General features: G+C 35.9%; 1 protein-coding gene across 1 annotated transcript; it reads left to right on the top strand.

Moving 5' to 3' along the window:
• Positions 1-40,258: 40,258 nt before the first annotated feature.
• Positions 40,259-44,324, top strand: LOC122001396 (splicing factor 3B subunit 4-like). The gene is made up of 4 exons (XM_042556110.1): positions 40,259-40,457; positions 42,861-43,072; positions 43,609-43,786; positions 43,874-44,324. Exons 1-4 carry the CDS (start codon positions 40,424-40,426, stop codon positions 44,005-44,007), a joined length of 558 nt encoding a protein of 185 aa, XP_042412044.1. The 5' UTR covers positions 40,259-40,423; the 3' UTR covers positions 44,008-44,324.
• The last annotated feature ends 27,765 nt before the right edge of the window (positions 44,325-72,089 follow it).

The following is a 72,089-nucleotide window of genomic DNA, read 5'->3' as shown; positions in this document are numbered from 1 at the left end:
TCAAGGTTGACTAAATGCTAAGCATGATATAGTGTAGTAGGTCACAGTTGACCAGATGTTGGAATTAGGAACCTAAACCACTTATAGGGTTGGTTAATTGATTAGATGATCGATTGAACTAGAGCTCAATCGATCAAGTGATCAATTGGGAGAATGCTACAAGCAAAGGTTGCCCAATCGATTAGAGGGTTGTGCCAATCGATCAGTTAATCGATTGAGTAGTACTTTTAGTGTAAGGAACTGAGGAAATCGTGAGAGCACGGTGTGCTACCCAATCGATTGGGCTACTCTAATCGATTAGTTGATCGATTGGAGCTAGTTTTCTTGCGATGATGGAAGACAGACAAAATCGGTTGGTCAATCGATTATAAGGCCTTCTGCGAGAGCACAGAAGCCTTCTAGATTAATCATCTGATCGATTCAACTATCCCTAATCGATCAGCCAATCGATTGAGATATGACCGTTGGCATAGGTTGCAGGTAAAAGCGCTTCGATGGCTTCAAACGGGCGAACACTTCTACACACATCTGCTTCACTGATTCTCTCCAACTCACCACCAGAGTACTTGAAGACTTAGACAGAAGTGTTGTTGCATTTCCAAGTTGATCAAGAGGTGGACAAGAAAGGAGCAAGCTAGTGTTTCAATACTATAAATCTTGTAAGATTTGGTTGTATTAGCTTCTCCTTTCTCTTCTTGTTGTATTGTAGTCTTGTACGAGGTTTCTCCGCCTCCAGAGTATTTCAAAGAAGGAGTGTTTTGATAGTGGATGTTGTTAGAATGTATACTAAAAGTCTAGCTTTTGGTATAAAACATTTATCTAGAAATAAGAATCACATTGGTCAAATGTCTACATTTGTGATAAATGTAGTTGTTCAATTAATTTATATTGTAGATAACATGGTGTGTGGTGTCACACACAGAAGATCATGTTATCAGTACCTTATAAATTATAAACAGTAGCTCACGACCAAGATGGAAAGGAACAAACCATTGGAAGGTCGTAGTGTAATTAGGTATTAGTTTATCTTAACTATATAATTACACTAGTACACTTAGAGTGTATTGAGTAGGACCATTTGAGGTCGTTCCTTTTATACTGACTTTATGAAGGAATAAAGACCTCAGTTATTATGGAAGTGTGTGCTCTTAATCCTAATATAATAACAAGCACATATATTTGATATTTATTTCTTTAATTTATCAATCGGTGAGATTTAGTTCGATAAATCAATAAGCCCGATAAGTTAGGAAATAATATCACTTATAGTGTGTATTGTTGATTATAGAAAGAAACTGTGTCCTAGTAATCTAGGTTGAGAATGTCCCCAAGAGGAGCTCATAAGGATTGTCATGTTAAACCCTGCAGGTGGACTTAGTCCGACATGACAATGAAGTTGAGTGGTACAACTCTTGGAGCTAGATATTAATTAAGTGAGTTGTCAGTAACTTACTTAATTAGTGGACATTTGTTATCTTAAACACAGGGAGACTAACACACTCATAATAAGAAGGAGCCAAAAATATAATTTGGGATTGGTGCGGTAGATCAATAATAGTTCTCTAGTGGAATGAATTATTATTGATAAAATTAAGTTGTGTGTTCGGGGCGAGCACGGGATGCTTAATTTTATCGGGAGACCAAAACCAATTCTCCTCTCGGTCCCTATCGTAGCCTCTAGTATATAGAGATTTATACCCACCGCATACCCACCTTCTTACCCATCCAATGGGGCCGGCCAAGCTAGCTTGGAACCCAAGCTAGGGCCGACCAAGACCAAGTGGATGAGCCATGTAGGTGGCCGGCCAAAGCTTGGGTCCCAAGCTTAGGTGGCCGGCCACTAGAATATTAAAAAGGATTTTTATTAAAATTATTTCTTATGTGGATATCATGATTTTAAAAGAGAGTTTAAAAATTAAAAATTTCCTTTTATAGCTTTCTACAAAAGATTAAGAGAAGAGATTAATCTCTTTCCTTATTTGTAGTTTAAAAGGATGGTTTTAATTTTTGGTAAATACTTTCCTTATTTATAAATTATCTACATGTTTAAAAGAGAGTTTAAAATTTGAAATCTTTCCTTATTTGTTGATTAAAGGAGGATTTTAAATTTTAAGAAAACTTTCCTTTTTTACCATGTTCATGATTTAAAAGAAAGTCTAAAAATTAATAATTCTCTTTTATTAGTTTCTACAAAAGATTAAGAAAAGACTTGATATCTTTCCTTATTTGTAGATTAAAAGATATTTTAATTTTTAGAGATAACTTTCTTTTTATTCACATGTTTAAAAGAAAGATTTTAATTTATTAAATTTCCTTTTTATAAACCAATCATGAAGGGATTAAATTATTGGAGAAATTTTTATAAATTTCCGGAAACAAATTAGGATGTTTTAATTCTTGTTTTAATTAAAACTTTCCTTGATTTGGGGCTTGAGGTGGCCGGCCATTGTATTTGAAAAAGAAAAATTATTTTTAATTAAATAATTTTTCTTTTCAATGGAAAAAGAATTAAGGAAATTTTTATTAAATTTTCCTTATTTGCCAAGACCAAGGATTATAAAAGAGGGGGTAGAGGAGGCTTCAAGGTGAACGACTCTATTCTATTTTTCTTCCTCTTTTTCTTGGTGGTGTGGCCGGCCCTTCCTTCTTCTCTTCTTCTTCTCTTTGTGGCCGAACCTCTTCATGCTTATGGAGTTTTAATTGGTGGTCGGATCTAGCTTGAGGAAGAAGGAGAGAAAGCCTACATCCCTTGGAGCTTGGTTGGTGGAAAAGATCTTCATCTTTTGGAAGCTTTGTGCTTGGCCGAAATTTGAAGAAAGGAGAAGGTGCTTTGGTGGTTTCTCATCTCGGAAGATCGTTGACCACACAACATCCAAGGTTAGAAGAGGAATACGGTAGAAGATCAAGAGGTTTTTCTAAAACGTATAAATAGTATTTTTTCTTTCCGCATCATACTAGTTATTTTTGGAAATAATACTAAATACAAGAGGCATACGATTCTAGAGTTTCGAATTTGTTTTCGATATAGTGTTCTTTTGTTTTTCTTTTCCTTGTGATTTGATTATTCTTTTCGGTTAACCTAAAGTTATTTTAGGAAATTAAATATTAACTTTCCATAAAAGGTTTTGTCTAGTCGGTGGTGGTTGCTCCCATATCCAAGAAGGTCATGTGCCTCGCCACGTCAGTACTGGGAACCAATTATGGAAATTAATATTTAATGGAATTAATAACTTAAGGTGACTTGGGTCGAATGTGTTAAGTTCCGCAGGAGATCCAAGTCAAAACCTAAAAGAACAAATAGATTAAGTTTTGAATCAAACGTGTTAAGTTCCGCAGGCGATCCAAAATTTAATTTAAAAAAACACATGGTAGCTAGGAAAAGGTTCAGACCTTTGTACAAAATTTTTGTACAGTGAAACCTCTAGGTTTTCCGAGTAGCAACCAACAGATATGTGAGTGAGGGTCGGATTCTTGGATTAATCACCTCTTCTTGAGGTGGATGCTAAGTAAATCCTTTGAGTTAGCATTAGAGGAGCTTGCATCATATTTTCTACTGCAAATCAACATTGACAAAGCGAGATGAGCTATTCACCCCTAGCTCCAGAGTGACCCAACAAGAAACACAAGAAGTCGAGCGAAAGATGTAGCAGATGAGAAGGATGGCACAGGAAGCAATTAGACTAGCTTGGTAGATCCAAGGGATGAGAAGCTGCAGAAGAGTACATCGGTGGACGAAAAAGACGCGTGCAACATATCTGAGGGACAAGAAGCTGGGGAAGAAGCTTGCTTGAGGGGAATGCCAGAGTTGGATTCGAGTGAGATCAACTACGGATGGTCAGAGTATCACCCATGCGAAAAAAAGTCAAGTTTGAGCTTGACTTTAGAATCTGCCAAAAGCTACTAGTGGCACCTTCAAGGAGATGGAAGGCGCCTTCAACATTTGATCATGAAAGGTGCCTTCAAGGATATAGTATAGAAGGCCCTCAAGCCTTCGTGGAAGGTGCCCTCAAGCCTATGGAGGCACCTTCAATGGTTGTTAGGCTATCGTTGGAAGAAAATAAAGTTTTATCTCTAGAGGATAAAGTTTATCTTCTTGGAGGTGCCTTGAACCTCCTTGAAGGGCCTCCGTGCGACTAAAAGCAATGATTAGTTCATCCCAAGAGGCTATAAAAAACTCTCTGATGCTAGGAATTAAACACAACCTGAATAGCAACTTTTGTTTTAAACTCCTAGCTAATATATAAGCTTTCAAAAAGTGTAAAAAGCTTCTCCGCCTTCAACGAAGGAAAATTTTAATGCGCTTTCATCTGCCTTGGATTAACAATGACATAGGTTATAACCAAGTAATTTTTTCCTTCTTACTTATTATTTTTAAAGTTGTTATTCTTTTAATGTTAACTATTTATGCTTAATTAATTATCTATTCTTGCCAAGTTTCTAGCAAGATATTTTAGCTAACTCTAATCGCAGACTATTCACCCCCCTCTAACTGACCTACGCAGGCCAACAAGAGGCACTTGAATACCTTTCAAGTGCCTACATTAGCTTGAGGTGCATGGATCCTTCCAAGCACCTTGATCAACACTACTAGGCTAAAGAGTATTCTGCATCACAGAGTTAGCACAAAAAAAAATAATATAATATAAAATAATATCATTTGACAGTCTCAGATTATCCAGGCCTGACTTTTGGATTTCCTAACTACTGTTCCCTCAATGAAGAACACATCCTCATCTACTCCTCTCAGGAGAGTTTACCTTTTGTCAAACACTTATTTAGACTTTTTCTCAGCATCTGATCTTGACTCCAAGACTTCCGTTAGATGTCCGATCCTCGACCTACCTAGACTTCTGCTTAGTGTCTGTGCCCCTATGACTTTCACCCGATGTCCTCGATCTACCAAGTCTTATGCCTAGTCCACTCAGCCAGGACTACGTGCCCAATACCTTGACCAGGACTTCTTTGCCTAGTCTCAACTAAGACTTTTCTACACACTCAGGTAACCTCATTAGAAAATAATACATCTTAACTTTGAACCCTTTGCCATTATGAAAACTAGGTTTGATTAACTAGTACTTCCAGCACCAACAATAATTTCTGTTGAAGAGGGGTGGGCGAGCAGTACTGAATCCTTTTTGTTGAGACATTATATTCTTGCAAAGATAGACTCAAAAAAATCTAAGACTTTTTATAGTCTTGGGTAAGTAGTGCAATATATATAATAGAAGAAAATTTGCAAGTTCTTTTAAAGAAAAGAAAGAAGAATTTTCCAAAACTCGAAAAAGTGATTAAACATACTCAGAGCATCTAGGTTATGATACCAATTGCATGACCAAAAAGTGTGATAGAGGAGAGGGGTGAATATTTCTCATTTAAATTTGTTATTTTTTCAAAAGCATATATATAGACGCAACGAAAAACTAAAAATAAAAGACTTGAGTGATTACTTGGTTCATAGTCTAGCGACTGCTACTCCAAGGTTTATGATCCTTGGGACCGTTTTCAAATAGACAATCCGATAATGTTCTCATTTCCAAAAATCTTTCAGAAAAGGAAAGCTCGTTATAAAATTAAAGGGTAGTAGCAATTTACTATACCTCTATTAAATGAAGTGCAATAAAAATAATAATACCAACAACACAAAGATGTAGAATTTATGACATTTGTTGTTGAAGAGTTTTAACGTGTCAACAATGTTGGTGCAAGTTGCACCAGAATCAAACCTAAGTTTTGATGTTGTCAAAGGTTCAAGTTAAGTCTTGTTGTGATCTAACAAGTTGACTGAGTGTGCAGGCTATTTACTCAATCAGAAAGACCTAGTTGGAGGCTAGGCAGGAGAAATATTAGCAAATCGTGGAACCCAGGTGCAAGTCCAAGTGGGTCTAGGGGACCCGACGCTTGGCGGTGCGATCGAGAGGTCTGGAGGACCGAAGATCAAGGAAAAAGTCCTAGCGAACCGAAAAGCTAAGTGAAAAGTCCAAACTAGATCTGGAGGATCTAAGTTTGGCAGGTAGGTTGAGGTAAATAACTAGAGAAGCGACAGTGAGATCAGGTTCCCGAAGGGAACAACCTTAGGTCGCTGATCCAACTGAAGAAACTGGGAATGTTTCAAAGTTGAGATCAAGACAGTTCTACTGTCTTATATATAACTCATGCATTATAATATTATTACTGTGCTAACATCTATTTTATAGGATTCTTTTCTGTCTAACACTGTGTTGTAGGTTCGGCTAGATCGGTTGACCGAATCAGAGGATCGGTCGACCGAATCGGAGGATGGGTCGACCGAATCGGAGGATCAGTCGACCGAACAAGAAGAAATCAAGGCAGTGTTCAGATTAGACCAGAACAGATCAGAGCCCGATCAAAGTTTGATCGGTCGACTGAATAGTAAAATCGGTCGACCGAACCATGATGACTCAGCACATGCCAATTCAACAGCATCGATCAGAAGCAAAAGGAAAGAGGGTTGATCAGTCTACCGAACCCATGGATCGGTCGACCGAACCAATCAACAATTAATGCAGCATTAAGTATGGATCTCGGAAAATCTTAACGAACAGGGAAGGAGACTTTTTGGTCGACCGAAAAATGGGATCAGTCGACTGAACCCTTAATGAGCAATCAATGCAGAGATCAAGCCAGCGTCAGACTCCAGCCAGGAAGGAAGGGAGCTGGTTCGGTCGACCGAACAGAGGGATCGGTTAACTGAATGTCCATTACACCTATAAAAAGAGGCTCGAGGTTTGAGACTGTGAACACTTTCTGATCGACAAAAGTTCTCTTCTGCAAGATGCTCATGCTACAAGTCTTCATCAGCTCTACAAGTCACTCCGTCCGATAGTACCGACCAAAGCTTCAACTCCATTACTTGTCGGTATATTTTATTAGCTTGCATTGTAATTAACTTAAGCAAGATAGTAGGTTATTACTATCTTGCTCATTTTGTACGTTCTGCTTCTTTCTAAGGATTTCAGAAAGAAGGATTATATTGAATTGTCCATCGATACGATCAAGGATCACGGGCCTTCGAGTAGGAGTCGACCTAGACTCCAAACGAAATAAACAAGCTTGTCTTTCTTTTACTTTCCGTTGTGCATGACTCTGCTTTCAAAGAAAAAGAGAAGTTTTAAAAAGGCGCGATATTCACCCCCCCCCCCCCCCCCCCTCTATGGCACCCATTTGATCTAACAAACAACACTTGCACAAATAGAGCAAAGGATAAAAAACATTGGATTGTAGGAAGATTGTTATTCTGAGTCTCAAATCCCAATGCTCTTTTATAGTTTCTATTCAGTCGACTGAATCCAGTCAAATCCCGTCATCTCCGCACTTGAATTCAGGGTTTTCTAGTCAACTAAAAGTCCTACTAGTTGACTGAACCTCCTATTCTTTCCTTGCATATGATGATTCTATCAGATCAATCCTGCATGATCTGCATGTTTGATCGACTGATCCTCTTGATCATTCGATTGAACCCTAAGGATTCCTTTGTTGACTTGATCTGACCATATTCGATCATAGTTTCCAAATATGTTCAACCGACTGATCCTCCTAATCAGTCAACTAAACCTCATGATCAGTCAACCGAACCCTTGTTTCCTTCTGAGCTTAGATTGACTTTAATTCGTGCTTATCCATTCTAATTGGTCGGCTAAACCATCCTATTTGGTCGATTGAACCCTTCGGTTATGAGATACTTTATTTTTCTACAAAAAAAAATTAGTACAAGTATAACAATAATAATCTTGCAAAATAGAATTAAAAATATATAAGAATGCATGAATTATTTTTGATTAGTTAAGACTATCTAATCTCGACTTAGAAATTTTTGTTGGCTTCTTCAGTCAAATCAATGTTTAAGGTTTGTCCAAAAAATAGGATGTGCCCTCAGTACCTTCTAGAACTGAAAGGCTTCTCCAAGACTTACATTACTTATCTATCAAATATCTGGTCCAACTGACCTATTTGAATTTCTTCTTCTACTTAGTGTATGGTCAACCCACCAAGATTTTTCTTACTTGATGTCTGGCCCAACTGACTCATCAAGTGTTCTACTAGATCAACTCATCTAGTCTTCCAACTGGTGTCTAGTCCTTCTGATCCATTTAGACTCTTTTACCTAATGCCCGATCCTCCTAATCCACTATGACTTCTAATATCTAATGTATGATTTTCCTGACCCATTAGGACTTTCCATTTTAAGTGACTTAGACCCTTAACTCTCGTATCAAACACATAATGTGTAACTTTAAACTCTTTACCAAATATCAAAATATAAGTTTGATTATCGGTGTTGTTTGTGCCAACAAGCACAAGGTAGAGTTCCTTGCCTTGATGGAGTAGCCTAGAATTCCGATGATGATGATGTTGGACAACTTCATCACAAGTTGCTCCCTTTCTTCCACATTGAGGTTGTGCTCCCACTGTTGGAACGGAATTCAAAATTCACGGATTATGTTTCTACACCCCTATGAATAGCAGAAGTTTAAAATTTATTTTATGATTTAACAATTAAATTAAAGGAGTGTTCATATGGATTTTCAAAAATAAATATGAGTATGATTTTTAATCTAAGTATGCATTACAATCTAACCATTCAAGTAAGATCCTTAAAGTATAATAAAGATAAACTATCATTTGAATGATTTATCTAATATCATTTTAATCTTTTTATTTAGACATGCAAAACTATCTAATTTAAATATACTAGATCTTTTAGTAAACTTTAAATAAAACTATTAACACATGCATCATTATACAAATGAATCAAAACATAAGTGAAAACATACCTTTCAAACTATCTTTATTTGGGGATGTCTCCAACTATTTCGGGTTTAGCGAAATAGCTCTCCTTTGTTTGTCATGTACTTGTGCTTTCTTCGTCTAATCTGGTCCACGATTGGAGCCCCCTTTCTAATGCTTGATCACACTAGAGATCAAGTGCCATTTTTTTGTCAAGATGGTTGTAACAAAAAATTGACAAAGAGATGGATTTCTATTGATGGAAGAAATGAGAATATCTCTATCTTCTTGAAAGGGGGTGGCAACTTGAAATAAAATACTTCTCTCTTCACCCACCTCACTTCTCTCTCACTTTTGTGTTAGGACCTTGACGTCCGCTAGAGAGGGGGTGAATAGCGTCTCACCCAAATCTTTACTTCCTATAATGTTAGTGCACAGCGGAATACAAAAACAAACTAACAAATACGAAAGTTAACCTAAAAACAAGAAGGAAGAAGACAACAAACCAAACACAAACCCTAACACAAAGTGTTTACGTGGTTCAGAGATAACTTGCTCCTACTCCACGGCGTGTCCGTAAGGTGGACGATCCCTTAATCCGTCGGTGGATTAGTCCCTGGCAAACTCCGGCTAGCTCAACCTCCTTGTGGGTGGAGAAACCTCACCACAACTCCAACCAAGATCTCTTGGCACACAAAGATCTCTTGAGCACAAGTAGACTACTAATTAGACTTTAACCAAGTCCAATTTCGTCACCTTGGCCGGCCATACCAAGCTCCTTCTTATAGAGCTTGGAATAAATCAGAACTTGATTTGCCCGTTACCAGTCGACTGGTCCTTGCACCAGTCGACTGGTGCCAGCCCAACGGCTATCTCAACGGCTCTGCTACAGTGCATCAATCGGCTGATCCATCACCAGTCGACTGCTATAGTGTGCTACAGTAACTGCTACAGTATGCTACAGTACCGCTACAGTAAACCCTAAAACTAAGATTTTACTCCGAGTACAATCTCTCATGCACTCGTACCCTCACGACTCATTTGACTCTTCTTTGCAGCCTTGACCTTTTGCCTTCAAGCTTACTTCCTTTGGCTCTCGTCCCTCGGATGCATCCAAGCCCGCGACTTGTCCCCAATGCCATCCTTCGCGTATGCCTCGAAGTCGCTTCCCTCGGCCATTGACCTTGCTGCCTTGTCCACGGTCCCTCGGATGCTCCATCCTTCACCGGACCCGAAGCCGTCAACCTGAGTCATATGTGTCACCTGCAATCCTGCACAACTCAAGTACAAATATCAAATAACAAGGGTAAACCTAACTTAAACCCTTTGCCCAAACACCAAAACACATGGTCCCGCGGACCATTGGGATTGCTCCAACATTTTGCACTCTTGGCCTCACATTTCCAAGGATGACCACATCTCTTTATATAGTTCATCAACTCTCTATGGAAGATGAAGAGATGAGTGTCTCTTCACCTCCCCAAGAAAGATGAAGAGACATATGTCTCTTCATCTATCCAAGGAAGATGAAGAGATGAAGGTCTCTTCATCTATCTAAGGAAGATGAATAGACATGTGTCTCTTCACCTCTCCAAGGAATATGAAGAGACATGTGTGGCTAGCAAATTAAACCTAAACATTTTTCTTTCTTCTATCTTGGCCGATTGGATATTAGAACATTTCTAAACCCAAATAATATAATTCCATCATAATCATGATAACATTTGATTATATTAAATTTTAGTTTTCAATTCACTATTTGATCACATTTGACATTGAAGCTAGCATATAACATCTTGTTTGAAGATTATGGTATGAACATTTTTCAAGCTTTGCCAACACATAGGGGTGACATCGATAAGAGTCGCTTTTGGAGGTGCCTTATCCAGTGTATATACGATCTTTTCAGAAGCTTGAATAATTTTTAAGTTTCTTAACCAATCAGAATAGTTAGGTCTGGTTAATTTATTTTGATCAAGTATCACATATAGTGCATTCTGAGATACCATATCAATAATATATTGGAATGAAAAATAGATAATTAACATTACTAACTATTTTAAATAATTCATAAGACAAAATATGTGGACTTTTGTATTTTGATTTACTCCTACTATTTTGAACGTTTCCATCACCCACTAATAGAAATGGAAAATTATATTTCCTTAGTGAGTATATAGAGCCCAATTAGTCAATTGTGATTCTTGAATGATATCAGCCGATCACACTTTCCAAAAGGTAGAACTCAATTGCATCATATGCAACCTCTATGTATTTTGCCTCATGTTTGATAAGGACCCAGTAATATGATGCTGATTATCTTTATGTGTCAAGCCAACCCATCAATGTTAAATTAAAATGGATGGTTGCCATGTGTTCCCCTAATGATATAAGCTGAAGGCATGAGAGTTCGATCCAATCTACATCACTTATGTTAGTGGAAGACACAACTTTTAGGGATCCAGGCCTCCCCAATGATATGAACCAGACACTGACCATGGGTAGCGTTCATCATGCAACCACCGTTGATGGAAGAGAGTGAAAAATATACTCTTTTATTTTTTCCATTTATGACTTGATCTAAATTTTGAATCATATTTAAAATGAGAGATTTTAAATTTAAACATTTATCTCATTACTTTGAAGATATGTTTTATGTATGTTTACTGGTGTAACGACCCAATTTTCCCTATTCTGAGTTTCAAATGTCCATAAAGATATTTGAAAATGCTTTTAAAATATTTTAGAGATTTTTAGAAATTTTTAGAGTATTTTTGCGTAATTTTTGGAGGTCGTTTAGCATTTTTACAAAACCAAAGAAGTTTAGGCAAAAAGCGTTGGAAGTGAGGTTTGAACCCGGGACCTCGGGTCAGACTGATCCAAGCCAAAACCGGCCTGACCAACTAAGCCAGCGAGTTTTTGTTAGTTGCATATGGAGCAATATGTATATAAGTAGTAGTTAGGAATAAGAATAAATAAGAAGGAAAATAGTAGCAGCCGAGACTCGAATCCGCGAGCCTTGACTTAGTCAAAGCGCAGCAAACCAACCGGTCTACAAAAGCTTTGTTAATTATATAGGAGGTGGAATATATTTAAGCTATAGTTAGAGCGTTTTGAATAAAAGGGGAATAAAAGTGCGCGGCTGGGATTCGAACCCATGAGCTGGGCTTTAAGCAAAACCGGCCCAAACCAGCTAAGCTACACAGACTTTGTCAACCTAATATGGAGAGAATTGGATATAAAGTATAGTTATAATGGAAACCCTAGATTTAAAAGAAAGCTTAAGTGTTTTACCATAACCCGAAACCTTTTCCCAAAACCTAACTTTCCTCTCTTCCTCTCGCGACGGCGATCCCTCTCGGGTGAAAACGAAGCTAAGGTTTCATCTTCGGCGGCCGGCGAGCACTTCTCACCGTGGGTTCTTCACTGATTCGAAGTCTCCTTGTCGAAGAGAGCTCGTGGACACGAGGAAGGGTTCAAATCTCGAGTTTGGAGTCACTGCCGAAAACACTAGAAGCCTCTTCCTCTCCTTCGGTTGTAAGTGCAAGCAAACCGTGGTAAGTACTACTCTCACCTGTGGTAGGAGTTGCTTCGTTTGGTATGGTTGTTTTCGGATTTTTGCTTGCCGTGTAGAATTGTAAGCTCGGTTTTGTTTCCTTTCCATGCCCTGTTCATAGCCGAACAACATCCTTTAACATTAGGGTTTGTAGATTTCGGTTTTAAGCCTAAGTATAACATGATTTGAGCTTGCGGGGTTGAAGTGGGTGGGTTTTTGGTGCCATCCGAGTGCTGCCGAGACTTGCACAGGAAGCCTTGATACCTGCCGTGACCTGCACATGAAGTTTGGGTTTATGCCGTGACCTGCATAGGGAACTCCAAGTATCATCTAGGCTAATTGAGCAAGTAGAATGGTTTAGTGCTAATTAGAATTGTATGCATTTTATTCTTGAGCGTATGTTGTTCATGAACCTCTTTGCCTTAGGGTCATGTTGTACATACTTAAGTTTGATAAGTAAATATTTTGGACAGCATGCTTATAAAACCTGAGTCGCATTCCTTTGCTTCCATTATAGCATGATGAGAATTTCTAAGTAGCATCCTATACTTGTCTTTACAGCATACTTAGAAGGCCAAGAAATTAGTTTCCTTTACGCTTCGTTTATAGCATGTTTAAGAAGTTTAAAGTAGCATGTTACCTTATTTTGTATAGCATGTTTAAAGGCCTTAAAGTAGTATTCTTTGTCATGTTTTAATAGCAGGTTTAGAAGCCCTTAAAGTAGCATTCCATGCTCTGTTTCTACAGCATGATAGAAAGTGTAGAGTTACATATATTGCTTTTATTACAGCATACTTAGAAAGCCCAAAGTTAGCTTCCTTTTGCTTTATTTATAGCATGATTAGAATCATTCCATACTTGATTTTACAGCATGTTTAGAAGCACTAAAATAGCATCCTTTGCCATGTTTGCACCGTATGATTCAAAGGCTTTAAATTGCTTTCTTTAGTTTAGCTTATAGCATGATCAGTAAGCTTTAAGTTACTTGTTTTATTCTGTTATATAGCATGGTTAGTTGATTATACACCCATACTTGTTAAGTATATTTAAAGGACTCCCACAATCTTTAATAAAAGATAATAAGGAAGATAAAAGAATAAGAAAGATAACAAGTAAGTCAAGCAAGAGGCTAGTACCCGACATCCAAGAGTTTGTCGTTAAACAAATCCAGGTGACCATTTCCGAGGTCTTGGCCCTGGTAGACCGAGGTCTGCTCTTTTAGGATTGGTGGCTCGCAACCCCAACCTATTAGGGAACGCGCATGAGATGGTACTAAGCCTGGGCCCAAAGAAAAGAAAACCCAAAGAAAAGAAAACCAAAGAAGAAGAAAGAAAAAGAAAAGAAGAAGAAAAGTAAAGTAAGAAGGAAGAAAGAAAGAAGAAGAAAGTAAAAGATAGAAATTAAAAGATTAATTTCTAACACAAGGATACAAGAAATGAAATAAGTTCCAAGCTTAGAATAAATAAGAATGGTTAGTTTCTTTGATTCTAAGTTTACATTGTTAGTTTCTTGTTATCCTGCTTGATACTGAGTATGATTTGTATTCTGTTCATTTTCTGTATACCATGAGCACATACAGATAGCTTTATTATTTCAGTTTCAGCACTTATGCATTTCGTTTATGCATTTCGAGTTTTGTGAGATAGATTAGTACTTACTGAGCGTTTTCGCTTATAGATCTTGTCTTCTTTCCTCCTACTGCAGATAAAGGAAAAGCTAAGATATGAAGGGAGGCGACAGGGTGGTGGTGATGATGGATGTGTGTGGTGACTGGACTATGGAGAGGTCCAGAGGGGACTAGCAAGACTTATTTATTTAGAGTTTATGTCTAGTTTATTTTCCATATTTCTGTTATGAAATTATGAGTTTATGATTGAGTTTGATGTGCATTGTAGCTTATTATGCTTCATTCTGGGAGCTTGAGTTTAGTTCATGTTGCTAGATTAGTTTTTGATTATGATATGATTTATTACTGCGTGGTTGTGAATAAATTGTGATCCAGCCGCATGTGGCTGTGTATATATCTTGTGTATTATAGATTTGGTCACCGGTACAGGGGAGACTCTGCCGAAATTTTTCGGTAGGAATTTCTCTGAACCGTGATAAATCTAAGTGTCGCTAATAATAGCATAAGTGACACTAGTAAGTAGAGTAGGAGTTAGGTAACGGTCGCCCTTAGAGAGTAGTAGTAAGAAGGGTGGTTGTTACAGTTGGTATCAGAGCAGTGTTCCATTCTCCAGCATCACACACACATCAGCATCATCCTTGCCGTCTCCAAGTAAGAAAGTATTTAAATCCTTTCTTATTTCTGCTTTTCTTATTATTAACTGCAGTGTAGAGTACTTTTTTTTTTTTTAGTACTAAAGTAAGATAGAAGATTTAGTTTCCTTTTTCCTTATTCGTATTTATGTATGATTAGAAGGGTTAAAGTAAGATATCAAGCCTTTACCTTGCATAATTAGATGTTAAGAAAAAGGATGTTCTCGTACCGTTCGTACTAAGAACCAAGATCAGGAGAACGAAGAGCCCAGAACCCCTGGGCCTATTCCCTCTGAAATTGTTACTCAACTTCAGAGACAAGTAGCGAGCAGCAGCAAGTGATTGCCAATCTAATGGCCAATCAGAAACCAGTTCCTCCCACTCCCTAACCATTAATGTGGAGACCCTAGTAGTGACTGAAGTCCTATCAGTTGCCTGGAAGTCGCCACAACACCTAGAAGACAAGAAGCATACCTCATCCAGTGGCTGAAGCTGAAACCAGAGAGCTTCTCAGGCACGACTGAGCCCTGGGATGCCCAAGCTTGGTTTAAAACACTAGAGAGCACTATGGAGCTTCTTGACTGGCCAGAAGTCGAGAAGGTCAAGTGCGTCTCTTTCTGCCTGTCTGGAGATGCTCGTATGTAGTGGGAGGGGATAAAGACCAAGAGAGCAGCCGATCAGATGAGCTGAGCAGATTTTCAGTTAGAGTTCTATGAAGAGTTCTATCACCAACAAGCACTATGAGGAGTTTATAGAGTTCAAGCCAGCCAAGGTAGAAGACAAGACAGTAGGGAGCTCGGAGCCCCAGTCAAGTAAGTGCAGAAGAACAGAAAGAAGGTAAGAAAGAGGGGGTTCGGGTGGTCTGTGAATATCCCGAAGTATTCCCAGCAGATCTACCTGGACTACCTCCCAATAAATGAATGGATTTGAGATTGAATTGGTTCCTGGAACCGGTCCAATTTCAAAAGCTCCGTATCACATGTCTCCAACAGAGCTGAAGGAGTCACAAGAACAACTACAGGAGTTATTTGACAAAGGCTTCATTCGCCCTAGTCATTCACCCCGGGGAGCTCCAGAGTTGTTTGTTAAGAAGAAAGACGGATCCGTGCTAATGTGCATAGATTTCATAACGCTGAGCAAAGTAGCAGTTGAGGATAAGTATCCCTTTCCCAGGATCGATGACTTATTTGATCAGGTAAGAGGAGCAACAGTGTTCTCAAAGATAGACCTGCGCTCTGGGTACCATCAGCTGAAGGTGAAAGAAAGAGATATACCCAGAACGGCGTTCAGGACCAGATATGGACACTACGAGTTTGTGGTCATGCCTTTTGGAGTGACTAATGCACCTGCGGTCTTCATGGACTTAATGAACAGAGTGTTCAGAGAATATCTTGACAAATTTGTCATCATATTCATCGACGACATTCTGGTCTATTCAAGGACCCCAGAGGAGCATGACACGCACTTGAGAATAGTACTGCAGACTCTTCAGCAGAAGTAACTTTATGCTAAATTCTCAAAGTACGAGTTCTGGTTAAACAGGTGGCGTTTTTAGGTCACATTATTTCTAAAGAAGGTATTCAAGTGGATCCAGCCAAAGTAGAAGCGGTCAACAATTGGAGTAGACCCAAGAACGTCAGAGAGATCAGAAGCTTCCTTGGTTTAGCTGGGTACTACAGGAAGTTTGTGGAGGACTTTTCCAGGATAGCCTCTCCACTAACAACCCTCACCAGAAAGAACAAGAGATTCGAATGGTCAGATAAATGTGAGCAGAGCTTCCAAGAGCTAAAGAAGAGACTGATCAGTGCTCCCATTCTGACTGTTCCACAGAGCGACAAGAGTTTCGACATCTACAGCGATGCTTCCAAGATGGGTTTAGGAGCTGTACTCATGCAAGAAGGAAAGGTCATAGCTTATGCTTCCAGACAACTCAAAGACTATGAGAAGAACTATCCTACTCATGATCTCGAGCTGGCAGCTGTAGTTTTTGCACTTAAACTCTGGCGACATTATTTGTATGGAGTCCAGTGTAGAATTTTCACAGATCATCAGAGTCTTAAGTACTTCTTCACTCAGAAGGACTTAAACATGAGACAGCGTAGGTGGCTGGAATTGGTCAAAGATTACGACTGTGAAATTCTCTACCACCCAGGCAAAGCTAACAAAGTGGCAGATGCACTCAGCAGAAAATCTAGTGCATCACTGATGTCTTTGTCATCACTAGCCCTGCCACTGCAGAAGGAGTTGTCAGATTTTGGGCTTGAAATTATCGAAGGACAGCTCTCTACATTGACCTTAGAGTCTACACTGCTTGTGGAGATACAGAGAAAGCAAAGTGAAGATCTGGACATCCAGAAGATCAAGCAAGGGATACAGAAAGAAGACAACTCAGAGTTTAGAGTGACAGATAGCGGAATTCTTTTTCAGGGGAGTCGCATTTGCGTGCCCAATGATGAGGAACTGAGGAAGAAGATCTTAGAGGAAGCTCACAGTACACCATATTCCATGCATCCTGGTTCTTCCAAGATGTACCAAGATGTGAAACAGAGGTTTTGGTGGTCAGGACTCAAAAGAGATGTAGCTAAGTATGTCAGTACCTGCTTGACATGCCAGAGAGTCAAAGCAGAACACCAGAGACCAGGAGGAGTTCTTCAGCCTCTTCCAATACCAGAATGGAAATGGGAAGATATATCCATGGACTTCATAACAGGTCTTCCAAGAACCACCAATGGATATGATGCGATATGGGTAATAGTAGACCGATTGACCAAGTCTGCTCACTTCCTAGCCATCAAGGTGTCTCACTCCATAGAGCAGTTGGCCCAGCTATATGTTAAAGAGGTAGTCAGACTTCATGGAGTTCCTAAATCTATCGTTTCTGATAGAGATGGGCGCTTCACCTCACACTTTTGGGAGTGCGTTAACTAGGCACCAAACTCAAGTTCAGCACAGCTTTCCATCCACAGACTGATGGACAGACAGAGCGAGTGAATCAGATTTTAGAAGACATGCTCAGAGCTTGTGCGCTAGATTTCAAAGGAAGTTGGTGCAAGTATTTCTGCTTAGCTGAATTCGCTTACAACAATAGCTATCAGGCCACCATCAAGATGGCACCTTATGAAGCACTTTATGGCAGGAAATGCAAATCACCCATATGCTGGCAAGAAGCAGGAGAGAGAAAAGAGATGGAAGCAGAGCTGGGTATTCAGACAGAGCTGATAGACGAGACCACTCAGGCGATCCAGAAAATCAGACAGAGAATCGAGACTGCCCAGAGCAGACAGAAGAGTTATGCTGACACACGCCGTAGGCCACTGGAATTCCAAGTAGGAGATTCAGTTTTCCTCAAGGTCGCTCCTATGAAGGGAGTGATGAGATTTGGCAAAAAGGGCAAATTAAGTCCTCGCTATGTAGGACCTTACCTAATCATAGAGAGGATTGGGAAAGTAGCTTACAGGCTGGACTTACCACAAGACATGTCAGCAATACACAATGTATTTCATGTCTCCATGCTAAGGAAGTGTCTCCATGACTCGAGCCAAGTGATTCAGCCTCAGTCAATGCAGATCCAAGAGGATCTTAGTTATGAGAGCAGACCTACACAGATAGTGGACAGAGCAGTCAAGAGATTGAGAAACAAAGAAGTACCACTAGTGAAGGTCGTCTGGCAGAAACAGAAGCACGAGGAAATCACTTGGGAGCGGGAGGACAGTATGAGACAGAAGTATCCAGAGCTATTCTAAGTTCGAGGACGAACTTTTTATAAGGTATGGGGGATTGTAACGACCCAATTTTCCCTATTTTGAGTTTCAAATGTCCATAAAGATATTTGAAAATGCTTTTAAAATATTCTAGAGATTTTTAGAGTATTTTTGCGTAATTTTTGGAGGTCGTTTAGCATTTTTACAAAACCAAAGAAGTTTAGGCAAAAAGCGTTGGAAGTGAGGTTTGAACCCGGGACCTCGGGTCAGACTGACCCAAGCCAAAACCGGCCTGACCAACTAAGCCAGCGAGTTTTTGTTAGTTGTATATGGAGCAATATGTATATAAGTAGTAGTTAGGAATAAGAATAAATAAGAAGGAAAATAGTGGCAGCCGAGACTCGAATCCGCGAGCCTTGACTTAGTCAAAGCGCAGCAAACCAACCGGTCTACAAAAGCTTTGTTAATTATATAGGAGGTGGAATATATTTAAGCTATAGTTAGAGCGTTTTGAATAAAAGGGGAATAAAAGTGCGCGGCTGGGATTCGAACCCATGAGCTGGGCTTTAAGCAAAATCGGCCCAAACCAGCTGAGCTACACGGACTTTGTCAACCTAATATGGAGAGAATTGGATATAAAGTATAATTATAATGGAAGCCCTAGATTTAAAAGAAAGCTTAAGTGTTTTACCATAACCCGAAACCTTTTCCCAAAACCTAACTTTCCTCTCTTCCTCTCGCGACGGCGATCCCTCTCGGGCGAAAACGAAGCTAAGGCTTCATCTTTGGCGGCTGGCGAGCACTTCTCACCGTGGGTTCTTCACTGATTCGAAGTCTCCTTGTCGAAGAGAGCTCGTGGACACGAGGAAGGGTTCAAATCTCGAGTTTGGAGTCACTGCCGAAAACCCTAGAAGCCTCTTCCTCTCCTTCGGTTGTAAGTGCAAGCAAACCGTGGTAAGTACTACTCTCACCTGTGGTAGGAGTTGCTTCGTTTGGTATGGTTGTTTTCGGATTTTTGCTTGCCGTGTAGAATTGTAAGCTCGGTTTTGTTTCCTTTCCATGCCCTGTTCATAGCCGAACAACATCCTTTAACATTAGGGTTTGTAGATTTCGGTTTTAAGCCTAAGTATAGCATGATTTGAGCTTGCGGGGTTGAAGTGGGTGGGTTTTTGGTGCCATCCGAGTGCTGCCGAGACCTGCACAGGAAGCCTTGATACCTGCCGTGACCTGCACATGAAGTTTGGGTTTATGCCGTGACCTGCATAGGGAACTCCAAGTATCATCTAGGCTAATTGAGCAAGTAGAATGGTTTAGTGCTAATTAGAATTGTATGCATTTTATTCTTGAGCGTATGTTGTTCATGAACCTCTTTGCTTTAGGGTCATGTTGTACATACTTAAGTTTGATAAGTAAATATTTTGGACAGCATGCTTATAAAACCTGAGTCGCATTCCTTTGCTTCCATTATAGCATGATGAGAATTTCTAAGTAGCATCCTATACTTGTCTTTACAGCATACTTAGAAGGCCAAGAAATTAGTTTCCTTTACGCTTCGTTTATAGCATGTTTAAGAAGTTTAAAGTAGCATGTTACCTTATTTTGTATAGCATGTTTAAAGGCCTTAAAGTAGTATTCTTTGTCATGTTTTAATAGCAGGTTTAGAAGCCCTTAAAGTAGCATTCCATGCTCTGTTTCTACAGCATGATAGAAAGTGTAGAGTTACATATATTGCTTTTATTACAGCATACTTAGAAAGCCCAAAGTTAGCTTCCTTTTGCTTTATTTATAGCATGATTAGAATCATTCCATACTTGATTTTACAGCATGTTTAGAAGCACTAAAATAGCATCCTTTGCCATGTTTGCACCGTATGATTCAAAGGCTTTAAATTGCTTTCTTTAGTTTAGCTTATAGCATGATCAGTAAGCTTTAAGTTACTTGTTTTATTCTGTTATATAGCATGGTTAGTTGATTATACACCCATACTTGTTAAGTATATTTAAAGGACTCCCACAACCTTTAATAAAAGATAATAAGGAAGATAAAAGAATAAGAAAGATAACAAGTAAGTCAAGCAAGAGGCTAGTACCCGACATCCAAGAGCTTGTCGTTAAACAAATCCAGGTGACCATTTCCGAGGTCTTGGCCCTGGTAGACCGAGGTCTGCTCTTTTAGGATTGGTGGCTCGCAACCCCAACCTATTAGGGAACGCGCATGAGATGGTACTAAGCCTGGGCCCAAAGAAAAGAAAACCCAAAGAAAAGAAAACCAAAGAAGAAGAAAGAAAAAGAAAAGAAGAAGAAAAGTAAAGTAAGAAGGAAGAAAGAAAGAAGAAGAAAGTAAAAGATAGAAATTAAAAGATTAATTTCTAACACAAGGATACAAGAAATGAAATAAGTTCCAAGCTTAGAATAAATAAGAATGGTTAGTTTCTTTGATTCTAAGTTTACATTGTTAGTTTCTTGTTATCCTGCTTGATACTGAGTATGATTTGTATTCTGTTCATTTTCTGTATACCATGAGCACATGCAGATAGCTTTATTATTTCAGTTTCAGCACTTATGCATTTCGTTTATGCATTTCGAGTTTTGTGAGATAGATTAGTACTTACTGAGCGTTTTCGCTTATAGATCTTGTCTTCTTTCCTCCTACTGCAGATAAAGGAAAAGCTAAGATATGAAGGGAGGCGACAGGGTGGTGGTGATGATGGATGTGTGTGGTGACTGAACTATGGAGAGGTCCAGAGGGGACTAGCAAGACTTATTTATTTAGAGTTTATGTCTAGTTTATTTTCCATATTTCTGTTATGAAATTATGAGTTTATGATTGAGTTTGATGTGCATTGTAGCTTATTATGCTTCATTCTGGGAGCTTGAGTTTAGTTCATGTTGCTAGATTAGTTTTTGATTATGATATGATTTATTACTGCGTGGTTGTGAATAAATTGTGATCCAGCCGCATGTGGCTGTGTATATATCTTGTGTATTATAGATTTGGTCACCGGTACAGGGGAGACTCTGCCGAAATTTTTCGGTAGGAATTTCTCTGAACCGTGATAAATCTAAGTGTCGCTAATAATAGCATAAGTGACACTAGTAAGTAGAGTAGGAGTTAGGTAACGGTCGCCCTTAGAGAGTAGTAGTAAGAAGGGTGGTTGTTACAATTGGAGTCTTGCAACTATGTGATACAATAACATACATATATGTATATATTACTATATATCAAATATATCATAATCACATAATTTTAAGGATGAGCAATCAATGAGAGCCATTGGATCATCCTTTTTTGCATCATATGCATTTATATCAATTAATTAACAATTAAGTAATTGATCAATTTATGCTTCTTGTTGATTCTTTAGATTTGACCTCAAGATTATCTAATAAATTGATAAAATAATTTATCTATGATCAATTTTGGTAAAACAATCATTATAGGTAAAATCATATTTTTACCATAATATGTTACCAAATATTTTACGTGGTCAAACAAATTAAAAGGAGCATATATTCTTTTGTTTTAAAATCCATATGATAAATAATGATAACCTGGCTCTGATGCCATTATTGGAATGAAATTCGAAGTTCACGTATTATGTTTCTACACCTCTATACGCAGCAGAAGTTTAAAATTTATTTTATGATTTAACAATTAAATCAAAGGAGTGTTCATATGGATTATCAAAAATAAACATGAACATGATCTTTAATTTAAGTATACATTACAATTTAACCATTCAAGTAAGATCCTTAAAGCATAACAAAGATAAACTATCATTGGAATGATTCATCTAATATCATTTTTAATATTTGTATTTAGATATGCAAAACTATCTAATTTAAATATACTAGATCTTTTAGAAAAATCAAAATAAAACTATTAACAGATGCATCATTATACAAATGAATCAAAACATAAGTGAAAACATACCTTTCAAATATCTTTATTTGGGGATATCTCCAACTATTTTAGGTTTAGTGAAATATCTCTTCTTTGTTTGTCTTGAACTTGTACTTCCTTTGTCTAATCCGGTCCACGATCGGAGTCCACTTTCTAATTCTTGATCACACTAGAGATCAAGTGTTATTTTTTCATCGAAATGGTCGTAATGAACAATTGATAAAGAGATGAATTTCTCTTGATGGAAAAAATGGGAAGATCTGGAGTGACACCTTGAAAGAAAATACTTCTCTCTCCACCCACCTCACTTCTCTCTCATTTCTACACTCTTGACCTCATATTTCCAAGGATGGCCACATCTCCTTATATAGTTCATCAACTCTCTATGGAGGATGAAGAGATGAGTGTCTCTTTATCTATTCAAGGAAGATGAAGAGACATGTGTCTCTTCACCTCTCTAAGGAAGATGAAGAGACATGTGTCTCTTCACCTCTCCAAGGAAGATGAAGAGATGGATGTCTCTTCATCTATCCAAGAAAGATAAATAGACATGTTCGTCTTCACCTCTCCAATGAATATGAAGAGACATGTGTAGCTAACAAATTAAATCTAGACATTTTTCTTTCTTTCATCTTGGCCCATTAGATATTAGAACATTACTAAAACTCAATAATGTGAGTTCATCATAATCATGATAATATTTAATAATATCAAACTTTAGTTGTCAATTCACTATTTAATCACATCAAATTTTATTCACCAAATTTAACTATTTGAATTTAACTTTCTCAACGGGAAATAGGAAAACCAATACTTGTGAGACCCTTAATGATACAGGGAAATAGCTGGTCGTGGGTTCACGACTCTTTGTGATTCAGGACCATACTTGTCCTTTATATGGGCATATACTTAATAGTCTAATCCTATGATCAATTGCTTGATTATAGGATATCAGAACTACTTCTGATTAGCACCCAATAAACCATGGTAAGAGCGTCAAGTAGTATCATCCCATGATAAAGTGTATAAATTATATATATTTTTATGCATGTTTTGATGCACATCTACTTATACTTCATGAGCATAATCTATGTTTATTGGACACTATTTCATTATAATGTTATATTTCTATTCTTTTTGTTCGGAGATCTACTCTTTGCTTATTTTGATTGATAGGACATGATTTGGAGTAAAAATTGAGTTTAAATAGAATCTAGAGTCTCCAAGTATCTAGCCCGTGTGGAACACACACAACCATGTGAAAACTAGTTTTTCCCATACTATGGCAGTCTGGCTTTCACACGACCGTGTCTAAAAAATGGCATGGTGGTGTGGAATTTTGTACACTATAGATTGAAAATAAAATGACCATAACTTTTTTCTCGGATGGAGTTATGGGTTATTCTTTATATAAAAATATAGATAACTTCAAGATCTACAACTTTACTGAAGACTTCAACTAGAGAAAACCACATCTTGATGGTCTAAAAGATATTTCCATGAGACATTGCCATGTAGAGTCATGCCAGGGTCAAGTCATGGCTATGTGGAATCTACACAATCGTGCCACATTTTTAGAGAAAGAGCCGACCTTGGTCATGTGAATCCACATGGTCATGCCACTAGACCAGAGGCCAATCATATCTTAGCTATGTAGATTCACACGGTTGTGTCACGACCTAAGCAAGGGTCGTGTCTAGAGCTATAAAAGGGATTTTTCTCCGCTTTTTTCATGAATCTTTGGCTTGGGGTTCACCCCCATTCCTTGGGGGAACCCTATATCTTCCATCTTCATCATTCTGTCCACCTTCGGAGCAAGGAAACTCTTCAAAGACCTTGACAACACATAGCTAAGGATCTCTTCTCCTCATTCCTTGTATTTGGGTTGTAAGAATGTTATCATTCATGTCATTGGTTTGTTCTTCCTTTGCTATGGAGTAGATTCTCTAGATCTAGGATGTAAGAAGTAGTTATGATGTGTTGTGATATATGAACTATGTATTTGGATATTTACTTGTGCTATGAAGTGCTTATATCATATTCTATGTGTATTATACCTTGTATGTGTTTGAAAAACTATGTGAGGTCAATTTATGTAGATGTAGGGTTTTGATCACCATGTGGAGGAAGAGTCTTGGATTGTAAGACCATGGGACCTTGTGACATAAGATATCCCTTACTTTCTATGACATTTCCTTGAAACGGGAATCGATTCTTTACTAAGGAGATTAATTAAGAGTTTAGAGAGTTCTCCCAAATTAATATTAGGAAGTAATTATATAATCTAGGAACGTATGACCAAGGGGTCCTAATGACAGAGATTCCCTCTTAACCAGACTTTCTAGGTACCTCTTTACTTAATTACATTAATCTACCGTTATGAAGTGACTGTAATCTAGGAACATATGATTGGGGGGTAGTGGCAGGGATTGCCTTTTAAACTGACTTCCTAGGTACCTCTCTACTTAATAGCGTTAGAGCTTAGGTAGACTCTCTAGTGCAATCTATGCAGAGGTTGTACTTAGGCTTTAGTTAGAATCCCTACATGAGTGTAAGCATGGAGTTAGGTAGATGAACAATACATAGGGGCATTAACTAGCATCGTAAATAAACCAAAATCCTAGCATTTGTCATCTATCCCCTTCTAAGATCACCTCTCTTTCCTTTTCTCTCTCCTTCTCCTTAATCTTTCTCTTGCTCTCTCTTTTCAACTAACCTTTTCATTTCTCTAGGGAATTCATTGTGTAAAATCAACTAGTGCTTAACCAATAGTCCTTGTAAGATCGATATTTTTATTATGTTGGTTAGTCCTAGGAAAACGTACCGGTTCCACTGTACAAAATTTTTTATACAAGTGTCGAACCTTTCCTTAAATAACCTATTGTGTTTTTTAGAAGTTAAATTAGGAATCGCAGACGGAACTTAACATCATTGATTCCAAATTTAACTTAACTGTTCTTAATGGTTTAGATTTGAATCGCAAGCAGAACTTAACACTATTAATTCAAATCCACCTATGTTATTAATTCCATTAAATATTAATTTCCAAAATTGGCTTCCAGGACTGTATGGCGAGGCACATGGCCTCCTTAGATATGGGAGCAACCACCACCGCCTAGACAAAGCCTTTTAAGGAAAGCTAATATTTAATTTCCATAAATAACTCTAGGTTTAATCAAAAAGGACAATCGAATCACAAATTCGAAAAATAAAATAAAATAAACAAAAATTTGAAACAAATCCGAAAACTCTAGAATCATATGCCTCTTGTGTTTGGTATTTCCAAAAATAACTATACAAAGAAAAACTAGTATGATGCGGAAAACAATTACTAGTTATACCTTTCTTTGTAAGCAAAAATAACCTCTTAATCTTCTACCGTATTCCTCTTCTAACCTCGGACATTATGTGGGCAACGATCTTCCGAGACGAGAACCACCAAGCACCTTCTTCTTCCTTCTAGGTTTCGGCCACCACAATTCTCCAAGAGAAGTAGAGGTCCGGCCACCACCACCAAGCTCCAAGGGATGCAAGAAACAAAACCTCCTTTCTCTCCTTCTTCTCTTAGCTAGAACCGGCCACCATCAAGAGCTCCAAGAGAGGTTGTCGCCGACCATAAGAAGAAGAGAAGAGGGAGAGGCTAGGGTCGGCCACCAAGGAGGAAAAGAGAGGAAGAATAGAATAGAATCGTTAATCATGAAGGCACCTCTACCATTTCTTTTATAATCCTTGGTCTTGGCAAATAAGGAAATTTAAATAAAAAACTTTCTTAATTCTTTTGCCATGAAAAGGAAAATTTATTTAATTAAAAATAATTTTCTCTTCTCAATATACATGGCCAGCCACTTATTTCCCCAAAACAAGGAGAGTTTTAATTAAAACAAAAATTAAAACTTCATAATTTGTCTCCGGAAATTTATAAAAAAATTCTCCAATAATTTTTCCCTTCATGGTGGTTTGTAAAAAGGAAATTTTATAAATTAAAATCTTTCTTTTAAACATGTGGATAAGAAAAAGTTATCTCTAAAAATTAAAATCTCTTTTAATCTACAAATAAGGAAAGATATCAAATCTTTTCTTAATCTTTTGTAGAAACTTATAAAAGAGAATATTTAATTTTTAAGCTCTCTTTTAAATCATGAACATGGTTAAAAAGGAAAGTTTTCTCAAAATTAAAATCTACCTTTCAATCTACAAATAAGGAAAGATTTCAAATCTTTTCTTAATCTTTTGTAGAAAGCTATAAAAGGAAAGATTTAAATTTTAAACTCTCTTTTAAAACCATGATATCCACATAAGAAATAATTTTAACAAAAAATCTTTTTAATATGATGTGGCCGGCCACCTAAACTTGGGCTCCAAGCTATTGGTCGGTCACCTTAAGGCTCAACCTTTAGGCTTGGCCGACCCTAAGCTTGAGCTTCAAGCTTGGCTTGGCCGGTCCCTATTGGTTGGGTAAGAAGGTGGGTATGTGGTGGGTATAAATCTCTATATACAAGAGAATACGATAGGGACCGAGAGGAGGAATTAGTTTTGGTCTCCCGATGAAATTAAGCATCCTGTGTTCACCCCGAACACATAACTTAATTTCATCAATAATAATTCATTCCACTAAATAACTATTATTGAACTACCGCATCAATCCCAAATTATATTTTTGGGCTCCTTCTTATTATGAGTGTGTTAGTCTCCCTCTGTTTAAGATGTCGAATGTCCACTAATTAAGTGAGTTACTGACAACTCATTTAATTAATATCTTAGTCCAAGAGTAGTACCACTCAATCTTATTGTCATGTCGGACTAAGTCCACCTACAGGGTTTAACATGACAATCCTTATGAGCTCCTCTTGGGGTCATTCTCAACCTAGATTAGTAGGACACAGATTCCTTCTATAATCAACAACATACACTATAAGTGATATCATTTCCCAACTTATCGCGATTTATCGAACTAAATCTCACCCATTGTTAAATTAAAGAAATAAATATCAAATATATATGCTTGTTATTATATTAGGATTAAGAGCACACACTTCCATAATAACTAAGGTCTAGTTCTTTTATCAAGTCGGTATAAAAAGAACTTACCTAAAATGGTCCTACTCAATACACTTAGAGTGTACTAGTGTAATTTATTAGTCAAGATATACTAATACATAATTACATTATGACTATTCCAATGGTTTATTCCTTTCCATCTTAGTCGTGAGCAACTGTTTATAATTTATAAAGAACTGATAACATGATCTTCTGTGTAGATACGACACACCATGTTATCTACAATATAAATTAATTAAACAACTACATTTATCATAAATGTAGATATTTGACTAATGTGATTCTTATTTCTAGATAAATGTTTATACCAAAAGATAGGCTTTTAGTATATACTCTAACAATCTCTCACTTATACTAAAAGACTAAGCTGCTATATCTGCTACCATACATCTGATTCCCAACCCTTCAACATGCCCATCAAAAGCTCTTGCCTTAAGGGCCTTAGTGAAAAGATCTATAGGTCATCATCTGATGCAATCTAGGCGGCAACAACTTCTCGTTTATACGATTTCTCGTATTGGGTGGTACTTGCGCTCTATTGTGTTTACTTGCCTTATGGACTTATGGTTTCTTCGAGTTTGCTACTGCACCAAATTATTTTGGGCAAACCAGAAATCATATCTAAGTCTATCTTGAAGTATCTGAGTCATACAGCTTCTATGGCTACCTCAGAGGCTACCATATACTCAGCTTCTATGGTGGAGTCCGAAAAAGCACCTTATGCTTATCGCTCTTCCATATTTATGACTTTACCTCCTAAAGTAAACACAAAACCCCGAGGTTAACTTACTATTGTCCCTTTCCGATTGGATGTTAAAATTCATGTAACCCACAGGGATCAAATTATCTACCTTGTAAGCTAGCATATAATCTTTAGTGCCTCTAAGGTACTTCAATATATACTTTACCGCAGACAAATGTCCTTGTCCAGAGTTACTTTGATATCTGCTAACCATGCCCACGGCAAAACAGATATCCAGTCTCGTACACAACATTGCATACATTATACTTCCTACAGCCGAAGCATAAGGAACTGCCTTCATGTCCTTTATTTCCTTTGATTTCTTCTGAGACATCTCTTTAGATAAAGCTACTCCATGCCTAAAAGGTAAGAAACCTTTCTTGGAGTTCTGCATGCTAAAACGAGCTAAGATTGTTTCGATATATGAAGCTTGGGATAAGTAAAATATATTCTTTTATTGCAATCCCTTTAATCCCAAGAATATATGCATTCTCCCAAGTCCTTCATATCAAATTGTTTGGACAACCATACCCTTACTTCTGACAACACTTTGATATTGTTTCCAACTACCAAAAATGTTATCTATGTATAGTACAAGAAATACCACCACTTTTCCATCACACTTTTTGTATACACAAGACTTATCCGGTTACTAAATAAATCCATAGGTCTGGATTACTTTGATAAACCGGATGTTCCAAGACCTTGAAGCTTTGCCTCAGTCTATAGACTGATTGAGCTTGCACACAAGATGCTCTTTGCCCTTTGCAATGAACCCTTCTGGTTATTTTATATGGATGCTTTCTTCAAGACTTCCATTAATGAATGTTGTCTTGACATCCACTTGCCAAATAGATAAAAGAATCCGGATAGACTTAAGCATGGCTACCAGTGAAAAAGTTTCCTTTTTCATCAAGTCTTGCTTTGAAAGTTTCCACCTTCCTGCCTATCCATCTTTTCCTATTGTAGACCTATTTTCACCCAACAGCTTTTACACCATCTGGTGGTTCTACAAGCTTTCAGATTTTATTAGAATACATATATTCTAATTCTGTATTCATTGCATTTTGCAAAGATGTTGCATCTTTATCTTGGAGTGCTTCGTCATATGTCCGGAGATCAGGTTCATGTCCTCCAGGGATTGAGTCCAAAGACTCTCCCAAAACATGAATCTTTTTAAGTTGCCTAACAACCCTCCCACTACGACGAGGTACTTTCTGCAATTGTGTATCATTTGTGATACGTGTTGCAGTTTCTTATGATATTTCATCTTGTACAGTTGGTACTAGGTTAGACGTGTCCTTTAATTTCCTTAAGAACAATTTTTACTCATGGGGCTTGTGGTTTATAGTATAGTCCTTTTCTAAAATCGAGCATTGGTGCCAACAATGACCTTCCGATTTTAAAGACTACAAACCTCTTTTCGTTTTTCTAGGATAACTCACAAATAAGTGAACTCATGTCCAATTTTTCAGTGTCTCTCACGTGCTAGATCACCCAAATCTGAATATGCTTCAGACTAGGCTTATGCCCATTCTGCAATTCTGTGGGAGTAGAAAGTTCTGACTTAGAAAGTATTATGTTCACTTCCGTTTTCAGTGTATATCCTTAAAACGAATTTGGTAATTTTCTAAATAACTCATCATCAATCTAATTATTCCATAAGAGCCTTATACTTTCTTTCTACTACACCATTCTGTTGGGATGTACCAAGTGCAATTAGTTGGGATTGAATCCCTACTTCTGATAAGTGACTCCTAAATTCTCCTAAGAGGTATTTGCTACTACGATCTCACCGTAGTGTCTTGATATTTTTACTTTGACATTTCTCCGCATCAGCCTCGTACTCTAATCAAAGCACTTAGACTTACGGTGTATCAAGTAAATCTATCTATGTCTCGAATAGTTGTCTATAAAATAGATGAAATATTCAAAACTACCTCTTGTCTGGATAGTCATAGGACCACACAAATCAGAATGAACCAATTCCATTATATCTTTGGCTCCATACCCCTTAGACTTAAAAGCTTCTCGGTTATTTTTCCTTTAAAGTAAGACTCTCAGGTTGGAAAGATTTCCACTACCAATGAACCCAAAAGTTCATCAGCTACCAATGAATCCTACTTAAGTTAAAATAACCTAGCCTTTGATGCCAAAGATATAATTGGTTTATTTATGAAGGTTGCTTTCTCTTAATAGTTAGAAAATGCGTTATTAATTTCCATTTATTGCATCGTGAGAGTTATTGGATTTATAAATTGTCAACCAATGTACCAGAACAGATAATTTTCCTATTTTTCTTGATAACAAGTTTGTTATCAAAATAGACAGAATATCTATTCTTTGATAGTTTAGAAACCGGAATCGAATTCTTTCTAAACTTGGTATATATAGACAATTTCTCAAAAATCATTTTTATTCCTATCATAGGATAAACATCTCCCACTGCAATAGCTGCTACTTTTGTAGTAGTGCCCATGTAGTTGGTGATTTCACCTTCATATAGTTATCGGGTTTCCTGGAACCTCTACAATGAATTGTAGACATGATAAGTGGCTCCCGTATCTACACACCAGGTACCGGTAGATAGCACCACTAATTATGTATTAACTAATGAATGTAATACACCTATTTTGTTCTTAGTTTTAAGAGGACAGTCTACCTAAATATCCAAGTCCTATTTCCAATCATTACAATTGGGACTATTAAGTCTATTCTATAGTATAACAACTAGGGGATTGACAAACATTTTAAATCCTAAGAATCACAAAAATATTTGGTCAAGACCAACACCTTAAAATCCCCATGAATTTTGTATGCCACGATAGTGTGGACGTATACAAAATCAAAAAGGAGATTTTATCCATTAATTTTATTATCTTGTCAACTTTCCTTTATGACGAATAAAATTAATAGTTGATCTATCTTTGATCAAATATTTGGTTAAAGTTTTGAATTTAAAATAACATTGATTCCTCAAATAATATTATTTAAATTCACCAACACCTCAAACACCATGAATTTTGCATGTCATGATAATGTGGACGTATACAAAATTGAACATTTGTAAGAGGAGGGTTTTACCCTTTAATTATCTTGTCAATAAGTCTTTATGACAAATAAAATTACCTCAAACACCGTGAATTTTATATGCTATGATATGCGGACGTATACAAAACCAAACATTTGTTAGAGGAGTTTTTCCCATTAATTTTATTTCCTTGTCAAACTGACAAATAAAATTACCTCATACATCATGAATTTTTGTATGCCATGATAGTGTGGACGTATACAAAATCTCAACATTTGTAAGAGGGGGTTTTAATTTTATTATCTTGTCAACCTATCTTTATGACAAATTAATAGTTGGTTTTCTTCGGTCACACAGGGGAGGATACTATTAGACGTGTCTAAGTGTATACCACTACTTGACACTAAGTCCATTAATAAGATTATGCCCCTTCTGATGGGGAAGATCACACGCTCTTAATTAATTTCCTATAGTCATCCTAAATGGAAGTTTGATCTAGTGATCCGCAAACAAACTCATCCGATATGGAGGAAGGCACTCAGAGCCAACGCGCAAGTTTGTTTGCATTACTTACAAATCAGTAATGGAGACTGTGGAATTTATTAAAATAAATCCCTCTCCCACTTAGTTATTTAAAGTGAGGAATTTTAAGTTATCCTAGCATACATCACATGCATACACACACATCACAGTAAATAAAGCAATAAATATGGAAATTATTTTCCAACTATTATGGCCTTTTCCTGTTACTATCCTCCATGTGCTCCAACCTTAGCTGCTGCCATCTTTAGCCACCGCCATTAGGTCGAGTTGTCGCATTCATCTTGCTTCTTATTCCGTTGCGCCTCTGGTGCTCCAAAAGTACCACGCCTCACAAGAATCCGATCCGCGACAAAAATAGAATTTTATATATATCAATCCTATATTCCATGAAGGAATGTACATGTAATCTAGATCGAAAATAAAATTCTAAAATCCTAAGGCTAATACATCTCCTGCTGTATTAGTTACATACAATCATGCACACACAATAAAATGCCCTTGACATGTCCAAGGGTCCAATCACATACAATAAAAATATGCCATAATAGTTGGAGCCTGTAACCATAAAGTTAGTACATCCAACTATTATGCTACCTAAATTATGTAAGACATGTGCATAACCTAATTTGAAAACCAAACACACAGAGGCAAACCCTAGCTCTGATACCAATTATTGGTTAGTCCTAGGAAAACGTATCGGTTCCACTGTACAAAAGTTTTTGTATAAGTATCGAACCTTTCCTTAAATAACCTATTATGTTCTTTAGAAGTTAAATTAGGAATCGCAGACGGAACTTAACATCATTGATTCCAAATTTAACTTATCTGTTCTTAATGGTTTAGATTTGAATTGCAAGCGGAACTTAACACTATTAATTCAAATCCACCTATGTTATTAATTCCATTAAATATTAATTTCCAAAATTGGCTTCCAGGACTGTATGGCAAGGCACATGGCCTCCTTAGATATGGGAGCAACCACCACCGCCTAGACAAAGCCTTTTAAGGAAAGCTAATATTTAATTTCCATAAATAACTCTAGGTTTAATCAAAAAGAACAATCGAATCACAAATTCGAAAAATAAAATAAAAGAAACAAAAATTCGAAACAAATCCGAAAACTCTAGAATCATATGCCTCTTGTGTTTGGTATTTCCAAAAATAACTATACAAAGAAAAACTAGTATGATGCGGAAAATAATTACTAGTTATACCTTTCTTTGTAAGCAAAAATAACCTCTTAATCTTCTACCGTATTCCTCTTCTAACCTCGGACATTATGTGGGCAACGATCTTCCGAGACGAGAACCACCAAGCACCTTCTTCTTCTTTCTAGGTTTCGGCCACCACAATTCTCCAAGAGAAGTAGAGGTCTGGCCACCACCACCAAGTTCCAAGGGATGCAAGAAACAAAACCTCCTTTCTCTCCTTCTTCTCTTAGCTAGAACCGGCCACCATCAAGAGCTCCAAGAGAGGTTGTCGCTGGCCATAAGAAGAAGAGAAGAGGGAGAGGCTAGGGCTGGCCACCAAGGAGGAAAAGAGAGGAAGAATAGAATAGAATTGTTAACCATGAAGGCACCTCTACCCCTTCTTTTATAATCCTTGGTCTTGACAAATAAGGAAATTTAAATAAAAAACTTCCTTAATTCTTTTGCCATGAAAAGGAAAATTTATTTAATTAAAAATAATTTTCTCTTCTCAATATACATGGTCGGCCACTTATTTCCCCAAAACAAGGAGAGTTTTAATTAAAACAAAAATTAAAACTTCCTAATTTGTCTCTGGAAATTTATAAAAAATTTCTCCAATAATTTTTCCCTTCATGGTGGTTTGTAAAAAGGAAATTTTATAAATTAAAATCTTTCTTTTAAACATGTGGATAAAAAAAAAAGATATCTCTAAAGATTAAAATCTCTTTTAATCTACAAATAAGGAAAGATATCAAATATTTTCTTAATCTTTTGTAGAAACTTATAAAAGAGAATATTTAATTTTTAAACTCTCTTTTAAATCATGAACATGGTTAAAAAGAAAAGTTTTCTCAAAATTAAAATCTACCTTTCAATCTACAAATAAGGAAAGATTTCAAATCTTTTCTTAATCTTTTGTAGAGAGCTATAAAAGGAAAGATTTAAATTTTAAACTCTCTTTTAAAACCATGATATCCACATAAGAAATAATTTTAACAAAAAACCTTTTTAATATGATGTGGTCGGCCACCTAAGCTTGGGCTCCAAGCTATTGTCTGGCCACCTTAAGGCTCAACCTTTAGGCTTGGCCGACCCTAAGCTTGAGCTTCAAGCTTGGCTTGGCCGGCCCCTATTGGTTGGGTAAGAAGGTAGGTATGTAGTGGGTATAAATCTCTATATACAAGAAGCTATGATAGGGACCGAGAGGAGGAATTGGTTTTGATCTCCCGATGAAATTAAGCATCCCGTGTTCGCCCCGAACACATAACTTAATTTCATCAATAATAATTCATTCTACTAAAGAACTATTATTGAACTACCGCACCAATCCCAAATTATATTTTTGGGCTCCTTCTTATTATGAGTGTGTTAGTCTCCCTGTGTTTAAGATGTCGAATACCCACTAATTAAGTGAGTTTCTGACAACTCATTTAATTAATATCTTAGTCCAAGAGTAGTACCACTCAACCTTATTGTCATGTCGGACTAAGTCTACCTGCAGGGTTTAACATGACAATCCTTAGAAGCTCCTCTTGGGGTCATTCTCAACCTAGATTACTAGGACATAGATTCCTTCTATAATCAACAACACACACTATAAGTGATATCATTTCCCAACTTATCGGGATTTATCGAACTAAATCTCACCCATTGATAAATTAAAGAAATAAATTTCAAATATATGTGCTTATTATTATATTAAGATTAAGAGCACACACTTCCATAATAATTAAGGTCTAGTTCTTTTATCAAGTCAGTATAAAAAGTGTAACGACCCGACCCTTTTGGCCTCTTGGGCGGCCCTTGCGGCGGCCCTTATGTCGTCGGCCCATTTGGCGACCTCTCATGTCGTCGACCGACGACCCTTGGCCGTGTCGTTACTCACTAGGACTTTCCACCCCTGGCCAGTGGATTTTTGCCTCCCCCAGGATTCGAACTCTAAACCTCCAGGCTTAAGTATTAGATCACTTGGTTACCAGGATTCATAAACTCTAATACGTTCGAACTCTAAACCTCAGGCTTAAGTATTAGAGTTCATGGGCCAGGGGTGGAAAGTCCTAGTGAGTAACGACATGGCCAAGGGTCGTCGGTCGACGACATGAGAGGTCGCCAAATGGGCCATCAATCACTTGGTTACCAGGATTCATAAACTCTAATACTTAAGCCTGGAGGTTTAGAGTTCGAATCCTGGGGGAGGCAAAAATCCACTGCCAGGGGTGGAAAGTCCTAGTGAGTAACGGCATGATCATAGGGTCGTCGGTCGACGACATGAGAGGTCGCCAAATGGGCCGACGACATAAGGGCCGCCACAAGGGCCGCCCAAGAGGCCAAAAGGGTCGGGTCGTTACAAAAAGAACTTACCTAAAATGATCCTACTCAATACACTTAGAGTGTACTAGTGTAATTTATTAGTCAAGATAAACTAATACCTAATTACATTACGACTATTCCAATGGTTTGTTCCTTTCCATCTTAGTCGTGAGCAACTGTTTATAATTTATAAAGAACTGATAACATGATCTTCTGTGTGTGACACCACACACCATGTTATCTACAATATAAATTAATTGAATAACTACATTTATCATAAATGTAGATATTTGACCAATGTGATTCTTATTTCTAGATAAATATTTATACCAAAAGTTAGGCTTTTAGTATACTTTAACATATTATTGATAACATAGTCGTGCACTTGCAGCTTCGTAACACATGACTCCCTAGGTATCACTGGATAGTGCTTATAAGAACTAGTCAATTATGATTAATGTACAGTCTGGTCCATTTATCTTACATATCCTGGTTATATCTACAACTATTGGTACATCGAGGGTTGTATATTGATTCGACAAGCATGTGATGTATATTATAGTGACATCACATGTGCAACTAGGAAACTTATTTCCTAAAGTACATCTTACAGCTCTGATAAGAGACTTCATACACTATAGAACAATATATTACATAGGATATCCACACCCATAGGTGTGTGATGAATCCCCTACAATATACTAACTTCTATATATTTCATTACTACACCCAATCTCACTACTTGATGACCCTAATAGAGTTGGTAAATGAGTTAAAGTATATTCCCAACATATAGAGTCTAAGTGTTGTCTCGGGTCATAAAGACTACTTGTGTACAACCATAACTAAAGACTTATCCACTCAATAAATGATAACTACTTGGAAAGTCCTGTGAGGGTTGTTCGATGAACTCATCGTATAAGCATCCATTTATATGCTTGAACATCTTTATGTCCTTACTAATAAAATATGGCATACTACATCACAAATGCTAGTCTCTAACTCGAGCGACCTTTTATCTTTGTTTATTTGATAGACAATTGACTAAGAACATATTTAGAATTCTAGTGAATATTGATAAATTTCATAATGTCATCATATGTACCACCCCATCTCACTATAGTATATTCAAAAATTTTATCCATGCATCTAGCATGGGTATTGATATGAGAGCTTGAGTGTCATACTACGGGAGCTTATCAAATTACAATTAAAGTTACCGAACCTCTCTATACTAAAGTAGTATAGAAATGACTCGAGTCGTCTCCCAAAGAATGTAATGGTAAATGATAAAATTAGGATCGATTATTGCATTGAATTTTTAACATGAAAATGGAGGGGTTGGGTTTGAGTTCTAAACTACGATATGAAATAACAAAACAAGTATAAAATTAAATCTAAGGAACAAATGAGCAATGCAAGTATGAAAATTTAGTCTAACTTAAACTATAATTGCAAGGAAATTAAAGTAACATAAAATAAGCATTGAATGAAATCTAGAGCATTAAAGAAATCTAATCTAACCTAATTGCATCCAAATAAAGAACAGAACTTAGAGCAATTGAAAGAAACAAGATAAATAAGAATTAAGCAAAATAAAGTGCACGAATTTAAACCTCTCTATTGGAAGAAGCATTTGGTCAAACACCTTATGAGCATGAATCAAGATAACATGAGTATGTGCAAATCTAAAACAAGGAAGAACAACTTAAGTACATGCATGCATCAAATAACTAAAAGAAACATCAATTACATCACATTTTCAACCATGCAAACCAAAGTATCAACAATAGGAGAATAAGCTTGCAGATCTGGTCTGAATGAAGGAAGTAGTGCTGGAATTAAAGTCGCGTGCCCTAGCTTCCTCCTCTGTCCCAGCTCCAGAACCCTTAGAACCAATGAACAGCAGCTAACTCTGTCGGGTGCTGATTGCTTCAACAACGGTGATGATGACCAAAGCTTCCACCGAAGAACCCCCTCGGATAAAAGTTGATCGGCTGTGAGAAGGCGCTGTGAATTGGAATGAACCGTCACCGCTCCTCTGCCTCTGCCGCCTGAACCCCAATAGGAAGAAGTGAAGTGAAAGAAGAACACCGGAAGGTGAAGGATCTTGCCGGAGAACCCCTCCGGCAAAGTGGATGCTCGTTGTGTTGCCGTCGCCTGCAGCTTCCGCCAAGGAGCTTGCTGCCATCGCCAATTAGGATCTAGAAGAAGAAGTTGTGGGCTGTGGAGGGCTAACCGGCGACAGTAAAGGTAAGGGAAGAGTGGTCGTCGGCCGGTGGTGATGGTGAAGAGAAGGAGTGTCGGTGGGTGTCACGTGCCCTAGCCGTAGAAGAAAGAATCACGAAGCAGAGATCGGGAATTGGCATTGTTCGTCCACGTGGAAAAGGTAAGGGAATGGGTCGAATCCAGATTTTGGGTTTTGGGGTTCATTAAAATTTGGATCCGAAATTTATAAGAGAAGTGAAATTGGTTTTTTTTTTTTGAAATTGGGCTTTAAAAGTGGGCTTTTGGATTGAGTTTGAATTCGAGCTCCACTTCTTGGATGCACCCTTGATTATTTGATCTTGATCAACGGTCCAGATTACATCCCTACAAAACATGATGCACCTTTTAGATGAAATACCAGAAAATATAGGAAAAATTAGATCAATGCTCTAAATAAATCTCAACTCGTAAAACATGATATAAATACGTAATTAAACATATGAAAGGGTAAAAATGTCAAGTCCAAGAGCCAAAACAACATATAAAAATGCTAGTTATCAGGTATAAAGATAAAGTAAATGTTATATTAAATTGAATTATATTAAAATAAAGGATGTTTATTTATATGAGTCAATAAATATCTAGCCAACAGTTGACTTACAGGGCACCTACTCTAACACCCACAATCTCTCTAGGTCCTCTATTATGGTTGGCGATGAAGCATTTGTCATGCCTCCACTGCTAGTGGGGGAGGGGAAAACCCCTCCTCCATCGGAGAGGCTTCTTTACTAGTCGATACTGACCTGCATGAAAGCTCATTAGTGAAAGGAACTGAGCAGTCCTACTTTTCCCATCACCTTTTCTAGTGAGAAGGGAGGGTTAAAATGGGTGGTAGAGGAGGACAAAAACATTATATTCTAACAATCATTGGAAGGGGAGGTTTTGGGTTATTGATTTAAAACTACCATGATTTCTATTTTCTATAAGGTTTTTGCCTACTTTACTTAGTCCAATGTCTTCTTCTAGTAGTTTTTGCCCTTCTCATTTTTTGTACAACAGAATTTCTAGTAAAGAAGGTAAAACCTTAGAACCTTCTAAGGTGTGTCATTCTATCAACTCTCATTGATGCTAAGGTCCAAAATGGTAAGTGTTGTTCTAACACAGAGCATTCAAATATTTTTGGGTCATCATATTATTAGTCAATGTTTTTTTTTATCGTTTTGAATTATAAATTTTGACAATTTTTAAGATTCAAAACAAAGCTAGCCTTCCTATCTACCTCTCCTACTACACCACGTTGAAAGGAAACAAAATATGTTCATGTGGTAACTCACTCATCCAAATATTTCTCATTGTCGTCTTTATAATGAGATGAAAAGAGTAAATTATGATAATCAAGTGACTTTTTTAGGTGTGAAAAATTTTATTCTTCCAAAAATTATTTCCTAGAGATTCAATTCTTGTTCTCATATGACAATCTATCCGTCTACCAATTTAACTATGTTATTGCGGGGGGAAAAAATATGTTCATGGCTAAGTCTCATAGTTGCCCAATTCAAAAAGAGTTAGAATGCTAATTGGTAATCCTACCATACACTTTTTGAACCTTTTAAATGAAAAGTTCTCCTATGGATAATTAGATGGAAGGAGAAGTTGTTACAGCTAGGGCCTTTATCTCAATAGTAAGATAGGCTCGTCTACTATTGTTGTTGACTTTGAACGAAAGAGTATTTTTCATAGTTGCATTGACATAGTGAATACACATAAAGAACGGGATAGAAAGAACACATAAGGGTGTTTTTGTAAGTAGTGACAGATCTAGAAATTTAAGTATGGAGGAATGATCATGATGAACAAGGGGCGGTATCTTCCATCTTCATTAGTGGAACTCCATAATATTAGGGGTTCCATTGCCGCAAGAGGGGGCGACCGTCGATGCCGCCCCCCTTGTGGATCTGCCCCTGTATATGTTTAGTGCCGGATTCAGAAATTCAAGTATGGAGGAGCGATCACGATGAACAAGGGGCGGTATCTTCCATCTCTATTAGTGGAACTCCATAATACTAGGGGTTCCATTACTATAAGAGGGGGTGACCGTCGATGCCACCCCCCTTGTGGATCCGCCCCTGTCTGCAAGTTGGAGGTTGTTGAAGAAGTTTCATAATAAGTTGTTAACATTAGTTGAATAAGCATTGCCCACTCGTCTAATTCGACTCCCCCATTCAAGTTGTCTGATCCCTATCGACTATCTTGCCTAGCCCATTAGCCATTACACATAATTAAAAATTTAATTGGGTCGATTGATTTATCTAGTCTGCTCGACTTGATTGACACAATTAGCCCACCTAACTTGCCGTAACCATTTAAACTTCGAGTTTACTTGGATTGTTTGACCTATTAGAATTACTCAATTAATTTGTTCACTTAGACACATACCACATGATTTTTTATAGTTTAATCTAACTACATTAGTTTACTTGAACAAATATTATTGTTCATTCCAAACGATTTAATATCAACAATTCTACGCTAAAATATAAATAGATAAATCATAGAATATATTTTATCCTAATGTAATAACCTTATATAAAAAAATTAGACACCAAACAAATTTATTTTTGTACATATTAAGAATTAATCCAAAATTTATTAGAATAAATATTCATATAAATACCACCTACGCTAACAACAACTAACTACGTTAATTTATAAACATTTTAAGTAAAAGTTATAAATATGGAAAGAGAGCCTAGAGTTTATTGACAAAGGGAAAGGTTTGATTTATGAACAAGTATAAAAATTAACTTTTGTTTTTTTTCTAATTTATTTTCCTTAAAGAATTCTTATTATTGCCTTTTTTTAATAAACATAATTTTCTATCCTCTCCTAGTCTCCTATTCCATCGTGGCCTCTGTTTTCAGCATCAACGGATCAGATTAACCCGTATAGAATTTTACGGGGAAAGTTATCTTCGAGCTCGTGCTCAGCTGGTGGACCATAAATACCAAGTTGCCAAAGTCTTGTCCACAACAGCGTTCGGAGATCTATCGATTGGTCTGCCGCTCCTTCTCTTTTCCGTCGGCACTAGGGTTTTGTGGAGCTCATCTTTCGTCCTCAAGGCTCCTACAGCGTCGTGAATCAACTTGTTCTCCGCCGATCTGTCGCATCTCTGACGATATGTCGCGGAATCCTGCTCGAACGGTATACATAGGTAGGTTTTATCACGATATTTTACCCTTTAGTTCGAATCTTTAGATCTGCTGTATTTTATGAGTTTGTGTTAAGTTTTCATAGTTTTGGTTGTTTATTTGAAGTTTTCCGATTAAGGCACGCTGTTAGATCCTTTATAAACTTTTAAAAAAAATTAGTAGTAACGATTTCGGGTTTTTTAGATGATTACCTGGGATTCGGTTTGAATTTTGCTTGTTCGTTAATATAAGCTTGCTTCATTGTGCTGCAAATTTTACAGGATTGTTCTTTGTATTTCTGGTACAGTTCGCTAGCCTAAATTAGAGCCTCAGGGCCTTTTTTTTTTTTTTTTTACTTCTTTTCGTTGCAGCTTATGGTTTGTGAATTCTAGTTTTATTTTTTTGTTGGTCTTTTGTGTCAGAGATCTATGCAACACTGAGACGAGTGATTTTATCAATCGCTATCAGAATAGATCATATTATGGTTTGAGATCTAGTATCCATTCTTTTAGGTTTGGTTGTTATTGAATGATTAATTGTAGGATACTGTGTTTGGTTTAGTAGAAGAGTATTAAACCCAAATAATTATTTATGGAATCAGCTACTGAACTTGTTTATGAATCATCATGTTTGAATATCCATTTCCTTGATTGATGGCAAAATCAGACCCATCAGCTCTGAATTTAAATCCATAGTTTGTTTTAGGTTCTTCAACATTCCGTCAGGTCTCAAAAATAAGAAAAATGTATAGCTATGTTCTGAATTTTATTAAAATCTTAATTAGTATTTTCTAAAAAAATGTTACTCTTCTTTTCCTCCATCCTTAATTTTGGAAAAGAAAAGAAAGAAGAAATTATGCCTCGTTCTTCCTTCAAATCCTCTTTGAAAACTGTCCTTTGTGCTGCAGCATCATGCCAAAGTTAGAGGAAAAATGGTCACTACATCATCCCCTCCAAGCTCGAAGGAGTTAGGATCCTTTATATATATACACACATATATATATATTGATTTATATAAATTCTCATTCTCCATCATTCCTTTTCACTAATATTTCTTGTGCTTCTTTATTTCTAAGTCATCTTAACTATTTTATTGTGATGGTCCAAACTCCAAATATGTCTTGGAAAAGGATTTTTAATTTCTTTGACATGGTGTCTTAACCACTTAGCAAAAGCCATCAGATTCCCTAAACAAAGATTTTACCTTAAATTTTACATTTTACATTAAAAAATCTTTGCTTCTCTATCTATTCCCTAAATTTAAATTTTATAAACAATACTTCTTTAAATTTGGGAAATGAAATCCATTCCCTAAATATTAAAATATTATTTCCTCTAATTCTCACTTTCCATTTTCACATTTTCCATTTCATAGATAATAATAAAAAAATATAGAGGAGAAAGAAAAAATAATAATAAAAATTAAAGATATGATAAATTATAGGAAAGCAGATGGATTGTGTAGTGAAAATTGGATATCCAAATTTAATAAAGTAGTTCTTCTACCATAAATTTTAAATTTGGATAGGGAATTTGATGCGGATGCTTTAAAGTGTTATGTATAAAACTACTGAGTATATGATTTTAGGTTCCTTATCTAGGTATTTTTCAAAGACTTTATATATTTTGGTTCTTGAGTTCAATAGACTTAAATATCCTTATTTTTATTGTATCTTTTCCCTGAGTTTAATATGGCTAAGGTTTTATGTGGCTTGGTTTTTCAAATTGCAGCTTGTTTATTGCTTTAGAATATCGGCATTTTATTTTTGAATATCGACATTTTTTTTTTGAATATCCAGGCATTCTTGTAAATTGATGCTATCTTGGCTTATTCAAACCAAGTGAGTTTTGAGGTTTTCACTTTTTTTTGGGTGTTTTTTCTTCAAAGAGGGAAGTGATTTCCAGCTGCAGCTGTCTCCTGCTTGAAAAGAGTTCAGAACTGGGGAATTATTGTAGTAACTAGTATATCTGTAAAATTTCCTGGACATTAAGAATCTCCAATGTTTGAAAGTTATTACAGTTCCACTACTTTACCGTATGCTTCGGGTGTACCTGCTTCTGTTTCCTTCTGCCGTAGTAGTCAATTATTTTAGGTCATGTTTATATTTTCCATTCTTGTATTTCTTGGTTAGAGGTTCTATTTTGGAAAAAAATATTCAATTTATAAAGTTATTAGTTCCTGATATGGAAAATTTGCTCTTTTATGGTTCTTACACTAGTATAATGGTTACGTGTCTATGCCTTGTTTTTTTTTTCTTGTTTCCACTTGAGCAAATTGGATTTTTTGAGTTTCTTTCACTTGTTTACCATGATTTCATTACAGTTTATTTTTTAGGGGTTTTGTTTCCTGTCTATATTTTGTGTCTATTTCCTTCTTATTTTTTGTGTTTTTAACAACTTTTTATGTGATATATTTTTCTTTGTTAGGTAATTTGGATGAAAAGGTGAGTGAGCGAGTCTTGTATGAAATACTTGTCCAGGTAGGTCGTATAGTGGACCTATATATACCTCGGGATAAGGAAACTGATCGCCACAGGGGCTATGCTTTTGCGCAATATGAGTCTGAGGAGATTGCAGAATATGCTGTTAGACTCTTTTCAGGCCTTGTACGCCTAAATAATAAGACCATCAAATTTGCGGTGCGTTGTCTTCTCTTGTGTATAGGCAGCTTAAAAGGTTTAAAGTCAAATCTTTTATTTCAGTCCTATAAATTATAGTCAGTGGAAAAGTTAACTGAAGTCAACCCCTAAACCCAAATAATTTTCAAAACACCCTGATTAATCCTCATTATTTAGTGTACTTCAATTGATGATACATGGTATAGAAATAGTTTGCATCTAAGATTTCCTTGACATTAAACCTGATAATTTTTTACCAGAGTCTCGGAGTAAAGATTGTATTCCTGACATCTTAAATGAGTCTGTCCTCATTCCTATTGCCTCTTGGTGGGTTAGTGCTGGCCACATAAATCATTGTATTCCTTTCATCTTAAATCAGTTTGGCCTTGGTAATGTCATATTTGTGTCATCTTAAATGTGTTTTTCCCTCATTTGGGTTATTTTTTGACGTGTTTGTGCCAATCAACTTTGAAATATCATCCGCAGATAGTTGTTTTAGATCAACTTTTGTCTACCAAAAGATACACAATATAGATTAACTTCTACATATTGAACAGATATCTGGTCAAGATAAGTCTTCTCAGAACACTGGTACACCTATAACATTGAAGCCTACTTTTCCAAGGTCAACTTCTGTAAGTGGACGAGAAATAGATGTCTCTCGAAACTCTTTACGGTTAGTTAACCACAGGGCTTCTGAGAATATTGATGATCTTCCCTTGAGTTACCCACAGTGTGAGTTCTTGAAGCTAGTAGTGCTCTCTTCTGCCTTTATCCTAATTACTTTTGTTTTATCTAATTTTTTAGCAACTTCATTTACAGCATCCTCTTATGGTTCACTAAACAATGATATGAACCGTGGCAACTACGAATATAGCAGGCGTGTTTTTGGGTCTATGTTCAATAATGATAATCGGCAAGGTGGGACTCATCCAATTACATTTCCCTCCTATTAATCTGTTATGCACCTAATGACCCCATGTAGGAGTAGGTTCCAAGTGATCTGCCAGTCTGGTTAGTTTTTCCCCTTATATTGGATATTAAGAACTTGATTGTAGATCTCTCAAGTTTCTCATCCATTATCTATCTTAAATGGAACAAGTGAGTAACATGATCAGAACTGTCTTGTACAATATTATGTTTAAACAGCTGTAGCTCAGGTCTTCGAGCTTATCATTTCATCTGTAAATGATTTGTTGTGTGTTATTAAACCTCCGAATGTTTTGCGTTAGCTTCCTTAATGATATGGCAGTATGATGTAAATTCCAAGTGAGGGTAATTATTAGCATCATTGACTTTTCATTTCCAATAGTATTTTATCTTAATTTAGATTATGATGATGGAGGAATTCAAAGTATTCAGATAGCTTTTAGATTTTTTTAATTAATTATCAGATAATTAAGTTTAATTTATTTTTTTAAAATTATATTTAATTTGGTCCTAAATTTTAAGGAATTAAGTCATGTTAGTTAATTTATCCTAAATTTTAGATAATACGTTTTGGTAGTTAATTTATCCTAAATGTTAAGGAATATGTCTTACACTTTGTTTGGATGGGGTGAGTGAAGGTTAATTAACAGAAGGGGAAGGGAGGGGAAGGTAGAGGAAGTTAAGTATTTATATTCATTTTATTTGGGAAGGTGGGAAGGTTTATTAACGTAACATGTATTATCGTGTTTGGGAGGAAAGTGAGGGTAATGAAGGTTAAATATATAAAATTATAAAATTATCTTTATTTTTGTTAAAGACTTGCAGGTTCAAGAGCATAGTGTATCTTGTATACATTTATTTGTTAAGAATATACATTCAAACAATTGTAGCTCATTTGTTAAAGTCGGTGTCTAAGTCAAAGTCGGAGTTGGTATAGAAGTTGGTGTCAAAGTTAGTGTCAGTGTCAACATCGAAATTAGTGTTAAAGTCAATGTCAACGTTAAAGTCGATGTCCGTGTTGATGGTGTGTAAGTGTCGGGTGATGTGAGTCGGGTGGTACAAGTGTTTTTTTTATCGCGATACAAAGAATACATAAAATAATGATTTTTAGAATTAATATAATAAAATAAGGATAAAATTGAAATATATTTTTTTTTAATTCCTATCATCTTTTCTTACGCCCCAAATTAAGGTGTAAGAAATAGGGTAAGGAAGGTTAAAATTTATCTTTCCTTATCTTTCAGTAGCTCACTTTCTCCCTAACATAGTTTTAAGTTTTTCTTCCCTTTCTTTACCCTCCCCTTCCCTCACCTCCTTCCAAACCGTGCATTAGTTTGATGGTGGTAATCCAAACATCGAAGTCTGAGGCTGACACAATCATTCCTAGTCATGCACTTCTGATTTTTCAAATATGGACATGTCAAAGATGAAGGTCGATGCCGCTACAATTTTGCAACATTGCATGGACGGTTTCAGGGAGAAGCAATGCATTCTCAAGTAACATCTGTTGATTTTTTCCTTTAGTTTTGAAGGTGTCAAATTTTCGACATTTGAAAGTAACATTAGTATCAGTGCCATAGGCAATCTTGATGTTGTAGAAGAAGCAATTTTTAAAATGGAATTGGATAGTTTCGCAGGGTTTGAATGACAGCCTTGATGTTGTAGAAGGAGCAATTTTTAAAATGGAATTGGATAGTTTCGCAGGGTTTGAATGACAGCAAGGGAATGAAGAGGACAAAATTAAGGAGGTTTTGGTGCCTCAGAGCTCTTATACCGTGCCTTCCTCTAGGTTTTATGGTGATCTTTTGAACTGTGATGGCTTTGAGATTGCCAATGGTCAAAGTTACTTGGAGACAGTCGCCTAAGTATCATCTTGGCAAACAGGCTGCACTCATTTTTGCTTAAGAAACTGAAGAGGATAGGCAAACTACGAAGGATGAAATAGAAAGCCATTTCAAAGACTTGATCAAGAAACCTCCTGAGTTCATTGGTTTCTATCCCATGATCACTCAGAGCTCAATTTAAGATGCTCAACATGGACCATTCAAAAAGTGCATGGAGCTTGTGGAGAAGTACTTGAGGGACACAAAGATGGCCAAGAACAGTATCCACGATATTGTGCTCATCGGTAGATCAATAAGAATTCTCAAAGTCCAACATCTACTAGTAGATTTTGCTAATTTAATGTCAGATGATCTTCCTCTTGGGCTACCTCTTGATATTACTCTGAACTCGAGGACAAGTTCTTTTTAATCTTAGGCAACTGATGCAGGAGGGAATCTAAATTATTTAGATTTAAATTTTTTGGATTTTTTTTAAATTAGTTATATGTTAATTAAGTTTAGTTTATATGTTTTTTAATTATATTTAATTTGATCAAAAATATTAGAGAACTAAGTTGTATTAGTTAATTTATTTTATATTTTAAGAAATAAGTCTTGTTAGTTAATTTATTTTAAATATTAAGAAATAAGTCTGATTAGTTATTTTTTCTGTTTAGATTTTTTTTGAGAGTTTTGAAAGTTATATAAATCTATGCTTAGATGATATTTAGAACAAGTTATTTTAATATTGAATTAATTGGTTTGTTTAAACTATGATATGATTATATCTCTTTTATTCCTCTTCTTATCCTTGAGAAGAATAATCTATATTTGGTGTCAGATTATTTCTTTGTCAAATCTTGCTCACGTTGATACGCACTTCTTTGGACTTGATTTATAAGGCATTCATCAAAAGTTTGCCTTCTTAAAGTAATATTTCTATGAAAGGATGATATGTATTTACATAGCTCGTTATGTTGTTTTCTGAGAGTATCAGGTATTCATACATGTGTAGTTCCATAGTCATGAACAAAAAAGAGGAATTCGGCTATTAAAGTTTTTAGAGTGGGTAAATGGACGGGGACTTCCAGTGCTCAATTCCGATTTAAGTTCAATTTTACGCTGCCATCTTATGCCAGTTCAAAACCCTCAGTATTTGTAAGTTCTATGTTTCTGTTTAGTTCAATCATTTTTGCACATATCCAGCTGTTGTTGCTCGACATGAATATCTGACAGGATGCAGTTTTAGTGCCAAGTTCTGCCAAACGATGGTTATTACCCTATATGTCCCAGCAAAAAAAAAACAGCAATGGAAACTCAATGACAATCCAGGAACTCGCTTTATGTGATCCTGCTCAATGAAAGATGGTTTGTACTAATGTTTTTACTATGTATATTAATCTGCTATCGATCTGAATTGACATTATTTTCTTAAGCGTTCATACCGATACCATGTTTGTCTTTTTCTTAGCAGAATATTCCTAATCTTTAGTCATAAGCGATATTACAGGTTATGTTTTGCACACAAAATTAGCGTTTGTAATAGAGGCATCATAAATTAATCAGTAGGTAGTGTATATTTAGTGCGGCAGTATGTTACCGGAGAGTCTAATGGTTAAACCGAGAGGAATGTTGGTGTTTACATTGAAGCTTATGGTGCTGCTAGAGTAGAAGTCAGAGCGGAAGAAGAGAAAAATATTGAAGGGAAGAGTGGAGAGTAGAGTCGTCAATTTGGGTTGGATTTATCGGATTGGTTCGTCTCGTCAAAAAATTTTAGTAGGTTGGATTTAAATTTTATCAACTCAAGTCCGTCGCGGGCCTACTTGCCTAGGCTTGCGACTCGTGTGGATTGTTTTAGTATTCATTTGTGTCAATTTACATTCATTATACATTTGATTGAAGAAATTTTTTTGATGTAAAATGTTAAAAATATAAAATTTTATTTTATTTTATTTATTTTTAAATTTTCGATGGACTCGTGAGTTGGTCCGCCTAACTCACAATCCACATTGTGGTAAGAAGATGAAAAGGTGTCTCTTCCTCTTCTTCACCTTCCAATCCTTTGTCATTCCTCCATTAATGGAGGTAGAGGAAGATGACTCTCCTCTATAAAAAAAAAGGGGTCCAAGGTAATTGGTGCACAAGAAAAAAAGGAAGAGGTGGTTTGCTTTGTGTGAGGTTCGAGAAAGGGTTCGTCCCATATTGAAAAGGTCTTTATGTAAGGTTTGTCCGTGTGAATAAGATTGTAAATGGGTAAAGAAGAACATTCAAGATTGGTTTATCCAATCTTGTAAGAGGGATTTGATTTGTGAACCATGAAGAGTTTTCCGATTCTGTGATCGTTCTTCTGTCGGTAAGTCTTGTCGGCGTTGATTGCAGATCTGTGGAAGATCGCTGTAAGTGTTTATTATTTTTTATGCTTTAGAAATGTCAACAATGGTATCAGAGTATTAGTTTCTGAATGCATGAAACTTGTCTCTTCGTTTGATGTCGTCGCTGTAATATCACGACTGGGTCGCAATTTACTACCGTTGTCGAGCCCTAAGTGGTTGTTGGCTATCGACTTCCGTGGTCGGAGAGTGCCAACGACTACGTCGGGAGGCTGACAATCGACAGGCGCGACAATCGTGTTCGTCGCGGTAGAAGAAGAGAGAGTCGCAATTGTGACAGAGAAGAGAAGAAGTTTAATCGATTAAAATAGATCTTAATCGATTTAAAATTTGTGTAATCGATTAAATTGACAGAGCACAATAAATTTATGTAGTCGATTGGTGTAATCGATTCAAGCATATCTGTAATCGATTAAATAGATTTTTTAATCGATCTAATTAATCGATTAAAGATGAAGTTCATCCGACAAATACATTGTTTAAGAAAATATGAAATTTTAATCGATTCAATTTTTAATTGATTGAAACAATTAATTAAAATGAAAAAAAATAAGTGAATAGTAGTTCATGTATGAACATAAAGGATGCGATAATCATTATTTAATCAATTAATGATTAATTAATTAAAATTTGATTAATTAAAAATTGAACTATGCTAACTTGGTCCAATCAAATTTAGCTATGTTTCAAACTATTAATTAGTTTAATCAGATCTGTTTGATTCAATAATACTTAGATCTGGTTTAAATTATTGGTTGATTTAATCAGATCAGTTTATTATAGAATTAATTTGGGTAATTTGATTGCTTGAGCCAGGCTAAGTAAATCAGACCAGATTCGTTCTGATAGGTCGTATTTGATTAAATTTGATCAAATTGCTTAATAGTTCAGATTTGATCAAAATAATTAAATTTGTTCTAAAGAGTCAGACTTAATCCAATAGATATTGGTTTGATCAAATGAACCTGAGTTTGATTAATAAGTCAGATTGACTTAAATGAGCTTAGATTAACAGAACATAAGTAAGAAATTCCAATCCAGTTAGATTAGTTCTAATGAGGACATTGTATAGAGCTTAGGACCTGGATTTCCAATCAACCGATCAAATGGATCAGTGGATTTAGATTCTTGAAAAGCAAGAAGATTTGTTTTTCTTAATTAATAATGTTGATTTTATACCTATATAAATTAAATTAAGCCGGTTTTATACTGGTTAATTGGTTTTGTACTAACTTATTTAATTTCAATTTGAAGATGGCACGGATGATTACCAGTCCTGAAAATTTGAATAAGAGTTTTCAATCCTAGAAAATTACAGGATCTGGGCGTTGATTCATTCATTGCTGGAAAATCCTAAGGTGGTAGCACACCAGATATGGAGGCTCTCTGAAGGGAGAACCTTATATGCACAGTTGCATATGGAGCTATTTCACCATGAGTTTCTAGAGGAAGATCTTGAGGAATTTGAGAAAGATCCAGAGGAGGATTCTGAAGAATCTAAAGAGGATTCTGAAGAAGTTTCGATGATAGATCAAATTAAAAATCTTAAAGTTGGTATATCTGAGATTGCGGCAAATGAGTCAAGGTTGAAGGAGATTATATTGGCCACTGTATTAGTGTTTGTCCTAGTGGGAGTGGTGTCAGCCTATCTAGTTTGTAAGAGTTCTGTTATTGTTATTGTCATTATGTATGAACAATATTAGTCCATTTAGTTCATGTCTATTTGCTATATGTCAATGATATGTTTATTCATATGTTGATTACTCTACATGATACATGAAAAATGATTAGTTCATTTTATTAAATGATTAGTTCATTTAATTAATGAAATCATGATAGAACGATGATTAGTTCATTTATTGAGATGTATGTAATAGTATTAATCAATATTGATTTCATTGGACCATACAAATGATGAGTGGAAATGTAGTTATCATTTGATTTTGTAAACGAACTCAAATTAATATTGAGTCAATCATAAATTACATACATATGAATTGCACTTAACACTAAATAATATGTTTATTTATGTTAGATAATGACAAATAAGAACGTCATAGCTAAACTCAATAATAGAGAAAGATTATATGAGAATAGCTACAAAATTTGACAATTTAAGATACAATATGTTCTTGGGGCTATAAAACAGGTTATGGTAGAACCTGTAGATCCCACTACATAGAATAGACGAGGTCTTAATACCCATAAGACATGGAGATTAATTTAATGGTTGATGACATAGTTGTTGAGTATAAGTTGTATTTTACGGCTCATGCAGTCTAGGTAGCCCTTAAGAAGAAATATAGTGGAGTAAGTCTGAGCAAGCTTCAACAGCTAATGATTAAGTTTGACAACTACAAGAAATATCTGAATCTTACAATGATTCAACACCTCAGGGAGATGTCGAACATGATTCGGGAGCTTAAAACTGCTGATCATGAGTTGATCGATAAACAACAGGTTTAAGGAGTTATTCGTTCTCTTCCAGATTCTTGAGAGATCATAAAGCAGATCATAACTCACAGTGAGAGTATTAAAACTTTCATTGGCATCTCATGCTATGTAGAATTGAAGGTGGAGAGAGTTGAATCCGTAAGGATTTCTAGACTAGCATATGTGACTATTAGTTATGTTGGATCATCTGGATAAAAAAAAAATGGTTTAAGAAGGGGAAGGGAAAGAAGAAAGAAGTTGTTGTGGGATAAGACCCCATCAAGAAGAAAGAAAAGAATACTAGATTGAAACAATACAAGTGTGTCTTCTTTTCTTGAGCATTTTGTTGCTAGTTCAATATTATTAGCTGATTCTTATCCTTTGTGGATTATAGATTCGGGAGCAACCAACCATGTAGCTCAGGAGTGAGTTACATTTGTAGAGTATCGACGAGTTCCAGTTGGCAACAAATGGATCTATGTAGGAAGCAATGCAAGAGTTGAAGTCAAAGAAGTCGACACTTGCAAATTCAACCTCCGTGGTGGTAGTGTTTTGTTTCTACATGATGTCCTGTATGCTCTTGAAATTCGACAGAATCTTGTTTTCATTATAGGTCTTCCTGATTTAGGGTATTATATTAATTTTTATAACTGGAGTATTGAACTTAAGATTGACTCAGTGTCAATCGGATATGTTTTTATCAAATGGTTCTATAGTTCTTGATATAGAACTAGATATCAATTATGCTATTGAGGGTTGTTTTTCAAATATTACTCTAACTAGTGATACAGATATAACTAATGAGATTTGACATGCTAGATTAGGACACATAGGAAAAGAATGTATTAATCGGTTAGCTAAAGAGGGTTTATTGGACACTCGGGTTAAGATTCACTTGTCTATATGTGAGCATTGTCTTAATGGAAAAACAGTTTGGAAATCATTTGGTAAGACTATAAGCACTGAATCATCATTGCAATTAATTCATTCGGATATCTGTGGTCCAATGAATGTGAAGGCTAGATATGGAACTTCCTATTTCATTACATTTATTGATGATTTCTCTCGTTTTAGTCATGTGTATTTGATTTCTCATAAGTCTGAAGTATTAGATTACTTCATTCATTAAATGAACAAAGTTGAGAATCAAACGAATCTAAAGTTAAGACTTTACGCACTGGCCGCGGAGGAAAATATTTGTCTGATATGTTCAAGATAATATGTAATGATAGAGAGATTATTAGACAGCTAACAATTACAGGAACTCCACAGCAAAATGAAGTTGTTGAAAGAAGAAATAGAACTCTTCTAGATATAATTAGGTCTATGATTGTCAATTAATATTGTTGAGATACATTATTAGTTGCGGCCTATATACTTAACAAAGTACCTTTAAGTCAGTTTCATGTACCCCATATGAACGTTGGACAGGAAAAAAATCAGATTTAAGTAATCTGAGATCCTGGGGTCAGCTGCTTATGTTCATGATAGTTCTCACAAGTATAGAAACTGGGACCTACGGGTAAGAAATATATCTTTATTAGATATCATGCGACCTCCAAAGGATATGTTTTCATAGGTGAGCAATTAGATGAAACCATCTCCGAAATAGATTCGAGAGATGTAATTTTTCTTGAAACAGAGTTCCCAACTAGAGGTGATGTTGATAAAAGTATTATTCTTTGAGGGGATGAGATATTATCAACAAGAGAGGTGTCAAAAGAGATGCCTAAGTCTAGTCAGCCCAGTGGGAGTGATTTGCCAAGTCATAAGTTGACTTCTCAACAACCCAACTTACGAAGAAATGATTTGATATTGAGAATAAGACATTAATAACACTCTCAGTTAAGGCAATGAACCTCAAATGGTAGAGGAAGCATTAAGATGCTCCGTTAGAGAAAAAAAAAGGGTAAGTTGCAATGGATGAAGAAATGGATTCAATGAGAAAGAATCAAATTTGGGATTTAGTCGATCTTCCTCTGGGCTGAAGGGCTATTGGGAATAAGTTGATTCTCAAAATCAAGAGGAAAGCGAATGGATCGATTAATCGATACAAAATTTGACTAGTTACAAAAGGATATACTCAAATGGAGGATATTATTTTTAAAGAGAAGCTAAGTATATCTTAGGAGTGAAGATCATGTAAGATCGATCAAAAATGTTTTTGAGTTTGTCTCAAAAAGCTTATATTATTAAGATGTTACAACACTTAATTGTAACATTGTATCCCAAGACTCATGAAAAAATAGTCGAAATTAAAAAAAACATATGTCAGTACTATTGGTAGTTTGATGTACACTATATTGTGTACTTATCCTGATATAAGTTATGATGTTGGCTTAGTTAGTTGTTTCCAGTTAAACCTAAGATCGAGACACTGAAAAGTGGTGAAGATGATATTAAAATACTTCAGAAGGATAATAGATTATGTATATGTTTTTAAGGATCTAAAATGAGCTTGAGTGACTACACAAATGTAGATTGGACAGGAGACCTTGATGACAGAAAATCCATATCTGATTATATCTTCTTGCTAGGTGGTGGCGCCATCTCATGGAATAGCAAGAAGCAGGTTTATGTAGCCGTGTTGACAATGGAAGCTGTGTGACTTGACTTGTATAGCCTTGTCGACAATAGAACTTATATGGTTAGGCCTGTGTGACCTTGTTGGCAATAGAAGCTGTGTGAATTACGCATCAGTTGTGCAACAATCTGTCTGGTTGAAAAGGTTCCTGAAGCATTTGAAGATTACTGAAGACAGTGGGAGTCCTATTACAGTGTACTGTAACGGTCAAGCTGAGGATCCCAAATATCACAGCAAATACAAGGATATAGAATTAAGTATAAATTTCTAAAAGATATTGTGGTCAAGAAAATGATAATTCTTGAGTGTACTGTTAGTGCGGTTAGCACTAACGGTTTAACCTAGGTTTTGATGAATGATAAAAATAGGTTAAGTTAGTTTTGTTGTGCAGGAGAAGCCTAGACAGGTCGATGGATTGACCGGATGTCTGGTGCGAAGCCCAGCTAGGTCAATGGGTCGACCGGATAGTTGGCACGAAGTCCAAACGGGTCGACGGGCTGACCGGATGTATGGCACGAAGCCCAGCTAGGTCAACGGGTCGATCAGATAGTTGACACGAAGTCCAAACGAGTCGACAGGCTGACGGAATGTTTGGCACAAAGTCCAGCTAGGTCGACGGGTTGACCGGATAGCTGGCACGAAGTCCAGACGGGTCGAAGGGCTGATCGAACATCTAGCAGGTAAGTAAAGGTAAGTCACTGGAGGGGAGTGACTGTGAGGACGCGTTCCCGGAAAGAGAACTTAGGTGTCGATCCGACTTAGAACCATTTCAGAACTCTAAGTCGAGATCGTGACTAGATTCCGGTCTTGGAAAGATGGAATCTAAGTCATATTCTTTCTATTTGAATTATGTACTGTGCTAATAATCTGTTTTGCAGGATATATGAGTGCCTCGGACTAACGTTTTTTTTTTTTTGCAGAAAGGAAACTACTGGAAAACAGGGTCCGGGCGCCCGGGAGGTACCCAGGTGCCCGGAGGTCTGGAGGCGAACTTTTATCATCTTCGCATCATCGCCACGTGGAGCCTCCTGGTTGGGTCAGCTACGTCATACCAGGGCGCCCTGAAGGTTCCAAGCGCCCCGAACCTCTTATATAAGGAGGGTCCAGGCTGAAGGTCCAACAACAATTGACAATCAGATATTCAGTGCTCCCGCGACGCCACCAAAAGCTCACCAACAAGTTTCTTTTTCTTTCTGTCTTAGTTTTCATAATTGTCGGCATTTTTTTTAATAATTCCTGTACTTTCGTTGTAATTCTCATTTCGAATTATTAGTGATTGCCCACCGAAAGCACCCTTGTGCGCGGGCCTTGGATTAGGAGTCGACACAAGTTTCGAACCAAGTAAAAATTACTTGTCATCTCTCTTTACTTTACTTTTTCCGCTACGTACTCTCGCTAATTTTTAAATCGATATTCACCCCCCTATCGACTTTCACGATCCAACAAGTGGTATCAGAGCAGGTACCGCTCTGATTTGGTGCAACCACCAATCAGGCAAAGGGGGTGTTTTTAAAAGAAAATTTTAGATATCGTTGATCTTTACGCCTTTCGTTGTTTTTCCTCCAAAACTATTTTTGAAAAATACATCGTCATCTTTTCACCATTGCATAGTATTGATAAAATATTACATTTTCAAAAATTTGAAATAATATTTTTTTATTAACATTTTATTACTTTTCTCGAAATTAGTGCAATACTATATTTTTTCCTACACTACTAATCCAAGACCAAGTCTTGACACCACCTTTTAGTGTTCCATCTTCAGCATTCAATGACTCTTCAAGAAGAACGGAACCCGCACGAACCACTACCATACGATCAAGAAGATTTCAACTACTGGAAGCGATTAATGGAATGCTTCTTAGGAAGCTTAGATTTCGATTATGTGCTAATATTGAGAAAACCTTTTCAGGACTCAGAACTGAACAAAAATGTAAGTAAAATTATTTATAATATTTTACCTAACAATGTTTTATGCAGATTAGAAAAGTACAAGAATGCATATGAGCTTTGGACACAATTGATCAAACTTCACGAGAAGTCGTTGGAGTTAGACGATCAAGTCGAAATCGAATCCAAACTTGAGTCAAATCCAACAGAAAAGTCTATTGAATTAGAGGTTGTACTCATGATTAGTAATATTTATCAAAATATTCCTGCTAATAGTAGTTTAAATAATATATATGTTAATTTGGATATTTTTGAAAATATCTGTGAAAATAGTGTAGCTGACAATACTTGTAAAAATATCCTTAGGATATTTTCTGATAAAATAAATCTAATTAATTTAAAAAATTTAGAAAATCTGAAAATAATTAATAACCCTAAAAATTTAAATTTAAACCTAAATAAATTTGAAAATTCAAATAATAATGATAATGTCAATATTGATCTAGATAAAATTAATAAATTGTTTAGTAATCTAGATAATATGAATCTGGAAAATCCTATCCAAATCCAAGATAATTTAATTAACAAAAAATTAAGTTTTAAAAATAAGACTTATCCAATAAATTTCATTAATTATATCAACTTAAAAGGTAAAGAAAATATAAGGATAAAATTAAACACTTTGATAAAATCAAAAATAAATTTAAAATTAAATGTTAAAGATAACATATTAAACAAAATTAATCTAGAAAATTCAAAATTTACACTTAATAAAAGGTTAAAAGATAAATCTTTAAAGAAATATAATTTTAAAAATTTGATTAATTAAAATTTAAAAATTAATAAAAACTCAATCATTAACGATCATCATCTACTGAATAAAGATAATTTAATTAACTTAATAAAATTAAAATTGAAAAAAAAATTAAAAATTAAATATACTCTTTTAAAGAAAGATAATTTGACTAATTTAATTAATTCAAAATTAAAAACTTAAATGTAAATTACAAATTAAACATTAAATTTTAACTGAAACTAACTTCAATTATACAAAAATATTAAAAGGAAAGTCTATAATTCAGGGGGAGACTACATAATAGCTGGCACCTTAAAAAATAATCTACCCGTCAGGGTAACCTATCCGGCAGGGTAATTAGGACTAGTTTAAAAAGGGTCGAAGTTTAACTTGACCCATGGTACTGGTGAAATTTTGGATAATAGTACGTTAGGGAAGCTCAGTCTATGCATGTCTAGGAAGATATGGCTTCGACCTGGTGCATTTGACTAAGTGGAACTGACCGAATCTACCTTTTATAGATCCTAACTAGTTAGACAAAGGTTTTGTACTAAGTCCAGAGGATAGGACTATTTGAAAAACCTCGAAGGCATGGTTACTCTAATGATGTCAAAGTGACTCACCATAGCCTAGAAGTTTATCCAGAAAATACCTATTTGTTGGAACCAAAGCTAAACCTGAATCTAACACAAAGTTAAACCAAACTTTAAAATTTAACCTAATTCATCTCATAAAATTATAGGATTCCCTGATTGAAAACGTAGAACGGGTGAGATAACTAAGAACTCAATTATAATTATAAATTAAATTAAATTAAATTAAAATAAATTAAAATAAATTAAATTAAATTAAATTAAATCAAATTATATTAAAATAAAACTAAAATTTTAAATTAAAATTATAATTAAATTAAATTAACCTTAAAAATTATTTAAAAATTCTTTTAAAAATCATTAAATATTCTTTTAAAAATTATTTAAATTTTTTTAAAAAAATTCTTTAAAAATTCTTTTTTAAATTATTTAAAAATTCTTTTAAAAATTCTTTTAAAACTCTTTTAAAAAACAATTTAAAAAAAACTTTAAAAAAATTTATTTAAAAGTTCTTTTAAAAATTATTTTAAAAACTCTTTTAAAAAATATTTTTAAAACATTATTTTAAAAATTATTTTAAAATTCTTTTAAAAATTATTTAAAAATTCTTTTAAAAATTATTTAAAAACTCTTTTAAAAATTATTTTTCAATTTAATAAAATTTTGTTTACTGAAAAAAAAATATTTTTATAGAATATTTAAAAAATTATTATTTAGGCTTTAAATATTATTTTAACCTTAAACATTAGTTTAACCTTAAAATTATTTTTAATTTAACTTAACTTAACTGAAAATTAAAATTTAATATTGAAATTACAATCAAACTTTAAAAATTTACCTTAAAATTAAAATTAAACTTAAATTTAAATTTACCACTAATATTAATTTAAATCTAAAATCAAAACTGAATTAAACGTATGTTAATTGTCATTAAACATATTATAAAAATCATTTTAAAATTCTTTTAAACACTGTTTTAGAAATCTCTTAAAAAAATAATAATAATAAATTCTTTTTTTTAAAAAACTTAGACACCTAACTTAAAAACTTAAATTCCATTAACTTAAACTTTAAACTTAATTATGTAATTAATAAGTAGAACTTAATTGTTTAAGTCTAACTTTATTTGAGAATTAAAATTGACTTGAATTAAATCTTACTTAACTGTGTTTAATAATTATATTACTAAGTATTAAATTATTAAATCAAGTAAAAATTAATCAATAAATTATCGATAATGGTTAACTGTTATTGAATTAATAAAATCTTATCTTATTTAACCTTAAATTGAAGTTAAACAGCTGAATCTAAAATTATTTATTGATTAATTAAATTAAAATAAGTAATTATACCAAGGATACAGAGATAATTATGTAAATAATATAAGTGTTACTAGATCCCCTAGAACACTTAGGTAGAAAAATGTATTAGGACTTTGAAATTTAATACACCCAATCCTTAGCATTATATTAAAAGGGAGTAATAAAATAAGGAGGATTAATAAATTAATGGAGAACAATAAATTAAAGGAGTATCAAATTCAGGGGAGGTTTATTTTTTTTTAATTATCTCCTTAAATGTTATTTTTTTTAATTATCTCCTTAAGTGTTATTTTTTTTAATTTTCTCTTTAGAAAATTCTATCTCAATTTATTTAAAAAAATTACTTTGAAAATCTTATATTAAATATTCTTAGCAAATATTTTCAAAGGTTTATTTTAATAATGTCAGGTTCAGGGGGAGCAATAATCATTTTCACATTTATTTTTTAAAAATATTTTTGAAATTAGGTTTTGGAAAATATTCTTCGAAAAATGTTTTAGAAATGTGTTTATGAAACCTAACCTTTGTAAAACTAAGTTTTATGTTAATTTTTTTTTTATTTTGAAAATTGTACGATATAAACTTGGTTTGAGAACTGGTTTTGAAAATCGAATGTTACAAACTTAGTTTTGCAAATTAGATTTTATAAACTTAACTTTAGAAAAATTAGATGTTGAACAATAAATTTTACCTGGTTTTTGAAAATTTTACTTTTGTAAAATTATCCTTATAGAATTTATGGTTGAAAAATGTTTTAAGTTCAAATTTATTTTGAAAAATTTTGGAACATATAAACTTATGTTTGGAAGTTTGGATTTTTTTTTTTTGTTAACTTTAAACTTATACTTGAAAAATTAACTTTTATAAATTTTTTGAAAATTTATAAACTTATCTTTTGAAAATTAATCTGCAAACTTACTACTAAGATATGTTGCTAAATTAGTTATCTTTCCAACTTAGTCATTTTTCAAAACTTAGCTATTTTGAAAAAGTTATTAAAAATTACTCTTTCTAAGTTATCTTTCTTATAACTTAACTATTTTCAAAAGGATAAGAGATACTTTATAAAGCAAAATTTCTAATTATTTAACTCTCCTGAATCGATCTGATTTGTGTTTGCATTCTTTATTGTAATTTGTCTATATTTATAATATGTTTGTGTTTGATGAATGCCAAAGTGGGAGAGTTAAGTGGTTAAGTTAGCTAAAACGAAATGAAAATTAAAACTAACTTAAAAACCTATTAATGCTTGTTTTACTTGTATTTTATACTAACTTAACCAAGTTGTCATTCCATCAAAAAGGAAGAGATTGTTGGTGCGGTTAGCACTAACGGTTTAACCCAGGTTTTGATGAATGACAAAAATAGGTTAAGTTAGTTTTGTTGTTGATCTAACACTTTGACCGAGTGTGCGGGAGAAGCCTAGACAAGTCGACGGGCTGACCGGATGTCTGGCACGAAGCCCAGCTAGGTCAACGGGTCGACCGGATAGCTGGCACGAAGTCCAAACGGGTCGATGGGCTGACCGGATGTCTGGCACGAAGCCCAGCTAGGTCAACGGGTCGATCGGATAGCTGGCACGAAGTCCAAACGGGTCGACGGGCTGACCAGATGTTTGGCACAAAGTCCAGTTAGGTCGACGGACTGACCGGATAGCTGACACGAAGTCCAGACGGGTCGAAGGGCTGACCGAACGTCTGGCAGGTAAGTAAAGGTAAGTCACTAGAGGGGAGTGACTGTGAGGACGCGTTCCCGGAAAGAGAACTTACGCGCCGATCCGACTTAGAACCATTTCGGAACTCTAAGTTGAGATCGTGACTAGATTCTGGTCTCGGAAAGACGGAATCTAAGTCATACTCTTTCTATTTGAATTATGAACTATGCTAATAATCTGTTTTGCAGGAGATATGAGTGCCTCAGACTAACATTTTTTTTACAGGAAGGAAATTACTGGAAAACAAGGTCCGAGCGCCCGGGAGGTACCAGGCGCCCGGAGGTGAACTTTTATCATCTTCGCGTCATCACCACATGGAGCCTCCTGGTTGGGTCAGCTACCTCACACCAGGGCACCTTGAAGGTTCCAAGCGTCCCTACCCTCCTATATAAGGAGGGTCAAGGCTGAAGCTCCAACAACAATTGACAATCAGATCTTCAGTGCTCCTGCGACACTGCCAAAAGCTCACCGACAAGTTTTTTTTCTTTCTGTCTTAGTTTTCCTAATTTTTGACATTTTTTTTTAATAATTCCTGTACTTTCGTTGTAATTCTTATTTCGAATTATTAGTGATTGCCCACCGAAAGTACCCTTGTGTGCGGGTCTTGGAGTAGGAGTCGACACAGGCTCCGAACCAAGTAAAAATTACTTGTGTCATCTCTCTTTACTTTACTTTTTCCGCTGCGTACTCTCGTTAATTTTTAAATCGATATTCACCCCTCGTCTATCGACTTTCACAATCCAACATGTACCTCTACACGTACTATGCTTGTAGATCCTTTTATTAAGGCATTAACTAAAGAATCATTTCAAAGAATAGGAAGTCTTTGTAACTTCGTAAAATGCAACATGTTGTAAAATGTCATGATCTATTCAGTGTATAAGTTGTTACATTTTGGATTAAAGTCTCGATGAGCATGTTGGCATGTTGAGATTAGTCCACTCACATGGACAATCATCTCTATTTGTTAAGTTTAAATAGAGGTAAGACCGTTACTTATGGGGCAACTTATGTAGCTGTGAATAGAGACTTACCTATAAGTTAAGGTTATCTTGATAATTGTGTCAAGATGAGATCATTTATATAATGATCGAAGTAAATGAATCCACTATTTACTAAAGCTGTTGAAAGTCAGATTAGAATTTATATGTTGAATTCAAGATTAGACATTAGGTATGTCTAGCTTGAAATATGTACGATGTTAAAATTTGAGAAAAATATATGATTTTTTAAGAAAGACAATAACATCGTAGTATATGATTCATACTACATGTGCTATGGCGGCAATAAGGGTAGTAAGAGAATGGATTCTTGTTTCTCTACTATGTGAGACCTTTGAGATTATAAGCTAATTTTAGTTTTTGCCCTTAGTTAATATTTAGTTGTTTACTTGAAGTTTTAATCAGTGTCTACTACTTTAGCATGTATCCTATGACTATGAATGATTCCGTCTATGGAACAGAACTAGGAAAGTGACTGATTGAAATGAATAGATTCTAACTAAAAAAGAAGATTAAATATATTTACATCTTTTGATGTTATTCACTGGTCGACCTATTTCTGTTATGTATAGAAATGAATGTGAATATTGAATATGGAATATGCTCTTGACATAATAGTCATTATAAGGGATGAGAGATGTTCATATTGATGTAAATGAAGATTATTTAATCTAAATAAATAACAAGACATGGAAATTTCCAAGATAATGGTTGTGTGTCATTGGGAGATTGGATGTTTCTTGGATAAAGACTATGTGCCACTAGGACAGAGAGACTACGTGACATTATGAGGATATCTCTGATTCATTGCTCAAAGAGCGGCTATATAAGGTGTAACAATCTTCTTGCCATTTATCGTTCAATGTGCTTGCTGTCGCACGAACTATTTTCCCTAAATATGAATTGGATGTTCTTATTTAGTCTTTGTGACTAATTAATGTTTTGCTCTGATCTTCGTATAGTTTATGTGATTTATTTGGTCTTTGTGACCAATTAATGTTTGACTTTGGCCCTATAATATGATCATCTTGTAGTCTATGTGACTGACATGGTTTATGTGACTAGATAACCTTTATGGATTGACTTAGACGTGTGGGAGATGTTGGTGTTAAGAAGATGAAAGGGTGCCTCTTTCCCTTCACCTTTCAACCCTTTGTCATTCCTCCATTAATGGAGGTAGAGAAAGATGAAGAGTCATCTTTCTCTATGAAAAAAGGTGTCCAAGGCAATTGGTGCACAAGAGAAAAAGGAAGAGGGGGCTTGCTGTGTGCGAGGTTTGAGAAAGGGTTCGTCCTATATCGAAAACGTCTCTGTGCAAGGTTCGTCCATGTGAATAAGATTGTAAATGGGCAAAGAAGAACTTTCAAGATTGGTTTACCCAATCTCGCAAGAGGGATTTGGTTTGTGAACCATGAAGAGCTTTTTGATTATGTGATCGTTCTTCCGTCAGCAAGTCTTGTCGACATCGATTGTAGATCTGTGGGAGATCGCTGTAAGTGTTTACTGTTTTTCATGTTTTAAAACTATCAACAGATTGGGTTAGGTTGGGTTGAGAATTTTCTAATTCGCCAAGATGATGGGTCGCCCCACCCCTTCTTGCCAAATGGCTTGCTCATCATGGGCTGACCTGTCTCGTCACGAGTTGACCCGTCTGACAGCTCTAGTGGAGAGAGAGTTAGAGAAACAATAATAACAATAATAATCAAGTTTTATCCTTGTAGTTGGAGTTTGACTATATGGATCCTTCTACGCTATTGAATTTTATTTCATATTATATCATCATTTATATTTAAATAAATTTTATTTTATTATTGTTAATCAAATATTTTTTTGGTCTTGTTTGATGCGTGTATTTTGTCATAATTTGTATTACCTAATTAGGGTATTTATTGACCTTCTAAATATATACCCGTTCATCTTAAATGCGTCTCTCGTAATATTTCTTAATAGATGTAACTCTAACTTTTTCTCTAATGCTCTTATTTTTTAATTTGTCCATCATTATTTGTCTATATATTCATCTTAATATCTTCATCTCTACAATTTTCATCTTCTATTTACGTGGTCAAGTCAAAGCTCAAGATTCAATGTTATATAACAAAGTTTCACCATCATTTCAGAGAACTTGTATTTTAGCAAATGTAATGATTTTTTTTTATTTTTTAAGTTTACAAAATGTGAAGAAACTAAAAATTTATTTGCTTGATTAATGTAAAGAGGTGGAAAGGTGGAGAAAGGGAATGGGTCATCCACAATAGTGGGAGCTTTCCAAGAGCTCCATCAATGCCACATCAACATCACTCCCTCAAAACCATAATGTTACTATGTCAAAAGAAAAAAAAACATCTACATATCTCTCAACTTTCAAAATACCTCTTAACAACTCCTTTATTCGTTCCATATTTTTTTATATTATATTTTAACTTTTATATTGTGATGTGATGGTAAAAAGAGCCCACCAGGACGAGTCAAAAGTGGGAAAAGCAAATGATTAAAGTATTAATTAAAGATTGCTGCAAATTAGAAAAAGAGACTAAAAATTTAAAATTAATTTTAGCTAAAACTTGCCCGTTAAAAGAGTTTGACAAAGTAAAATCAGAAAATGTAATTTGTAAAAATAAATAAATAACTTAAAAAATCTTGCATGCTCATCTAATATAAGTTTTAGAAAATTCAATAATCTAAATTGATATTTTAGATATCACAAGGGACAAATTAGAAATATTTCAAAAAATATGTCTATAAGAAATACCTAATTAATCCAGTTGGATGGAACCTATATTGGGTTTCAAAGTCATGTTAACTTGAACCTTAATTTAGATTTAGCGCTTTCAACAAGAAAATTAAACGTTTCATTTCTGTATGAGGTGCTATCTAGAAGTGGTTGATGATCCAATAACCAAGAAGGTCTAGTGCATCGTCACAGTCTGGAAGTCAAAATATTGAAATAAAATGTTTAATTGACTAACTGATAAAGCATTAAAATTGGGATTAGTTAATGCTTTAAAAAAAATTTCAAATATTTTTCTTGCTTGGAAATGTCTCAAAAATATTTCGCGAAAATGTCTAACTTAAATTCTTTTTGAAAATTTTTCGTCTTGAATTTTTTTTCTTAGAAATATTTTTTACTTGCAAAAACTTAGCAAAATTTCTCAAAAAATATTTTTTAAATAGTTAGTCAAAAATAATTTTTTGCTTGAAATTTTTTACTTAAAATTTTTTCAGTATTATCAAAATTTAATAAAGGTATTTCAAAATTTTCTATTTTTAGATTTTTCTTGGTGCCCCATTTTTATGTGATCAAAGGGGGAGAAGGAAAATATTAAGTCTAGGGGGAGGTAGATTAAATTTTTTTATTTTTTTGCACTTTATTGCAGAATTTATTATTTTAACTTTATGTCTCTTTACCTTAACTTAACTTGGGTTGCTCACTTAAAAAATGGGGAGATTGTTGGAACCCCAAGGTTGTTTTGATGTGATCAACCAAGTTAGGTTAGATTATGTGGTGTTTTAACTTTGTGTCTAAGTGTGCATGAGCTTAGGAACACAAGAAGTCGAGCAAAAGATGTAGTTAGCGAGAAGGACAACACGGGAGAAAGCCGACAAGCTCGGTGCGTCCGAGGGACGAGGTGTTGCGGAAGAGTATGCGGACGGACGAGGAGGAAGCTGTTAGTTAGAGCCCTAGAGCCAATCATTTGATGATTGTTGTATGCACTCATTGTATCATATTTCTTATATATAAAAAAAAGCATTTGTTTTAGTTATTATACTTACTTGTATTGGTGCCAAATAACTAAGTATAATAACGTACTTGAGTAGAGGGTTCTTATCTATATCAATCGATTGGTTGAATCGATAGTGAGAAAATATAGAGAACACTACTCTTAATCATTCCTAGTCAAGTATTAACATTCAGGGAAAATGTTAATGCGACGAGACTAGCATGTAGGTCAACTCGATAACTTGATCTCACAAGTCATGGATATAGAGATATTAAGTTGACACATGGGTATGCATTGGAGAATGTATACTGAATGACCCGCCATGAGAAAGTATCATGGATCGTTATATGAGTGTCATATACTTTCTCATGTGGCTATTAGTATGATTATTAGTCCTTGGACCTGCAGTCACCATGGTTCCCTACATTAGGAGTTATATACTTTGGCTTCATCAAACGTCACCCGTAACTGGGTGGACTATAAAGGCAATTACTGGGTATGTAACAAATTATGCGGAGGGATGTGAGTGATGTAGATGGGATCTATCCCTCCTATATGACGGGAGTGACATCATTATTCTTGATAGAGTGAGACCACTAAGTGCATGACCATGCCCAAATGAGTCAATATGAGATGTTGAGCTCATTTGATTGAGTGAGTCTACTTGGAGTTCAAGATTTAGATTGATTAGAGGATGACACGGTCTATACCTCACATTGATCAATCTAGATGTCTAAGATAAAAGGACATTGTCACATATTGTGAAGAGTCACAATTAGTAGTCACAAGGTGATGTTGGATCTCAACATTCTTGTAACTTGGGTAGTAATGATGTGTTGTTAGATACCGCTCATTACTTATGCTTCTAAATGAGTTTAGGAGCATTGCCAACGTTACTAAAACCTATAGGGTCACACACAAAGGACAATTAGATGGAGATTAGGTTCATTTGATGAACCAAGATGATTAGGTTCATGTGATGAACCAAATTGGATTAAGAGTAATCCAAAGTAAATTAATTGAGTTGGACTCAATTTGGTTCATATGTTAAATGAGTCTAATTTGGACTTAGACTCATTGAGCCAATTTAATTCAATAAATAGAGATTCATTAAATTAAAATTGACTTGAACCAATGGTTAGATTTGATCAACCATGGGAGAGAAGTGGTCAAGTTTGACTTGACTTGAGAGGAAGATGAAAGGTCAAGTTTGACTTGACCATTGCCACCTCATTTGTGAGTTGGCATTAAGTGGACTAATGATGATGTGCCACATCATCAAGATTAGCACATGTGTGTGCCACCTCATGAGGGAGATCAAGAGTTGTGACTCTTGGTATCCCATGGAGATAAAACCCACTCATGAAGTGGCCGACCACTTTATGTGTGCATTTGATGTTTTTGGTGTAACTCCCATCTTCTTCCTCATTGCTTTCTTCTCTTCTCTCCCTCTCCTCCTCTTTGGCCGAGACTTCTTGGAGTGCTAGCACACTCAAGATTTCTTCTCCATCTCTATTGTTCGTGTGGATACGTATAGAGGTGTGTCCACTTGAATACACTCGAGATTCGACAACTTTTGGACGAGCGGGATTCGCGAAGGGCTTCGCTACAAGGGTAAACTCTTAATCATGTAGATCTAATGTAGATCTAGGGTAGAAAAACTTGTACATATGATTTTTAAGATTTCGCACGGATCCGATGGCATGGGATTTCGAGGTTTCTGCAACACAAAAAGCGGTTTTTGCGGCTCGAAAATCCCAACAGTGGTATCAGAGCCACGTGTGAAGCGTGTATAAGTTTTATTTTAATTTTTATGAAAAATTAAGAATCTGTAAGTTTCTGTAATTTTATGATTTTTATGATTTTTATGAGTATTTTTCTCATAGAAGCGAAGCAACGAGTGCTAGGACACTTGTAGGCTTCGACTACCGAGAAAAATTTTCCGAAACGGCAAGTTCTTGCCCAAAATATTTTGGGACAGCGACTTAAAGCGCTGTAGGATCACTTAGGAACACTCATGATGGTTATATCGTGAGTAGGGGTGCTGCCCCTAATCCCGCAAGGAGCTTTGTTCCGCGATTGCGCCCGAAAATCGCTAAACAGGATCGCCGGGAAATTGCTACTCATAAAAATTGTAAAAATAGCAGTAAAATCACATAAATTTATATAAAATACGTAATTTAGAATTATGTATAATATTGTGATGGTCATGGCCCAAAGAACCCAATTTGATTGGAAATTTATGTTGTAATTCATAATATGGCCTGTGTGCCATTTTGTGTGTTTGTGCTGTTGTACTTGATTCGCGACCTACGCGTCGTGCCTTCCTTTATCTTATATTCCTGTTGTAAATAGTTTAGACTCGAATGTAACTCGAGTTTAAAATTTGTAATGTACAAAATTGGAGCGGTGGAAGGTCCACTCGAGGAGGAGTTACGAGGAGGGTGCGAGCAACACATGGCGGCCAAAGGGAGTAGCTTGGAGAAGCTGTTGACCCTAAGTTGACCATCCGATCTTCTCATTGGCTTGAGAAGATCATAGTAGGGCCATGACTAATCACAATTAATTAATTGCTTGTGTGTGTATATGTGATGCATGCTAGTAGAGTAATTAATTAGTACCTTAACGATTAGATTAGATCTAAATTGCGTACATGATGCACCTTAACGATTAGATTAGATCTAAATCGCGTATATGATACACATCGTCGATTAGATTAGATCTCAATCGCGTCAACTCTAAATGTCTACCATGCCGTGATACCCATCACTACCTCGATCACATGTTGTTGTTGAATCTGCCAAAGTAGAGCAACGCATATTATCTTGGTAGGGTGCGGAGGGACAATCTTGGTCCCGTCTATCAACGCATGGGTGAGTACAACTCAATTAGATTGAGTAACTAGTTAACTCAATTGGATCGAGTTTAACTATAAGCATTTTCCAATGGTTGGTAGATAGGTCGAAATCACATTTATATTAACTCTTGGGCGATTTAGCCAAAGCTAACTCAAGTTTTAATATAAATGCGAATTTTGATCCTATAAACAAGAGTTGCATAGAGATGTAATTGGTAATTAGTTACCTACTGATCATACTAAGTCTTGGGCGATTTAGCCAAAGCTAACTCAAGACGTAGTATGATATGGATCTTGTCCCACATGAATTCTATAAATTCAGTGGGAGCATCATTTAGTTAAAGGCCTAATTAAATGATTAATAGAATATGATATTTATTTTCTGTATTTTTCTGTTGTAGATTGCCATGTCGTCAAACACGAACTCCTTCTCCCTACGTTCTGTCCTTGATAAGGACAAGCTCAATGGAGCTAACTTTCTGGACTAGTACAAGAACCTGAGAATCGTTCTCACACAGGAACGAAAACTGTACGTCCTGGAGCAGCCCATTCCCGAGGCACCTCCTACCACTGCCACACGAGCTGACCGTGATGCTTAGAAGAAGCATCAAGATGACGCATTAGATGTGTCATGTCTAATGCTCGCGACCATGAACTCTGAGCTTCAGAAGCAACATGAGTTGATGGGTGCTTATGATATGGTTCAACATCTTTGTCAACTATATCAAGGACAAGCGAGGCACGAAAGATTCGAGATCTCTAAGGCACTGTTTCATGGGACTCCCGTAGACCCATATGTACTCAAGATGATTGAGTACATAGAAAACCTACATAGGTTGGGATTCCCACTTGGCCAAGAGCTGGCCACTGACCTGATCTTGCAATCCTTGCCAGATAGCTATAGTCAATTCGTTCTAAATTATAACATGAATGAAATTGACAAGCCACTGCCCGAGCTACTTAGCATGTTAAGAACTGCTGAGCTCAACCTTAAGAAGGTTAAGCCCAACTCTATTCTGATGGTTCAGAAACACAAAGGCAAGGGCAAGCCTAAAGGTAAGGGAAAGTCCCAAGCCAAGGGCAAAGGCAAGACACTGAAACCCAAAGGAGGGGTCTCCAAGGATGCTACCTGCTTCCACTGCGGTCAGACCGGGCATTGGAAGAGGAACTGCAAAGTCTACCTAGAAGATCTTAAGAAGAATAGAAGTGAGACTTCCACTTCAGGTATATATGTTATAGAAGTCAATCTATCTATTTCTTCATCATGGGTATTAGATACTGAATGTGCTTCTCACATTTGTACTAATGTGCAGGCATTAAGAAATAGTAGGACATTGATGAAGGGCGAGGTGGACCTACGAGTAGGCAATGGAGCACGGATTGCTGCTGTTGCTGTAGGAACTTATTCTCTATCTCTGCCCTCTGGGCTTGTACTAGAATTGGATGATTGTTGTTATGTGTCTGCTTTGACTAAGAACATTATATCAGTTTCTTGTTTAGACAAGAAAGACTTTTCATTTATAATAAAGAATAAATGTTGTTCAGTTTATTTAAATGATATGTTCTATTGTAGTGCACCTCTGATGAACGGACTCTACATTCTAGACCTTGAAAACCCTATCTATAACATAAGTACCAAGAGATTCAAGTCAAATGACATGAACCAAACCTATATCTGGCACTGTCGCTTAGGTCATATAAATGACAAACGCTTATCCTAGCTCCATAAAGATGGTTTGCTGAACTCATTTGATTTTGAATCTTATGAGACATGCGAGTCATGCCTACTGGGCAAGATGACCAAGACTCCCTTTAGTGGATATAGCGAGAGAGCGACTGACTTGTTAGGACTTATACATAGTGATGTATGTGGCATTTTCAATGTCGCTGCCAGAGGTGGTTATAGGTACTTCATTACATTTACTAATGACTTCAGTAGATATGATTATGTGTATTTGATGACACATAGGTCAGAATCCTTTGAAATGTTCAAAGAATTCAAGAATGAAGTACAAAACCAGCTTGGCAAGAGTATTAAGATACTTCGATCAGATCGAAGTGGAGAATACCTTAGCCATGAGTTTCATGACTATCTAGCTGAGTGTGGGATTCTATCCCAGCTCACTCCTCCTGGAACACCACAGTGGAATGGTGTATCCGAAATGAGGAATCGTACCCTATTAGATATGGTACGGTCTATAATGAGTCACACTGATCATCCTACATCTCTTTGGGGCTATGCTCTAGACACAGCAGCCTTCATTCTCAACCGAGTTCCATCTAAAGCTGTAATAAAGACACCATATAGGATATGGACTGGGAGAGATGCCTAGGTGTCTTTTATGAGGATTTGGGGTTGTGAGGCTTACGTTCGACGTCAAGTCTCGGACAAATTGGGACCCAAATTCGATAAGTGCTATTTTATTGGATATCCCAAGGAAACGAAGGGATATTACTTCTACATTCCCAGTCAACACAAGATAGTTGTGGCTAAGACTGGGGTATTTCTAGAAAGGGATTTTGTTTCTAAAAAGACTAGTGGGAGTACGTTCGATCTTGAAGAAGTTCAAGATGTGGACCATAGCACTGAAGCCTCAATGGAAGTTGAACTGGAACCACAAAGTGTTGTAGATGATGTTGTTCCACAAGGAGTTGAGGAACCACAACCAGTTTGAGTAGACCTACCTCTTCGCAGATCTGATAGGGTACGTCGTCAGCCTGAGAGATACTCATTTCTCTTGTCTGACCATAATGACGTTGTGCTCATTGAGGATGAGCCTACCTCCTATCAGGAAGCTGTGATGAGACCAGATTATGAGAAATAGCTAGAGGCCATGAGATCCGAGATAGAATCCATGTACACTAACAAAGTATGGACTTTGGTTGATCCACCTGATGGGGTCAAACCCATTGGGTGTAAGTGGGTCTTTAAGAGAAAGACTGACATGGATGGACTTATTTATAAGAGTCACTTGGTAGCTAAAGGTTTCAAGCAAATTCATGGTATTGACTATGATGAAACCTTTTCTCTAGTAGCGATGTTTAAATCCATTCGGATCATGCTTGCTATTGCAGTGTACCACGATTATGAGATTTGGCATATGAATGTCAAAACCGTGTTTCTAAATGAAAACCTGCTCGAGGATGTGTACATGACACAACCTAAGGGTTTTGTAGATCCACAACATACTGGTAGAGTATGTAAGCTGCATAGGTCCATTTATGGACTAAAGCAAGCTTCTCGGAGCTGGAATCTTCGATTCAATGATGCAATCAAACAGTTTGGTTTCATCAAGAATGAAGATGAACCTTGTGTCTACAAGAAGGTTATTGGGAGCACAGTTGTCTTCCTTATATTGTATGTGGATGACATACTACTCATTGGGAAAGACATCCCTTTGCTGCAGTCTGTCAAGACTTGGCTAGGGACTTGTTTCTCAGTGAAGGACTTAATTGAAGCATCCCGCATTCTAGGCATACAGATCTATAGAGATAGATCTACGAGATTGCTTGGCCTAAGTCAGAGTACATACATTGACAAGGTATTACTTCGGTTTGCCATACAGAACTCCAAGATGGGATTTCTGCCGATGTCACATGGCGTGAGTCTTTCGAAGACTCAAAGTCCTTCTTCTAGAGAGGAGAGAGACCGCATGGATCAGATCCCTTATGTTTCAGCTATAGGATCTATCATGTACGCCATGCTATGTACTCGTCCTGATGTCTCGTATGCTTTGAGCATGACGAGCAGATACCAGTCAAATCCAGGTAAAAGTCACTGCATAGCAGTCAAGAATATTCTTAAATACTTGAGAATGACTAAAGAATATTTCTTGATATATGGAGGCGATGACAAGCTAGCTGTAAAGGGTTACAGTGATGCTAGCTTCCAAACTGATCAGGATGATTATCGATCGCAGTCTGGGTTCGTGTTTTGCATAAATGGAGGTGCTGTGAGCTGGAAGAGTTCGAAGCAGGACACAGTTGCTGATTCTACAACAGAAGTCGAGTATATTGCTGCATCAGAAGCAGCAAAGGAGGCAGTTTGGATCTGCAAGTTCATTACTGAGCTTGGGGTGGTTCCTAGCATAGCTGATCCGATTGAGCTCTAATGTGACAACATGGAGCAATTGCACAGGCTAAGGAACCTCGCTCACACTAGCGGACCAAACACATACTATGGCGCTTCCATCTCATTCGAGAGATTATCGATAGAGGAGATGTGAAGATTTGCAGAGTACCCACAGAGGCTAACATCGCAGATCCCTTGACCAAGACTTTGGCACAGAGAAAGCATGATGGTCACACTAGGTCATTAGGCCTTAGAGCCTACACTGATTGGAACTAGTGCTAGTGGGAGATTGTTAGTTAGAGTCCTAGAGCCAATTATTTGATGATTGTTGTATAGACTCATTGTATCATATTTCTTATATATAAATAAAGGCATTTGTTTTGGTTATTATACTTACTTACTTGTATTGGTGTCAAATAACTAAGTATAATAGCGTCCTTGAGTAGAGGGTTGTTATCTATATCAATCGATTGGTTGAATCGATAGTGAGATGATATAGAGAACACTACTCTTAATCATTCCTAGTCAAGTATTAACATTCAGGGACAATGTTAATGCAATGAGATTAGCATGTAGGTCAACTCGATGACTTGATCTCACAAGTCATGGATATAGAGATATCAAGTTGACACATGGGTATGCATTGGAGAATGTATACTGAATGGCCCACAATGAGAAAGTATCATGGATCGTTATATGAGTGTCATATACTTTTTCATGTGGCTATTAGTATAACTATTAGTCCTTGGACCTGAAGTCACCATGGTTCCCTACATAAGGAGTTATATACTTTGGCTTCGTCAAACGTCACCCGTAACTGGGTGGACTATAAATTCTTATGCATCATTATCAGAAAGTCGAGCGACGACTATAAACCCTTGTGAAACAAAAATCAAAAAGCCGAGCAACGG

Source organism: Zingiber officinale, chromosome 7A (genome assembly GCF_018446385.1).
Source record: "Zingiber officinale cultivar Zhangliang chromosome 7A, Zo_v1.1, whole genome shotgun sequence".
NCBI classification, from domain to species: domain Eukaryota; kingdom Viridiplantae; phylum Streptophyta; class Magnoliopsida; order Zingiberales; family Zingiberaceae; genus Zingiber; species Zingiber officinale.
The sequence above is the reverse complement of the archived record's forward strand: the minus strand, read 5'-3'. Positions and strand labels throughout refer to the sequence as shown.

Coding starts and splice junctions, on each gene's coding strand:
- LOC122001396 (XM_042556110.1), top strand. CDS start 40,424: ATGTCGCGGAATCCTGCTCGAACGGTATACATAG. Junction 40,458..42,860: donor TGCTCGAACGGTATACATAG/GTAGGTTTTATC, acceptor TTTCTTTGTTAG/GTAATTTGGATGAAAAGGTG. Junction 43,073..43,608: donor ATAAGACCATCAAATTTGCG/GTGCGTTGTCTT, acceptor CATATTGAACAG/ATATCTGGTCAAGATAAGTC.